The 64,485-nt window shown below is 40.7% G+C and overlaps 6 protein-coding genes across 9 annotated transcripts in view; 3 read left to right on the top strand and 3 right to left on the bottom strand.

The window, feature by feature from the left end:
* Positions 1–17,111: 17,111 nt before the first annotated feature.
* efemp2a (EGF containing fibulin extracellular matrix protein 2a) lies at positions 17,112–30,786 on the bottom strand. The gene is made up of 11 exons (XM_075481616.1): positions 30,598–30,786; positions 26,393–26,659; positions 24,605–24,653; positions 24,305–24,493; positions 23,689–23,811; positions 23,452–23,568; positions 21,170–21,289; positions 20,935–21,054; positions 20,642–20,768; positions 19,986–20,181; positions 17,112–17,990 (listed from the first exon to the last, which is right to left on the bottom strand). The coding sequence occupies exons 2-11, from the start codon at positions 26,492–26,494 to the stop codon at positions 17,817–17,819; spliced, it is 1,317 nt and encodes a 438-aa protein (XP_075337731.1). The 5' UTR covers positions 26,495–26,659; positions 30,598–30,786; the 3' UTR covers positions 17,112–17,816.
* A 1,423-nt stretch (positions 30,787–32,209) lies between these two features.
* On the bottom strand, positions 32,210–37,544 carry fibpa (fibroblast growth factor (acidic) intracellular binding protein a). 3 transcript variants are annotated; one of them, XM_075481612.1, is made up of 11 exons: positions 37,174–37,544; positions 36,990–37,074; positions 35,184–35,382; positions 34,934–35,060; positions 34,594–34,694; positions 34,155–34,288; positions 33,535–33,664; positions 33,344–33,407; positions 33,165–33,251; positions 32,949–33,046; positions 32,210–32,438 (listed from the first exon to the last, which is right to left on the bottom strand). In XM_075481612.1, exons 2-11 carry the CDS (start codon positions 37,072–37,074, stop codon positions 32,369–32,371), a joined length of 1,095 nt encoding a protein of 364 aa, XP_075337727.1. In that variant the 5' UTR covers positions 37,174–37,544; the 3' UTR covers positions 32,210–32,368. The 3 variants fall into 3 exon arrangements, with proteins under 3 accessions (XP_075337727.1, XP_075337729.1, XP_075337730.1); XM_075481614.1 differs by having other exon boundaries at positions 33,535–33,661; XM_075481615.1 differs by having other exon boundaries at positions 33,535–33,643.
* Positions 37,545–40,896: 3,352 nt separating this feature from the next.
* On the top strand, positions 40,897–43,437 carry ccdc85b (coiled-coil domain containing 85B). The gene has a single exon (XM_075481611.1). The coding sequence runs from the start codon at positions 41,680–41,682 to the stop codon at positions 42,280–42,282; it is 603 nt and encodes a 200-aa protein (XP_075337726.1). The 5' UTR covers positions 40,897–41,679; the 3' UTR covers positions 42,283–43,437.
* A 1,368-nt stretch (positions 43,438–44,805) lies between these two features.
* fosl1a (FOS like 1, AP-1 transcription factor subunit a) lies at positions 44,806–47,889 on the bottom strand. The gene is made up of 4 exons (XM_075481610.1): positions 47,515–47,889; positions 46,848–47,105; positions 45,772–45,879; positions 44,806–45,674 (listed from the first exon to the last, which is right to left on the bottom strand). Exons 1-4 carry the CDS (start codon positions 47,629–47,631, stop codon positions 45,129–45,131), a joined length of 1,029 nt encoding a protein of 342 aa, XP_075337725.1. The 5' UTR covers positions 47,632–47,889; the 3' UTR covers positions 44,806–45,128.
* Positions 47,890–51,043: 3,154 nt separating this feature from the next.
* Positions 51,044–57,869, top strand: yif1a (Yip1 interacting factor homolog A (S. cerevisiae)). The gene is made up of 9 exons (XM_075481609.1): positions 51,044–51,144; positions 51,525–51,576; positions 52,842–53,089; positions 53,562–53,666; positions 54,945–55,023; positions 55,109–55,166; positions 55,266–55,421; positions 55,529–55,622; positions 57,189–57,869. The coding sequence occupies exons 2-9, from the start codon at positions 51,546–51,548 to the stop codon at positions 57,345–57,347; spliced, it is 930 nt and encodes a 309-aa protein (XP_075337724.1). The 5' UTR covers positions 51,044–51,144; positions 51,525–51,545; the 3' UTR covers positions 57,348–57,869.
* Positions 57,870–58,785: 916 nt separating this feature from the next.
* Positions 58,786–64,485, top strand: part of LOC142397339 (forkhead box protein N2-like) — a 5,796-nt gene continuing 96 nt past the window's right edge. The window contains exons 1-5 of one of the 2 annotated variants that reach the window (XM_075480684.1): positions 58,786–58,890; positions 60,824–61,477; positions 61,658–61,779; positions 62,867–62,922; positions 63,320–64,485. The exon at positions 63,320–64,485 is cut by the window's right edge and continues 96 nt beyond it. In XM_075480684.1, the coding sequence (XP_075336799.1) occupies positions 60,863–61,477; positions 61,658–61,779; positions 62,867–62,922; positions 63,320–63,672 (1,146 nt within the window). In that variant the 5' untranslated portion in view covers positions 58,786–58,890; positions 60,824–60,862 and the 3' untranslated portion in view covers positions 63,673–64,485. Of the gene's footprint in view, positions 58,891–60,820; positions 61,478–61,657; positions 61,780–62,866; positions 62,923–63,319 lie in introns of both variants that reach the window. The other variant, XM_075480685.1, reaches the window with a different exon arrangement.

Genomic DNA, 64,485 nt, shown 5'->3' with positions numbered 1-64,485 from the left:
GACCCATTTAACAACATTGATTACTTTGCCTTGTGTGACTTTAGCCAATATGCAGAGAATATGTAAATGATGAATCATCCTGCCTCTTGTTAGGGACCTTCAGTCTAAAATGTTTTGGTTCCTGTGTGTGTTAGATTTTTGGTCGTCTGCCTTTTGCTTTTTGTTTGGTATGACTCAGCCACCTCTGCTTCCTCTTCCTCCATCACCGGTGCCAGATTGGTAATGGCCTAAAGTCGAAAAAGTACCACCAGATAATCGGAGACAAATTACAAATGTACACCTTCAGGGAGTATTAAATGGACTGTTTTCCTCTCAAAAGGACTCTGAGTTCTATGTGCTCTCTGTCCGGTTTTAATTTTCTTTTCCCTGTATGTACCTGGAGCTGTTCAAATGAGAGATAAGAGTTTGTCATCTCGGCAGCTGAGCGGCGCCCCTAGAGCAGAGAGAAATGCATTACACACCCCTCTGCTGCTAAACTGAGGACTATAATGTGTCAGGACAATGGCATCGGTTTTCCTCTTGGCAATTCTAGATGCAGGACTACACTCATTCTTTAATGCAGTTCACTCAGAGAAGATATAATTGTCGAGGCTCACTGGTCACTTAAAACATCTTTTCTTTTTTCTAACTGAAGATAAAAGGATTACAGCTGAGTCATGCTCTTTGTTTCAGATGCATCTGATAACATTTTGTTTGGTTTGTTGCCTCAAAGATCACGTAGTTAGTGTTCATGTCTCTGGATCTGACCGAAGAACAGCGGGAGCGCATGATTAACCCAAAAACAAGCATGTCCTGAGGGAAGTGTTAAAATCTATATTGTTAATACTGATTGTGAGAAATCGTGACTTGGATTAAAGATCTGCAGAGTAGGATCATTTGATTTAAGTGTGATTATTCATAAAAGACATGAAAATATAACTTCATAAATGTTAGCTTAGATGTCCATAAGATTCAAATTTATTGATTAATCAAACAGTCAATCACCAGAAAAAGGAATGAGCAATCACACCAATCCATACATCCTAACAGGCTTTCAACGATTATTTACACTCTCCTTTGTTGAAATGTTTTGCCTTTGTTCAGTCTGAACTAAAGCACTTTGCTTTATCTTTGCTCTGAATCATACAGTGTTCAGTGTATTGTTGGTTTGCTTCTGCTTGTAAATTATGCTGTTGAATTAACTTGTGTACTTGCAACTAAACTTCTTAAGAGAGCTGCATATATTGCAGACAAAAGGTTTTCATTCTCTTCGGATTTTAAGATGTTTTTGCAGATTCAGCTTGAAATATCATAATTTATCATCAATCTACACATAATTCCTAAACAAGCAAAAAAAAGTGTTGGAGTGTTTGGCCGAAAGATAGAAAAAGTATACATTACAGACCATTACTATCACACTTGCAAGTGAGCTCCAGTGTGTCCTAATTCTGTCCTTCAAATGTTTCAAAAGCTGACATGAGTCCACTAGACACAATTGAACACGTCTTTACAAGATCTTTCCGATGATGATGTATGTCAGAGTGAAATAACAAGACCTGAAGTCAAGAGAATAATTATTTGTCAAACAAGACAGAATTTTGTCGAGGCATAGATCTGGGAAAGATGAGAGAACATTTCTGGAACATGTCCAAATGTGGGTAGCTTTCATTGTTTATCATGAATAGATTAGGAGCCACCAGCAGACTTCTCAGGTCTGACTGCCCAGCCAAGGAAGGAAGGCAACTAGCAAGCACACAGTTACGATGAATGACATCCAGAGTTTCTTTGTGTAGATGGGAGAACCTCATAGATAGACAATCTATCAGGTCTTTATGGCAGAGTGACCAGACAGATTCTTTTAGTCAAGAAAAGGCACATGACAGCCCTCTTGAAGCTTCCCAAAAAACTGATTGAACTGTTTGGCCACAATTTTCCAACCATGTGAGAAGGAAACCACACACAGAGAATCACCTCACTAATACCAACCCACAGTCAAGCACAGCGATGACAGCATCACCGATGTTTATGTGCAACAGGAAAAAACAGTCTGAATAGAGGAACAGCTGAAAGCACAAACATTTAAAGTAATCCTGAATGAAAAGCTTTTCTAGAGTGCTCAAGATGTAAAACTGGGGAGACGTTCACAATTGAACAAGACAAAAGCATTATTTGAAAGTACTGCTGCTTAAGTACCTGCAAGAATGCAATGTAATCCAAGCACTGCAGCTTCATAAAAACTCTGAAAAATTTATGAGAAATCCAGCCAGCCTTTGTCACCGTAAAACATCAATCATAAAAACTGTATTTACTTTTTGGTCCCACACTTAAGTGATGTTTCAGCTCTGAAAGTATTGTGATGGAGAAGACATATTTTCCTTATGGGCATTAAAGCTGCCAAAAACTGCAAGAAATTTCCACTCACAATTGGAAGCAGAGAAGAAACCATTTTAATTTCCATTGGTACATACTGGTGGATTTTGGTCATAAGATAATTGGGTGTATAAAAGCTGCAGGTGTCACCTAAGCCTATCTATTTTTTCTTTATTTTCATAAATTAATTGATTATATGTAATCCAATCTATAATTTTTTTTTACCATCAGGTGAGTGGTTAGCAGAATGAAGAGTTTCTCACTCCCTTTTGTTTGAACACAGCTCTGCATCTGCACATAAGCATCTGGTTTTCAGCTGATTTGTGACCAAGCATGAACCGCTTTCTCCAACATTTAATGTGCTCATAGATTTCCTGATAAAAGCAGCTCTGAGCCAAAGAGGCACTCGGCATTGTGCAGGAGCTCCCAGAACAGAAACACTCCAAGTGGTTTGTTTTTTCTCCTCCAAGCAGTCTCGCAGGTACTTAAGCTGTCCCGATGTCCCGAACACTCTGTCGTCTCAAGCCCCACCGTTGTTGTGGTTGTCATAAGGATCCAGATATTATGAGAAGCAATTGTGCTGGTATCATAGAGAGGAGTATGGCTGTGAAGAGGCAGGTGGATGAAGAGCAGGTTTGTAGGGATGAGTGCCTCGTCTCCTTGGCAGCAAATGGACTCAAATTAATCCAATTAGAAGGTCGTCTTTGTTCCACAAACTCCTGTTTGTCTCAATATTCATGTGGAGGTTAATTTGGTCTTATAAGCATCTTTAGCACAACCTTTTGTCCACTAAACTCAAGATTTCACCCATTTAGCTGACTCAGTCAAACATTCTCTCATGTTGTCACAAGATTACTTGCACTCTCAGAGATCATCCAAACTACCCAGAAAAAAAATTACCTTTACAAATCTTCTGCAGAGTTCCAATGCAACTTCTAACTGAACAACCACATTCAAGCTTCAGTGCACAGTAGATAAAACTCTCTGCATGCTAAATCAACTCAAAAGGGCAAAGTGCATGTAAAACTGACAAAGAAGTGCAAATTGAGGGACGATTAATGTGTTAATGTGTTAGAGATCACAGGAAGCCAAGTAGTTTTGGAAGAGATGAGTCTCCTTGGAGGTAAAGAGGTGCGTCCCTGCTCTGGTAGGATCTGGTAGCTGGTCTTGAAACATGGTGGGCAGGTGATATATTGGCAGAGGCAAAACCCATTAAATGTTGTTGCAGATGATGTTTACTATCCTTGGAAATGTGAGAGGCCTCCAGGTTTGACAAGGGTAAAGTGTGATGTTATATTGTAAATTGTGGCCCCATATAGTGTGAAATAGATGGTAAAGCAGGGTTTGCTTCTATCTTGTGATGTAAATGCCCACATCAGGAAGTTGGAATTGCAATTTTCTGATGTTCCTGAGTTTCCTCGAGGTTTTAAGGCACCTAGAAATTACTCTTCTCAGGTTTCATCACTATGAACCAGGGTGGTTTGAGAATGAGAAGTAGGATACCTACATCTGTTTCTCAGCAAGTATGAGTGTAAGAAATAAGGAAAACATCTGGTGACACTTCACTTACTTTAGATTTAGAATCTCTAATGGGGGCTGGATAGTTTAGTGGTAAGATTGCCACCTTTGGTGTAGGTGACCTGGGTTCAAATTCCCTGCATGAAAGGTGCTACCTCCAGTAGGGGTTCTTAGGCAAGACCCCCTTACCCTACCTGTAAGTTGCTTTAAATAAAAGCATCTGCCAAATAAACAAAATGTTCTTGATTTTGAACAGAATGGGCAGTGAAGCACCATTACAGTCCCAAATACTGTAGTTTTACCTGCAAAGAAGGAAAGTTTCTGGTCAACAAAGTAACTACAAGAATAAGTAATTGCAGCTTTGTACAGTTTCAAAAGAGCATTTTGATTAAGTTGTTTTGCTTCAACATTGAATTTGACACGTTCATCGACAAAGGAAGCATTGTGCTGCTCAGTCTAACATGATGGTGCAGTATCTTTGAATACGGCAACAAAACACGGTGATCTATTTATTCACTCATTATCACTCACATTCATTCTGTCACTCACCTTCTCATCCTTTCAAAACTTGCTTATTCAGTAACATTTCGCTCGGTCACACACTCATTCTCTGACACTTACACTCTGTCCACACACACACACAGCAGATGTAGAAAGGGCAGGAAGTATTTCGGCTCTGTCAGAGCACACACTTTTTCAGTAGCGGTCGACAACAGGTGTGACTTTCGCAGCTTCGGCCATCAGCAGCGAGTGAGACTGCGGATAAGGGATGAGCAGCATGTTCCTCTACAACCTTAGTCATCACATCACAGGGAACAGAGTGCACAAATCACCAGGCTCTGCGGCAGCTCAATCATACAGTGGTGTGAAAGTTATTCACAGATAAAAGAAATAAATAATTTGGGTGACAACGAGCTATAGATTGTGTTTATCTATGAAGCGGCTATAAATAAGTGGGTTATTTTTGGATCACTTCAGGGTGAAGATGAGGGGGGAGAGGAGGCTGAGAACGGTGGGTTATATAGAAAAGAGTGCAGCTCTCTTACCACAGGTGAATGATACTCATCCTTTTTTCTTTTAAGACTATCTTTTCTTTGTCTGTTTATTTTTACACCCAGAGAGTCAAGGTCTGCACTCTGCTTCTTGAGAGGAAAGAGCTAATCTGTCGCCTAGCAACACCTCCCACTCCTGCATCGAAACGGGAGTGGGAGAGGGTGTGTAGTAAAGAGGAGAGATGAGAAAAAAAGAATGGGAAAATTGGACATTTGGACAGCACAGATAAGTAGAGAGAGACATGGGAACACTGGGATATGACAAGCTGATGGAGGCTTAGATCATTTGTTCAAAATCTACCAAGAGGAGTTGAATTGTCATCTTTTTTAAATGTGAATTAACACACAGCTGCTTTATCTCATCTGTTAAAGTGAACGTAACAGTTTTTAGTTATGAACTGAACTTCAAAATCCAATCGGGAACATGTACAAATCCTTTCGAGTTGGAGTCCTAAATCAAGAGAATTAGCTGGAAATGACGGCTTCTGTCACTGTTGGTATAGCTGTTGAACAGGGACTCAAATACAGGTTCATCATCATTATTATTGATGATATTAGTATTGGTATTATTATCCCAAAGGTGCTGCTGACAGATTCCAGAGATCCAAATAACACTGAACAGGACAAGAGCTTTAACAGCATTTGGTATGGGAAAAGAAATAGCCTCAGTAAGTGACACTGTGATGCAGCAAAGAACAAAACAAAGCTGGTCGTATTAAACACTGAAAGAGCTGATAACAAACCCAGTGTAAGTGAGGGTCAATCAGTAAGAGAACCCAGGAGTGAAACAAGGACAGGAAACAAAAAATAAACAGATTGCACAAGGAGCAAGCTCTACAACATAAAACAGGAAGTAAGGTGCAAGAGCAAAACCAGTTTCAAGATAAGACAGAAATGTGGTCGACTAAAATGCGACAGATGGAAATCAAACGACGACACTTACAGAAATATAAGATATAAAAAATTCATGGACCACGACTACCTCAAAGTGGAAGTAATTAAACTATGATTTCATGTATACTCTAGCAAGTTGAGGATGTGGTACTGACAGTAGCACCAAAGAGCCTTCATCAGAAACACGTTTGGATGGATCATTTCCCCAAATGTTCCCCAACAGCAACAGAGCCACTATACCCCCTCTCTGATGGGGATACAGTTTTAGGTTTTACAGTCCACCAAATTACTAAAATGTTATTAGACAACATTCATTATGCTGTTGCTAAGTGTGAACATGGCACTTTACATTAAGAAAAAATACTCAGTGCTGCCTTTTGAATCACAAATTCATCCAGTTTGCATCTGGCATCATTTTCTCTCATCGCTGTGATTTATCTTAAAAAATCCCTCTCATAGCATTTCTGAACTTTCTGAATCTGACATGGGGCATAGCACGTTTTATAGCATACAAACCAAAATGTGATCCTCTGGATGCTCCTTGAACTGTATTTACTGAACATTTTTGCACCTGTGGTCAATGAAAATGAAGACACGCTGATTTGAAGCTACCCTGTCTTCCTGTTCAGCCAAACATTTTCTTCCACCGTCAGTCATCAAACCTCTCAGTTTCACAGTTTAGGCAGAGAACCACTGCTTTAGGTAAATCCTACTTGAAAGACACAAGCCATTTTTTTGGCCTTGCAGGGATACAGAAAAAGTAAGATTAATTACTTTGTTCCTCAAATTGTGCTTTATGTACATTAGCAGAAACCCAAAGATTCAGAAAATTAAATGACATTGACTGGAGATGTGAGTTCATAAAGTAGCAAAACTAATAATCATGTGTTTCTGCGGTAAGTGAGCTTGACCATTGTGCCAAATTTGAAGATCCATTGACAGGCAGACACAACCTGTGAATGTGAACAAACTCCCACTCACACTCCCGCCTTTATCCATCACTGCCTGCCTCCCTCCCTCTGCTTGGCTTTGTGAGCCAACAGCCTTGCACCTTTTCTCTTTGCGTTTCAATATCCAGTTTATTTTTAGCAGCCAGGGCATAGAACAGGGAACAGAAGTTTTTAGCCAGTTTTCTTTAGTTGTGTGAAAGTTCTGTGTCTCTCCAAGGTCTCTGGATTATTCTTAGACTCTTGGGAGAACATGGAGACTATAACTCTGTAAATAACCTGGACAGCTCTGTGGTGGATGAGGCTGAATGTATGTAGGTGCTTAAAGATAAGATCAAGAATGTTTAGATTTATTTCAGGTTTCAAAGTAAAAAGATTGTAATTGTTACAAGCCAATTTTCATTTACCTTATAATCCCACTTATTTCATACAGTTTCATGTGACAGTTTCATACTTATTTCCCAGTACTTTGTATCCTTTTTTTGATTTAGACTTTTTCTCCCTGTAACATACCAGCACAGACTCTTTCTCCACACAATCAGTTGGTGCTGATGCAGGGTTGCCACGGTGATGTGATGTAGATGTGTTACATCACGAGAGACCTCCTAGCAGCAGATCTTTCACTGAGACTCCATCTCTGCCTTTTTTCCCTCTTTTCCCCTATCTGTGTCCCGCTTCCCTAGATTAACGCTCAGCCTCCTTTTCAGCCAAAAGGTCAAGTGCAGATAAACTGAGCAAGAGCCAAAGACAGAGGACGCTTTAGATCAAGTGCTGATGTTCATGTAATGTGTACCTGGAAGTATGTTCGAAATGAGCAGAGAGGTCGAGCTGTTGCATAACTAAAGCAGTGAGTGGGCTGATGTGAAAGCGGGTGGGACAGATTTAATGGATTTTTACCTCATTCTTTTCTAAGACTCGTTCCGTTTGTCCTCTTTTTTTCTGGTTGTCCTTGTGCACTGTGGCTCAAAGTATACCTGTACTGACCCAGCGTATTGAAACCAATCACATGACTCCCCTCACATAACTCTGATTACTTCATTTTTTCCTCCCCTCTTATGTTCTCCACACTCCATCATCCATTCATTCTGGCCTGAATGATGAATGGATGGGGTCTATTACTATCAGCTTTGGCTCATTCATTTCGTCTCATCGAGGCCTGTGTTCTATCTATAGTGCTCGGGAAAAAAAATACACAAACAAGTATGGAGTCAACAAGCTGGAAAAAAGGCAACCGGTTAAAGACAAGCCTTTTCCCAAAAAAGGCCTTTCAATGGATGTTATTGCATTGTGCTGTTAACACTAACCTAGGAACACCTTTTAAAAAGCATGGTTAGCTATGAATAATTATAATAAAGTGGTGTCTTTGTTGCCTGATTGTTGTAAAGGCTTTTTGTCGGTTTATTGGCCAGAGGGAGTTTCTCTATTTTAGGAAATGTTTAGTGTTTGTGAGCAGATGTAAAGAGTGGGCAGTGGTGAAATGTTTACATTTACTGTCTAAAATTATAATAGTTCTTATTTGGTAAGAGGTGTAGATGATTTTAGGGGTGCAGAGGGAGAATCCTATTGTTAGCGAAATAACCAAAAATACATTTCCCTTATAACCCGATGAGTGAGGTAGTTGGTGGTGTCAGAGCGGGGCAGATTCCTACTATTGAAAAAGTAACAAAGCAGGTACTGTTAATACATTTGATACCACTTTTTACATCTACTCCACAATAACATGTCTATACATCCATTTTCTGAACCTGTTTCATTCTGTTCAGGGTTGCTGGGGTGTTAGAACCTATCCTAGACAGATGCAGGGTACCCCATGGACAGGTCACCAGTCCATCAGGGCCAACAGGGTGAGGAACAGGACAGACGAACTCAATATATCCACAGGAAATATTCAGATTTTTCCTACTACAAAAATATTCAAATTCAACGAGCAGCAAGACTAAAAGTCTACTGTCATGGTATAAAGTAAGAAGTTAGCATGTTAGAATCCTAACATTTAATAATAATTATTACTTAATATCAGGTGTATCTGAGGCTTGTGTGACAGTTTCTGGTATTTAGTCAAAAATCACACTGACTTGATGGTGGAAATAGATGGAAATTCTGAGAATAATTGGATTTAATACAACTCATTTTGTGGGGTTAATCAGTGTCATTCATCATTTTCCTGCTCGACCACTCAGTCATTCAGGTTTTGAATTTTGCACTGAAGTGGTGGACCTGGCAGCAGACACTGCCATCTCCCTGAGTCCTGAAGCAGTGCTCGCAGCTAGAAACAGGCCCTGAGGTTCACATTTCAAAATGTCTCAGGCTTAAAAAAGAAATTAGAGAAATAAAAATGGATCTCATCACTTGATTTGTTATTTATGCATTATTGCATTTGGGTTAACAACAGGGGCCACTTTTTGCAGTTGAAACTCATTTTTGAGTGAAAGTGCATTACTATACATGGCTTAATCTGCACTATGTCACAGTTTAGTAGCATGGAAAGATAACTCTTAACTTAAAGAACCAACATGTCAAAAACTGCACTTCTTTACTTGGGTAAATCTACTTTGTTAAATTTCATCACTGCTGAATGCACCGCTGTCCTGTTCTTTACCTGAATCCATCATAAGTGCTTCAGCAGCTAACCAAATATCTGTTTCACAATCACTTTGTGTTTCTGTGATTCACAGAATTCTTCTCCAGCCTTCTGCTCCTCGCCATTCACCTACCTTTCACTTGTTCTTCTCTGTTATTTTTCTCAGGGCTGAATGTCTTTTCAGCATCAGCCCCTTTTGGCGCTCGACACCCACACACCCATAGCAACACGTCGTCGTCTCTTGGTAACCGCATTTACGCAACGAGTGAAGAAACTGAAAGTAAAGTGGATATGGGTCTAGTTTAGAGTCTTATGTGAATCAATCTCAACAACTCTCATGTCATACAACAAATCTCAGCCTAAGTTTTATTTGTTTAAAAAGATACTGAAGGTTTTGGTGGCCTCAGTGTTTTTGCTTATACGCTTGTTTCTCTACTTAGGTTTACTCATGTAGTATGAGGAGTCATGTAAGACTGCTGCACACACTGCCAAATGTTTAATTACGCTGTTGTTAATCACTGACATGTGACTCAATATCCTGCTCAGTGTGGAAACCTGCACTAAATTCCCAGAGCGTTCATGAAAGATAAGTTTGACCCGAGGTGATGAACATACCCAGCAATTGAACCTGTAATTGTACCAGATTGATAAAGTAATTATTTGAATAGTTAGGAAGAAGTGGCTCCAGTTCTATTAAAAAAAAAAGATGCCAGTTTAGGGTGCTTTTCCTTAGAAAAGCTCCTTTGTGATATGTAGGGGCCATGTTTACTCCGCCATGTGTTCATGTTATCTTAGAAAGGAAAACGATCCAGTTAAATTTCAGTTACAAAATCCACTCAAAACTTGTTATGGAAAGCTCTTGTAGATTAAAGGCCCTGTATTATGGTCATTCTTAGGTTCATAATGATATATTCTACTGTCTACTGGAATATGTTCAGATGCTTTAAGGTGAAAAAATACATGTAATTTTTCTCATAATATTCATGACTGCAGAGCCTCTCATCACCTTTTGTCCAAATCACTACTTCACCTCCTGTTTCTTTAAAGCCTCCCACTCTAACAGCCCAGTCTGCTGTGATTGGTCAGCGGATTAGTAAAAAATGTAGGAGTCTGAGGCAGTTGCCCCATCTTTGTTTGAAGCAGCCACTAGACTCCTGTCTCCTGCGGGAGAGAAATTGACGTGGACTTTTTGTTCAGTTGCACAAAAGCCTTAAGACACTGAAGGAAAAATGAAAACCCTGCAAATAGTCCTATCTGAATTTTAATGTATTCTTCCATCCTTTGTTGAATTCTTCTCATTTCATTCATGCCAGTGATGTTAGTAAATCTGTATGCCACTTTGATACAAACTGAAAAACCTAAAAAAAAGATTAGATTAATTGTCATTAAAATGGATGTAGACACAAATGGACCCAATGGGATAAACTGTGATAATTCAATGGTGATTTAGCACCATAAATTAATCTAATAATACTTTATTATGCCCAAATACCTACAAAACTGTTTCTTCAAAAAGCGTCAACAGGTCACTGTTAGCTTTGAGTCAATAAGTTAACGTTACTTGGTTAGCTTTAGGAAAAGATCACAGTATTGGAAGAAACATTTTCTTTCACAATGTTTCCTTTGCCATTTGGTGGATTGCTTGGGTTATGAAATAATACAAGATTTCTTAGTATTTTTTTTTCGCACGGCTGCAGGAGTTTGCATATTTTTGAAAAGTTAATGTAAATATTAAGAACTGTATTAGATATCAAAATAATGAGCAACTGTAAATGCTTGTGATGTGATTGAATAGCTCATTAGTTCTGGGAGAATTTGAATAAGAAATTGGACAGTTGGAATATTATTTATTTAGTTTCATCTGGATATGTCAAACAGCAACAGTTGGTTATCTTGGCTCACCTGCTGAGAGTATATGAGTTTAAACAACATAATCACGATACAATAGGCAGCCAGGAGTTCAGCAAAAGAAAGTGTGTAGTGAGTGTTGTGCATTGTCCAAACATTATCTAAAGGGAGGCTTGCTGTGTCAGATTTTTCAAAACCTTTTATTTGGGTGGCTCTTGTATATTGTAATATCTATTTATTCAAAGCCTAATACAGTAAGTCAAACTGAAGATCAGCTACACTTAGCTGAAGCTAATGCAGTCCAAGTCCAACAGTTCTGCAATAATTCCTCCTACTTGGAGGTTTGAATGTTGAGTTTTAGATAGCTGCTGGCCTGTGCTCAGAGTAACAGGTGCTCATACTATTGCATCCACTAATTTGTACAAAAAAATATTCTTACCCATTTCCACATTATGTTATTTTTCAGCCATATCTTTAAATTGTTCAATTTCTCCTCAATGACAAATCAAAAATACTTTCAAGTGTCTCCAGACATGGCGTGCTGGATCGCCTCAAGAGTTTCCCTGTTTTTCTAGAAGCGACTGTATTCATGGTGACATGCTTCAGGTTGTTTAGATTTAAACCTTCCCCTAGTCTCTGTAACAGAAAAACATTTGTCCACAGAATGACACTGCCATCACCGTACTTCAGATATCAATGAACTGCCGTTCAGGGCCTTGTTTTCTTCACACATTGTGGTCAGATGGTTCAGTCTTTGTTTCATTAAATCAGAGGGTTTTGCTTCCTGTGGTCTGAGAATTAGCAGATTTCCAAGTGTCTGTCATGTGACTGACGAGGAGAGCCTCTGTCTGACCACTCTACCATGAAGGCCTGACTGGCTTTCTTTCTATGGGAGATTTCTGGATCTCAGTCAGTGATCACAAGCTTAGTTATCTTGTCTGATAAAGGCCCTTCATCATTTATTACTCAGTTTGGTTGAGCAGCCAAATATAGGAAGTCTGTTCCAAAAATTCCAAACTTTTTGTAAGCATTTTCAGTGTAGCATCAAATTTTATGTGTCCTCTCCCAAATATGTGCATTAATACAATTTTGGACAGTTCAGTCAGCCTCATGACAGTCCATCAGCTGTGAAACCCTGTGCACACAGGAGTGAGCTTCTTTATGTAGAATAAAATCAATCAGGCAGATAAACTCCAGACAACTTGTGGAAGCAACTGTTATCACAGGGTCTCAATATTTATGTAAATTATGGTAAATACACAAATATTCATATAAGGGTAGATATACTAAACACTGTGAAACATTTTTCTTTGTTTCTGAGGTGAAAATCAGTCAATCCATGTTAAGATAAGTGAGAAATATGATAAAAAATAATATATTTTATAGTGAAATAGTGAAGTTTGGAAGGGTCAGAAAGCTTTTTTGTTGTTGCAGTAGAGCTGAACATCACAGCAATCAGCAGCCTCCAAAATAATCAAAACCTAGAGATAAACTTTGAATATCATTAGTAATGATTGGATATGTTTTGCTTTTGATTCGAGGCACTCCATTATCTGGTTGTACGTGTACTTTTTCTACATGGCAGCTGTTTATATTTATTTCGGAACAAACACTTTTATAAAATGATTCGTAAAAACTTCCTTGTTTGTTTGTTTATTTTTCAAATCCTCTTTGTTTTTATGTTGTATTATGCAATTATCCTCCCCCGCTGCTCACCCTCTTAACATATATCTATATATACTGTATGCAAATATCCAGAGGAGAGAGCCATTTCCTGCTTCAGATCCTCACTAATTCACACTCTCTAATCACTGAGCCCTTCTTGTATTATGCATCCTGTTTTTCATGTCCCACAGATTCCACTGCCCGCTCTTTTCATTAATGAACTAATCGCTGTACCCAGGGTTGTGGGTGGAGGGAAATGACACTCCACCTCGCTCTTTCATTCACAAATATAATACCTGCATTGTAGAGTACTGGAGGGGGAGGCATGGAGAGCTTTTTGTATTGCAATAGGAGAAGATCAAAGGGGAAAAGATTGCTCCTCCATCATGGCGACATGCATCAAATGGAGGACTAGAGCATGACTCGAAAACATGGAAAGGTGTATTTTCTGTCCACCATGTTTGTTTCATTTCGTTGGTGTTGTTTGTGCCCCACATGAGAGTTTGTGTTCTGTGCTTCCAGGCCCACACAAAGCCCATCACCGGTACTCAATTTGCATCCCACAGGGCACGGCTTGTCCAGGAATTAGATCATACTCTGGACAAGGTGCCAAAAAGAGAGGCCCCAGTGCTCCAGCATACCCCTCTCTGCCATCCCAAACACTCCTCCCACTTATCTGTGTAGGCACTGCCACTCTCGAACACATGCTCTTCTATGTAAACACCCACACCCTGCACACACGCAACAAACCTACACACACACTTATACACACTAAGAATCATGCGAACTTTGGATGCAAACGCAGACCCACTAAAGTACTCTTTATACCGTAAAGCCTTTATTTGATTACCACTCTCACACTCAATCAAAGAGACACACTCTCCTGCGCTCTTTGAACTACAGATGGATTATAAGGCACCAAGCACCTGAATTTGAGCATAGAAATGTGCCTCAAATCTTCCCCACAGGTGCTTGATGCCTAGACTTCAACAGTAACTACACCATTAGTCATTCTGTGCTTCATTCTGGACTTTTTTCCTGATTTCTTTCATATCTGTTGGCATTTATTCAGCTATTCCATATCTATGTCTATCTAACTAGGTATTTTAATGTCTTTGTAGGGATTTTTTGTCTATTTTATTCAATTTTTTGCCATTATCTTTTTAATCAGACTAGGATTCTGGTTATTTTGTATCTATTTTGTGTTGTTTTTCATTCCTATCAGGTCTTCTGTATGTCTTTGGAATCTTTTTTTTTTTTTACCCTGTGTGTTTCTTTTTTGCTTATTTACAGTCCTGTTGTGTCTCTCTGTTGCAGGTTTGTGTGTCACTGATGAAGCCCAGAGGCCGTCTGAACCCTCGAACCCCACTCCTGTTGAAGAAGTCAGCCATGACAGTCTCACTCTGCTCCAGTCAGGTTTTCTCTCCGTCTAAATGTCAGCAGGAAATAAAAGAGCCACTTTCTCTTAATATGAACACACACACCTCTTACCCTACTGCACTCTTTAATACCATCACCAGGCTCTGTCATCTTTGTTTTCCATCATCACAAGATGACAAATTATGCAAGAAAAAAAATCTGCAGCAGAACATCCTGTATTGTACGTTACTTGAAAAGAAGACAAAGTTGCCATCAGTTTTTCCACCTACAGGTTTATGAGTTTGTGGAAAATGGAAGAAAATGTAGGCTCAATCGTCAATTAGGTTATAAAACCCACCACTGTCACCTCAGGCTGTTGCTATTCCTGGACTGTTGCCCCTCCGCAGAGGAGATCTGCAGGGTCTGCTGCCCCCTGGTGGCTAAAAGCTGTCTGATGCCATTACATAAAACAGGGCGGAGTGTGAGTCATCACCCCCTCAGTGAGAGCAGATGGGAGGTGTGTGTGGTGTGTTTGCATGTGGGACTGGGCAGAGAAAACAGCAGTGGACTGTGAAATAAGGGCTTCCCCCTCTTTCTGTACCGCTGTGTATTTTCTCTATTTCGTTCTGTTTTTTCCCTCTGGTTTTATTTTTGGGGGGCTCAGGAGAATCAGTCGGTGCTCTGATGAAGTGCTGTGACATCAGCACTTCATCTCAGAAACATCAACAGAATTAAAGGTTTCCTCTCCCAAAAAGACCAGGAGAAACTCATCCATGCATTCATCTCCAGTAGACTCGATTACTGTAATGCTCTTCTAACTGGACTTCCCAAAAAGAGCATTAAACATCTGCAGCTCATCCAGAACGCTGCTGCTAGAGTTTTAACCCGGACTAAGAGATCTGAACACATCACAGCAGTTTTAAAATCTTTACACTGGCTTCCAGTCAGTCACAGAATAGAGAAAAGCCTGCTGATGGTTTACAAATCCCAGAACGGTTTAGGCCCAAAATACATCTGTGATATGTTCAGAGAATATAAACCCAGCAGAGCTCTGAGATCCAAGGACTCAGGTCAGCTGGTCCAGTCCAGAGTCCAGACTAAACATGGAGAAGCAGCATTTAGCTATTATGCTGCAAATAAGTGGAACAAACTGCCAGTGGAGATTAAACTTTCACCAAATGTAGACATTTTTAAATCCAGGTTAAAAACATTTCTTTTCTCATGTGTCTATGCATGAAATATCTTTTAACTTATCTAGACTGTTGCTTGTTTTTAAATTAATTTAAATGATTTTATTTGTTTATTTGTTTTATTTGATTCTTTTATGTATTTTAATGCTTCTTACACTCCCTGCTGCAATGCTTTTATTTTATGTAAAGCACTTTGAATTGTTTGTACATGAAATGTGCTATACAAATAAATTTGATTTGATTTGATCAAAAACAGAAGAAAGAGCAGAAAAGGTTCAGTCAAGCTCAATTACAATTTAAACTATTAGCTGTATTCTCTAATTAACATAAGGTTAGTATGATTAATTCTGCCTCTTCCTAACACAATAACAAAGATGAGAAACATCTAAAGGTGTGGATATATGTTACTAATATGCTGCTTAGGCTCCATCTGATGGTGTGACAGGACAGGAATCACAGTGATGATGTTACAGACAGAAAAAGTATATGATTTTGCTCATGAGGCTCATGTTGAGTGTGTGTGTGTAGATGTAAGGATGAGGTGGTTATAAATTGCTGTCATGCTGTTGACTTATTCTCTGTCCGCCTATTGAGAGGGTGTCCCCTGATTAACACACAGACCTTCCTGCACACTTTTTCTCACCTACAAACTCAAGTAAAACTATGTTCCTTTCTTTGATTTGAAACACTAAGGGACAAAAGTCATGAAACCCATCTTCTATCAGTAACATATTATGGCTATGAAAAGCAGATGGACTGTACTTTTCCAGTCTAGCTGACCACTCAAAGTGCTTTTACACTACATGCCACATTCACCCATTCAATCACACACTCATACAAGCAGGTCTCAGTCTGTGTGTTAGGCTTCACTGTGCTTTTTTTTCTCTATCATACACATCCACACAAAGGCGAACGCATCAGGGTTCAGTGTCTTGCCCAAGGACACTTGGTCATGTGGCCTGGGGAAGACAACTGCTCTTCCTCCTGAGCTACAGCCACCCGTAAAAGTGAACCTTTATTAATATTTATGGTAGTGAGGCTACTGCTATCTGCACTGAGTGAGAATAGGTTACAACATACAAACACCTGCACCCTGCACACACACATGTAAACACAAGAAGAAGCATGAACTGGTAGTATTGGTGGTTGGTGTCCTATATGCAACAATAACACACCAGCAACACATTAATCTGATTAAATACACAGCTATAATTATAGACAGATCTACTCACGCTTTAATGATTGAACAATAATATTTATAGGCTGATCAATGTATCGCACACAGCCAGCAATTTTTCTTTTGCCAGCTGCCCTTCCAGGATTTGGCTCTCGGTCTGTATCAATATAAAAATACATTTACTACCTCATGCTTGTTTCAGATTACTGTGCAAGTGCTCTTATTGAGAAGAATAAGCAGCTCAAGATCTATGACTGTAATTTCTGTTTTAAGCGCTCCTTCTTTTACATGAACTCACACTTATCCAGCGCTGAAAACCCCCGGGTTGACTTACAGAGCAGATAATGAACATTTAACATTTGTTAGGACACACAAAAAGATACCCTCAGTATGCTGAACTTGAATTGTAGTGGAGGCCGAGATTCTTTTTCATGAAATGTAAACCAAACACTGGCTTCCAGACATGGCCTTTTCATGGCCATCATACTTGACAGGGGAGTGTGAGGCAAAGTATTTACTGTGACACGCTGATGAAAAGGTATATGGATTTATTTGGGTTTAGATCTTTGAAAAATAAAAAGTACAACACAATGTGACAACTTTAGAAATGGTAGAGACAGAGCTCAAACACTGGGGGTGAACCGTGGAAGGTGAAGGCTGAGCGCAGCTGCTGAGGTCTCATGTGAGTGGTTACTGAATCATGTGTCTCAACAGGAAACAGGGCTGACAACAATAAAGTGACAAACAGAACAGAAGTGAACTGAAAATAAGGTGTAAACTGGTGAAAACAGATCAATCTGGTGACATGGGGCATGGATCGCTCCACCTGAAGGCAGAATATGTCACAAAGATTCATTTTCACCCTGAACAGAGTAAAATCCCTTTCATACACACTGATCACAGAACGATGCTGCCAGGCAGATGTTAAACACAAAACAAAAGTAAACATGATAACATGAAAATGGCCAAAGTAAAGAAGAAAGAACAACTTGGACTGCACTAATTAAAGCTGCTATTCATCTGGGTGACACTGCTGCTACAATGTGTTTGTATACTGTACTGCGTGTATAATCTTACACATAATATAGACGGACAGAAAAGTGTCACTTTCTTTGGATGACTAAGTACAAAAAGCTAATAACATAATATCACAGTGACTGGTTGAACTGCATTGACCACTTATGTTTTACAGCTTCTTTTGCATCGATATACCTCCTCTTTTCATCTTCTTCTACTTTAAAAGGTATAAGGCCCGACGTAGATGGAGAGTCTGAGGGCGGAGCTGGTCTGGTAGTTGCCCTGGTAGGTGAGCAGAGGGTTAACAGAAACCATCTCCAGGTCCAACGTGTACTCTCTGGGCCCCGACACGGCGCGGGCCAGCACCAGCATGGCACTGATGTTATTGATTTGCTGCAGAAGACAAAACAAATGTTACTGAGCACATTGTAACAGCAGAGGAAACCGAGCTATTCAGCAGCAGATGTTACGCACATTTACAGTCACATCATTTTTGATTCAGCCATTGTTTCTTTCTTTCTTTTCCGACTGCCACATGTCTGCCACAAGAATTACGATCTCCGTTTAGGTCATGTGAGGTTTTTAAAGTTTGTACCTTTTCTCACACGTGTTTTCCCTTATTGTTGCTTATTGTAAGTCTGAACATGCTGAGAATCAGCTGAGCTGGAGGTTACATCACCAAAACCAGCAGAAATGACGAGTGAAGCAAACTGACTTTACATGAGGAGGACATAAGTAAAAAAAAAATCACGTTTTCTGTGCTTGAGCTCGATTCTGTATCTGAATGACTACCAGCTCAAAAACTGATAAAACACATTCCTATCACCTTGTTTTGGACAATCAAAGTCATTCAGTGAGCCATTCAGATTTGCAACCGGCTCAAACATCTCTGTCAAAGCAGAACCATTAAGTGAGCTCCATGCACAGACTGCTCCACGGTCAGCTGCACAGTGCAGCACCCATCATTACATTCATGAGAAGACCTACAAAAGCCTCTGCGAAAGTCTCTTTGTGTGTTTACCAATCTCGGCAAGTACGACTTGTTGCGATAATATTGTCCATGAAAGAGGGACTAGTACCAAATGTTAAATTCCTGTTCCTGTTACTAGATGACTTGATTTGTTAAATACAACAAGTATCTTACTCATTTACATGTCTGCAATTTATATTGGAGACTAGATAAAGTTGCTTTAACCATCTCTAATTAAAATCTAGCTCTTGAAGTTTCTTCTCCAAAAAGGCTCTGACTAAACCAAAAATGGCCACACAGCTGCTGTCTTTTGTTTGGAGCCTGTTAGGCAGGCAGAGTCCAAATAAGATTAGAAGTAAGATAAAAAAAATTGGACAACAAACAAGTTGTTCAGGCATTTTACCTTCTGTGGGAGAGATGACTCCCTCTGGTATGGACTGGAAATTAATGTTTTGTATTTAACTTTAAACCCCTTAGACATCACTTCATCTTCTGTGTGGACAACTTTTGACAGTAACAGAAATTGTGTCTTTCGGATTTATGTCCCGTGTGGCTCTGATGAAGCTTATATTGATGCTGTCAGGCTTATCTTGGATCGAGCTCAAGGCTCTGCATTACAGACTGGATGTGTGGGCGTCAGTGAGGCATGGAGGGCCTACTGTAGAGGTGCATCATGGGATGCAGTACTTTTGAAGCCTGATCCAGTCAGGATATCTTTGCCTGCACAGGAAGAGACTGTATGAAAGTGAACTTCTAATAAATTAAGAGCCCTTTGACTTGTAGGATAAGAAAAATAAGTAAATTAAACACACAATTCAAGTTATGCAGTCTATTTAAAAAAAATCAGTAACAATATTTATATTAGATATTTTATACAAATCTCATGTTTTCTGAAGGATTCTATAGGATTTACACAATCCCTTGTTTCTTTCTCCTAGAAAGTGTTTGACTACGTCCTGTGCAACTCTTGTTTATACCCAGAAAGAAGTTGCCACGAGCGCTGAAATTCTCAGAAATATCATTGGAGCTGAGCTGTGCAGGGTACTATATAAATAAAAACTGATCTTAATAAAACAACCAAAATCCTCTAAAACAGCACCCACACCATCATCTGACGCTAAAGCTTTTGTTTAATTGGTTTACAAGTGCCTTCAGCCACATTTGTTAAATGGTAGAAGAAATTCTACACAAAAACAAATACAAACCAGATGTCTCAAGCTGACTTGAATTTCAAATAGCTAAGTCTTACTCTGACATTTCTGTCTAGGACTAAATTAAACTGGTGCATACAGTCATTGCACCATGATCCTGAAAGACTTTGCTGTGATTACAGGTTCTGTCAGCACTCGCTGAGCTGAACCATCAATCATCAGATCACTGTTCCATCACACTCCCCTCCATCCCCTCTGATATCTCACCCTGATGTAAAAGTCTCCGTTTTCGTCGCCGGTGCGGATGCGAAAGGTGTTGTAAGCCCCCGCAGAGACACTGGTGGCCTGAATCTGGAAGATGTCGGATGGGACGGAGCGCTCTGAGGTGATGCTCATGTAGCGGTGGACCACAGAGAAAGGCAGCTCTCGACAGGCAGGTTTGTTGACAGGGCACACACAGCGGCTGGTCACACACAGAGAAGTAAACAGCCAAAGTGAGTTACTACTTGAGTAAAAAATAGGTGGGTTATTTTTCACAGTGACTGCATTTTATATATGTGCCAGCAGAGGGAGTAATATGACAGAGTGGAGAATTCTCTCCAACTGAACCAACACTGAACAGTAGCCTTTTTACCCACGTTTTTCAAATGCACTGCTCATACTACCAAATCATCTGGGACATGTTAACAATGACCCACACCTGCTACAGCTTGTTCACAGCTGTAATGGTTTTCTTATTGCACTGGAACGTGTTCAAAAGGAAAGGCTGCACAGTTGGACTCATATGCGGAAAAAGTAATTGGGGTAATTTTGAAGTCTGAGCCTTACTCAGCACAGGAACTGATTATATTCTGAGCTTAAGGCCAGCACATATCTGAGTAATAAGGACAAGGTGTGTAGAAGCGTGTGTTTGTGTCACTCACTTGTCAGACACTTGCACGTATGGGTCTTGGCAGCGGTTGTTGTCCACACACTGGTACCGTCCGTGGATATTCACACACGTCTGCGCCTCAGTGCACTGATGTTCACCTGTTTCACATTCGTTTATGTCTGCGGAGGACAAACAGCTCATCAAGTTTGATGGAGCAGGATGACACAGGGAATAGAGCCGCCGCCAGAGAATGAATGCACATTGACTCAGAACAACATCCGTGACTCTGAGAGCATGGAGGGGAGGGTGCTAGTTTCAGGAGGAAATGGAGGCAGGCATGCTTACCCTGGCACATTCTGGTGCCATGCAGCTGGTATCCTTCTGGGCACACGCAGGAGAACTTCCCAGGTTCATTGACACACTGGTACGGGCACAGGTAACTTGAGTAGCTGCACTCATCAATATCTGACAAGGAGAAGTTCAGGTTTCATTAGTACTCCATAATTCAAAGTAAAGAGGTACAGATATCAGTTAATTACACATTGATCCGTATTACTGCCTGAAACAGTGGGTGTCTTACCATTACAAGCAAAGCCATCAGACCCGAGCTCGTAGCCCTGATCACATCGACAAAGAAAAGTGCCGTATGTGTTGTAACACCTCTGAGAGCAGGGGGCACCCATGTCACATTCATTCACATCTGAAAGGAGTGAAGGTAGATTTCACAACACAGAAGTCTCTGAAACATGTTTTTCTCAGTGAGCTGGTTACTACGAGTGGAAAGGTCCACACTTTTACTGCAAAAGCTACTACTCCTGCTGACACTTTGTTTTTAAAATAAGAAAGGCTCTGTTGGAGAAAAGGTGACTTCAGAAACTGTTCTGTGCTGTAACATGTCATTATATATTTCTCTTGGGATATTTAATGTTCCACAGAAACGTTTACCATGATTTTGGATAATTCATTTTGGTTCTGTACCTTTGGGGTCTGACAGCAGTTGTGCTTCAGATTTGAGGAGCCTGTACTTATCTCGTTATATTATTGCTCTTCATTACAGTACAGTAAAATGTACTGTGCTTACTTTATTATACAAATATGTAAATTCTATTAATTACCACAGTCAGTGAAGCTAGAAATACAGGCTGTTAACAGGACCACACAAAAACTGACCGATTAATATGAAACTTGGTGAAGAGGTGGCACAGGGGCAAAGGAAGAACCCATTGGATTTTGGTGTCTGCATCTCTGCCACCGCAGCAGCATCAGTGGGTGTATTTGTTAATGTTCATAAACATTTACATATAGATTTTCATTAAAGAAATACTGCTGGATTCTTTGGTTCGAGCCATGTTCAAAGGATCCTAAGACTTCAATTTCCAGCATTTTGGATTTCATATGAAAAGATATTTTGAGAAGATCTTCAGGCCAAACCATAATAAAGATATCAGATAGAGTTGTGCTTTTCAGAAGTGTTCATCCATCACAGCCAATTAAAACTAAATCCGCCAAACAGGGAATTAAGCTATATCTCTAACTTTCCTCTATCAAAACCAAAACGCCTCTCATTTCCTTATTTTCTGCCTCTTATATCCTCTCGCTTCTGTCTTCCAAAGCTCTCGAGGTGTGTCTCAGTTCCTATAATGTATCTGGAGGAGTCATGGAGGACGACCTATGAGCAAGCATGCAGAGGTGTGCCCTTCGCAAAACACTTTTCATCTCCGATTATGGAAAAATGACGACTGTGATATGTTATGCCCTATTTGCGTTTTAATAAAAGTAGAAACCGAAGTTATCAGAGACAAATGTAATGCTTTTCTGATAGATATGATATACAGCTGCATGCTGCAGTACAGCGATGGACAGACGATGCAGCTGTGCCTCACACTTCAGGTGGGAGGCGGACATGAGGAGATGAAATGAGGACGTACAAACTGAGAAAATAAGAGGTCCCAGTTTGAAGACACACATTCATATGTGCTGCATTTTGCACAACAGGAGCGCTATATTAAGCAAAACTGCATTCTTGCCAAGAAACTTTTGTGCCTGGAAATACCACGGGAGGTCCAGAGGCCAAAACGTAACATCTCGTTACATCATGAGTGAACGCCCGGCCTCGGTGGAGGTCTGCGCTCTCTGAGTGCCCCTCTGGTTTCATGTCTGCAGTCGATAACAATATTTGACGTGACTGTTATATATTTGAGCTTTTAGTATTTTTCGGGTGCTTCAACAAGAGAAATGATTATTTGAAGAAAATAACCCGCTTAATCCAATCCCAGCTGTCATTGGGCGAGAAGCGGGGTACGTTCTGGACAGGTCCATCATAGGGCCACACAGAGACAAACGAGACACACAACCATGCACACTCACACTCGCTCCTAGGGACAATTTTGAGATACCAATTAACCTGAACTACCCACAGAGAACCCACACATACACGGGGAGAACATGCAAACTCCACACAGAAAGGCCCCAGGTGGGATTCGAACCTGGAACCCTCTTCCTGTGAGGGGACGGTGCTAACCACCACACCAACATGCAGTCCTATTTTAAGAAATAAACCCACAAATAAAATAAATTGTTGGTTATAGCCCTAATTACTTTATATAAACACATATCAGTGCAAATAAAGTTTACCAATGTGACATAAACAGGTTGACATTAGCTACATTATCAAATTGCTGCACACAGACCATGAGGAGGGACAAAAATGAAAAGATGGAAAAGATTTGAATGAAAAATATATAGAAATTGTTTATTATCTTTTATGTGGGAAAAATGCATAAAATGCAGGATGTTACTTGCTGCGGAGTTGCACCTTGTTTTGCCGTTACATTACTTTAAGTAAATGATCGTTAATCTCACCAATGCAAGATCGGTTGTTTCCTGCCAGCTGGAAACCGGGTTCACACTGACAAGAGAAGGAACCGGGAACATTGACACAGCGATGCTGGCAGTACCTGTACCTGCACTCATCAATGTCTGACAAAGAGAGACAGAGACAGAAGGTTTTATGGCACGCACAGAAAGAAACTTCACTCCACATGCAGCAGCAAATAATGCCCGAGTCCCCGAACAGTCAAAGAATTCAGATCATCTCACCGATGCACTCTGTGCCAACCTTGCGGTATCCATCGGGGCACTGACAGGTGAAGGCACCCAGTGCGTTGATGCACTGCTGGCTCGGCTGGCAGTCATGTTCGTCTCGCTCGCACTCATCGACATCTGTGTGTGTGGGTGAAGAGAAACAAAGATGGGTGTAAAATGTGGTTATTGTGAGCAAACACAGCATCATTCAGCATGGCTGACAGATACAGTATGACTGTTTGAGGTGATGGCCACAATGTTCTCCTCACTTGCACCCAACAGCTGAGAATATCATGTTGAGTCACGCTTGCTGTCTCATGCAAGCCAGATGAACACCTCATCAGCCTCCAGCACCAGTAGGTTTCTAAAAAACCATAGCAGCTGTCTTCGTGTGAAATCGTCGACATTCCTGCACTGCCTGTCTGCCTCCCATGGTCTCGAACTCACTCACACCCACACAGATTGCACCAACACGCTGCCTCCAGTCCCAACGCCTTCTACGGCCACCTGTCCCTCACAGTCAGTGGCCACCAACAATAAAGTTACACAGTCACTCACACACAAACATGCTTAATGTTCCTGTGGCCACCTGTCCACCTTCAACATCCAGACAAAAACAAATTAGACCCACCCACACAGCTGTCTCCAAGTGGCTCGTAGCCTGGAGGGCAGGGGTTAAAGGCCTCTGTTGGCGAGATGGGGGGCTCTGGAGCAGGGATGACTGACGCAGAGCGAGGAAGGCACAGGTAGCCCCCATAGTGGTTGAAGCACTTCATGTCCCCTTTGCAGGCATCTGGAATGGTCTCACACTCATTTATGTCTGTTGGGAGAGGCACACACGGATGTTAAATAAATGAAGCAAATCAAAAAAGGGCTTAGAGAGCTTGGAGAGGTGCTGAGGGGGATAACAGTGAGTAAAAGAGAGCTTTACCTTTGCAGTGCTCAGTATGAGGGTCCCAATGATACCCATCTGTGCATTCCTACAAAAAAGCGAGAGAGGGAACGAACGTGTGAGGAAATGATGGAAAAAAGAGATGTGAACAGTCCCTCTGAGCCAAAGCGTTTCATAATATATTCATAATACATAATAAATCTTCAGCACTGGAACATGGAAAAAGAAGCAGTCAATGGATAAACTTGTTTCCTCTGTATTCATATCAGTGGGCTCGGCCAACGAGATGAAAAGCCTGCTTCTGTTAAAAAGTTTGTGATATAACTTCAGGCCCGAAGCCAAATGTTCCTTCAAACGTAAAGTTTGGAAAAAGGGTCATTATCATTCGTGGGGGGGCGGGCATAATGCTGTGACCTGCATGGAAAGAAAAAACTGAGGCCTGAGGAAACGTGGTATTAAAACCAAATTTATCCCCTGCCAGGAGAGGAAAACATTCATATGGAACATTGGACAAGAGAGAGGCGGGTGATTCGAGGATAACGACTAAACCTAAGACCTAAAAAACACATGACTATCTGTTGACGGGGTGATATAGTAGCAAGCAAATGTTTGGGCACCTCTGGTCAAAATATCTTAGACAGTGATCTTCCAGATCAAAGAAAAAGGGGCAAAGGGGAAAAGTTTGGGTACCCTCTTTGGCAAAAATGAGAGTTTGGCAATGTTTTGTTTTGTTTTGGATCATTTTGGTCATTCTTACTGCAACAGGCTACGAGGGCCCTTCTTGAGGTAGTCTCTGTAGGATTTTTGGGTGTGTTTTGGACCTTACAGGAGCCATTCTCTCTTCATCTTCAGAGGTATTTAAACACAGTGGGATGTTGAATTTGTTAGTTGATTTAATCCATTCTTCTAACAGTAAAACATTCTCGGGTTACTGGTTACAACACAACCACGAATCGTGATCATTGTGGCTCAGAGCTTAAAAACTGAGCTGTTTCCCTCTTTAAGTTCTGTAGATCTCTTTTGGCCTAAAAGTTCCGTTTTTTTAGCTTCATTTCCAAAGCTTCATTTCCAGAAAACGATGAGTGTCCTGATAATGATTCTTCCATGAAGGTTGTAAATGGTGTGTAGGTGTGACTGCACGCTACAACAATGTTCCAACGTCTTCACCAAGGTTTTCTGCAATCGTACTGTGGTTTTGATTCGTCTTTCTAACAACCCTGTAGGATTCTCTGACAGTTTACTGGGCTTTCCAGACCTCAACTTGATCTCCACCATTCCTGCTAACTGCCACTTCTAAATTATACTACAAACAGAGGACAAAATATATGGCTATCTTCTTATATTCCTTTCTTGCTTTATGGGCATTAATTATCTTAATTTTCAGGGTGCTTGGCAGCTAATTGGAGGAGCCCATAGCTGCTGACTTGTGGGCGAGGTCTGAGGAGTCAGAATATTCATAAAGATTTCAAATGTGTTGCCCTAACAAGCTACCTGTAAGATCAGACACTCTGGTAAAAGTTATCTGAGAGCTGAAATCTCCCTCTTGAATTGTGATCCTTTCTTGTTGTCTCCCTAAAATTGTATAAAACTTAAAAATAATTCACTAACCTTGCTTGAAGTGTTGAAAAGAATATTCTCTCTTTAACTTAGAAACTTTTGGGAATCAGCTCATTTTGAATTCACATAACTATTCTCAGTAAAAGAGATTTCGACTGGGGTCGACAAACTTTTGCGGGCTATTGACGGTAGAATGGAAGATGGAGAGAAGATGCAAATTAAAAGAAAGATAGGAGAGGAGAAAGAGGGAGAAGATTCATCCATCCTTACCGTGTAGGTGTCAGTTTCTCTATGTGACTGTGAAATCGCACTGCGGAGGAGCACAGACACACATATGCACACACACAAGATTGACACACAAACACCCTGCATACTAATGCACTAACTGATGGGTGATCAAGCAGAAAGAGACAACAAAAACATGCACACAAACACACACACACACACACACGCACACACACACACAGAACTATTCGACAGGTAGCAGTGCCGTGAAGTTGAGACTCTGTGATGTACAGAGCAGTCAGGAAGCGGTGTCTGTATTTCAGAAAGAGACAGCGGGAGGGGGGAACATACACAGACAACATTAAAACTGGTTTTGATTCAGTGTCAAAACTCTCTTATGCTGTAATCTGAAAAGGATAAATCACCTCTAAGTATAAAGTGCTGGGGCCAGTTTTTAAGAAGCCAGTCAGAACACAAATAGCTTTTTGGGCAGTTTCCTCTTAATCCCAGCAAAAATAAATGGAATGAATCTCTTTGCCAGGTCAAAACACAAACATTGTGACATACTCCAACCTTCGGCTGAAAATAACCAAGTCAACATCACATAAATACTGCGTACAGAAAGCCCTCTATGTCTGCATATTGGCAGTGGAAGGAATGACAGTCTGCTGTGTATCAGAGCTAAGACTGCGCTGCCACATAAATCCTGAACGTGTGTCATGTGTTTTACAGCAGCATCTCAGGCTCACCTGCTTCAGTTTCAAAGCTTAAAGGTAATTTCTCACTGTGACGAGCAAGCTCCCTCTGTGTTGATTCTGACTACCTCTCAGAGCTAGATAAATCTTCCAGGCAACATAAGTCAGTGGCTATTCAAATTTATCAAACACAGCCAAATCTGAAATCTAAGTGAGGTGAAACATCTTAAAACAAGGCAACATATGTGTGTTTCTTTTTTTTTGTCTGGCAAAATATTTCTTCTTCCCAAAACATTTTTTTTTTAAATGTCACAGTTATAATGCTTTTATGGAACACTAGCAAGTGCAAGAATGAAAATACAAAAATTCCTACAAACAGTTTGAAAAACTTACATGTTTAAAAAAAAAAATTGACCAGGCCTATTTTCTTGTCCTGTTGGCAGATCATTGCACTTATTTTAAGTAACATATACCTAATTTTATTACTTTTTTCTTGTTTTTGAAAGCTGAGTAGCTGAAGTGAAAACATGCTGTGATACCAGATTGTTAGGGTCCTTCATATTTACCTTGAGAACTTTAAACACATTAATTCTGCTTATACTCAGGTACTTGAATGTAAGACTTTTCCCTCGAACAGATTATTCTGACACTGTGGTTTTCCTACTTCTACTTCAGTAATGGTTCTGTGTATTTCTTCCACCACTGGTCTTTTCAGTTCTCTGTCCGGTGTCTTGTATTTTTCAGGTGGTTTAAATTGTATTGTGATTGTATAGTATTCTCTTTAACTGGGATTCTCAAACACAACCATCCCTTAGTTAATGTTCCTGAACAGAGGCTTTGGATTTTTAAACTCCTTTTAAAAATAAATAAATCATTCAAACATTCAAACCCTGGCAGGCCAAAGATGTATAAAAAAAAAACCAGGCCAATTCAAGTCACAGAAAAAGAATTCTAAGGAAGTGCTGTTTACAAAGTCAGTGAGTTCCAGCTAAAATGCACGACAGGAAAGTTATAATCATTGCCTGTCTACATGCACAGACTCACGTTCTCTCTCATAAGAATTCCAGCGGCCACGTTTGCAGGCACTGCTTATTGATGTATTTCAGGTTCAGACAAGTAGAAGGCCGCAGGGTGACTCGGACACCCTCAAATACTCGCTGGATGACATCAGGCAATTTGTGACCTTTGCATTGTGAAACAAACATGCTTACACACAGAAAGCACAGATGGCAAAACATACCATCATGCGACCGCAGTACGTGACCTCTTTCAGTTGGCCGACCAGCCACTGACAACCAGCGAGAATGCGATCCAAAACCACCCAAAACAAACTGACCGTTAGTCCAGGGTCCACTCACTCACTGGCTATTGAGTGTGGGCAGCAGGGATGCATGGGTGTTGCCCTGCTGCTGCTGGAGATCAAGTGGTGGTGGACTTCTGGAATGCCCGCGGCGAGGATGTGGGCGCCAATTCTCAGCTGGGATGCCCTGCCACTGCAGTGGTTCCCAGAGTATCAGGTTCTGGGAAACCCCCCATGGTTTAAATAAGAGGACAGCTGGTGCCAAACCTCCAGCCACTGCTCCCCTAAACTCATCGCTCCACAGGGTGCGTAGGAGGACGTCAGAGGATGTGGCTCTGACCCCAGAGTTCACTGTCTGGATGCGACAACCACTCACACAGAGAAACGCAGTCACTCTGTAGACAATATATCGACCATCATTTTGATTAATTTTTTTTTATTAGATTTTTCAAGCATCCAAGGACTCAGGTCAGCTGGTCCAGTCCAGAGTCCAGACTAAACCTGGAGAAGCAGCATTTAGCTGTTATGCCGCAAACAAGTGGAACAAACTGCCAGTGGAGATTAAACTTTCACCAAATGGAGACATTTTTAAATCCAGGTTAAAAACATTTCTTTTCTCATGTGTCTATGCATGAAATCTGCACGATATCTTTTAACTTATCTAGACTGTTGCTTGTTATTTCATTTGTTTCTCTTTATGTTCTTTTATGTATTTTTAATGCTTCTTCCACTCCCTGCTGCAATGCTTTTATTTTATGTAAAGCACTTTGAATTGTTTGTACATGAAATGTGCTATACAAATAAATTTGATTTGATTTGATTTGATTTGATTTAAGCAAAAGCTAGTTTGTTCCAGCTTAAATGAATTTTCCAATCTCTCTTAATATGACAGTGAATAAACATTTTGGGGTTCTCGACTGTTGGCCTGACAAAAAGTGGACATCTGAAGTTATGTAGACATGTGCTGAATAAATTCAAATACAAAAGTAGGTTAACTGATGGCTAAATAATAGATAAGTTGCAAACTGTGCTTAAATGTGTATATATTACTTAATTTGTCCATTACCTATACCCACCTGACCCTTTAGTGGTCTCAGGGGATGGACAGGTGGACAAGTTTTCATCACAGGCTAAACATTTATTTTCTATCAAATAAAAAAGATTAAAACAATCACAACCAAATACTTTTAGGAGTTGGAGCTTTGTTCAGCCTCGGGACAGTACACTGACCCATTTTGAGAGTCACACAGACAGCCCAACTTAACAAGCAAAATGTCAGATGGCTTATAAAAATGACCACATGGACAACCAGAGAAAACAAGCAGCTAGACCACACACATACACACACAGGGGGAGTGTAAACTGTAGGATGGTCATTTGTTATTAGAGCATACACGGCTAGCTTTGTGTGGCTGCGCTCCGCTGTGCGTGGAGAAGTCGGAGAACATGGTGGCCCGGCGTGCTCCAGCTGAGCCCAGTTACAACAGCTACTGTGGGGCTGCACTGCACTGCACTGCCAGGGTCCGCTCCCGGTGGTGATGCTGCTCTGTAAAGACTGGATGTGATGTATGAGTGTTTGCTTACAGTGTGGCATGAGAAGATGGGCTGCGCTCATGGGAACAGCACTCCTTCCTGTTGCCTTATAATCCCACCTGATTCATGGCATACGTGTGGAGCGGTCTCTTGTCAGCGTGTGTTGCATAAACAGTTATATAAATCTAGTGTCAAACAGCAGTAAGGCCCTGTGAGGTCATCATAGTTAAGAAACATGTTGTCACTGTTTATCTTGGGAATTCAACTTCACCCAAACCGTTTTGCTGTAGATTCAACCGTCTAGTGCCTAAACTGAGATTGTGACACTAACTTTTAATGATGTTCAACATGGACGAGATGGAATCATTTTGTAATATAAGGCACCATAATACGTTCCTTGAGACTCGCCGCCTCTCTTCCTGTCTGACCTCCTTACAGTTGGAGCCAAGAAGCAAACTACACAGCCACGTTATCTTGGCTCTTGAAAGAAGCCAAGTGCAGCTGGGAGAGTGGAGCAGACAGCAGGGCAGCGGTGCAACTGTGACGTGTACAGCCTGTACCAGAAAACTGGCCAAGAGGAACATCTCACCTCCCTTATTTCTCTTTAAAAGCTTGCAGACTTTCCAAGTCATCCACCAGCTCCCTGTTTGACATGACCCTCTTCTTATGTATGTATATATACATATATATAAAAGACATGAATGAAAAGCAAGAAAACTCACAGATGAATCTTTTCCGTTTGTCCTCGGCCTCTAAGCCTCCCTCTGACCGGTGTGTCCGTCTGCAGGCTGTGGTCGTCCCGGATGAGTTGGCGTTCAAAAGTGGTCCCTTAAACTGCTGCCTGTATGACCCTGAGAGAGTGAGTGGGGAGACCGACAGCTGGAGCAGATGAACACATGGAAAGGGAGGGCGAGAGGAGACGAGGAAGGGAGGGAGGAGAGAGGGACAGCCCATTCTTACCCCCCCTCTGGCCCCCTGCACTGCCATCCTCCCCACTCCAAACCCCCTCTCCCTAACCCCCCTGGATGCAAATTCCTGGTCTGCGGCCCAAATACCGAATTCCAAATCCGTCCAAGTCACAGGCACAGCAGCTAACAGATTCACACACACATGCCCCCCCATCTTCTTCCCCAGTACCCCCCTCCTACTGGTCCCACAACACACCTGGTTCCATTTAAACTAAACCCCCACAAAAGCCCCAAGCTCTCCCTCCCTTTCCTCCCTGTCTTTTCCAACTTACCCCCCATGTATCTATACTTACCTCCCCCATCTTTTCCTTTTTTTCCCCCATAAAGCGACTTTAAGCCCTTGCTCTCGTCCAATCTGACATGCAGGATATTTATAGTCCTGGAGAAAGAAGTTAATGGAATGTGGACAAAAATTAGAGAGTGGAAGAGAGTGACTGTGTGGAAACCTACTCAGAAAATTTCTCAGCTCATTTTGCAGAGTGAACTAGTGGTATTTTTCTGGGATGAAATACAGAAAATAAATGACTGGCAGCTTAGCTCTGCGCTGTTTGTACATGACTAATGCATTTCTGGGCTTGGAATCATTTCCGGCTGTATGTTTACTTGCAAAATTTTGCGTACGTTATGTTGCAAACGAGTCAGGATGTTGCTTAACCTAAGGTTGTCCTTACCAGTATGAGAGTAAGTCAACTCAAACTGTGAGGTCATACTTTTTTTCGGGCAGCCACAACAGTATAATTGCAGGTTTCCTCCCAAAAACGGTTACAAAATGATTATCTGAATTGAAGTTTAAAACCGAATATTAAACATTTAGGGAGGAATAGCTATATTTTCCTCCTTTTCTTTTCCCTCTTTTTAAGTAAAGCTCAGATGTGTTGCTTTGAAACCCCTTTCTTAGCCTCAGCTTGTTTATGTGCCCTGTGTTTCTGTGTGGTGGCAGAGATGGCAGCTGTCATTACAGGGGATGTTGTTAAAAATCACACTGAGACCCCCTGGCTTGACCAACTGTGCCCCTCCTGGTTGGTCCCCTATGGCCACACACAGACATCCCACACACTGGTTGGAGTTTGAGTTCATCACACATGTGATGTGCTGATCCTATTTAAAATCTCAAACATTTTATAGTCTCGTGTTGGTCACACACTCTTGAACTATGGCTTTGAAAGTCTGGCAATATCGCTCTCGCGTGATTCTGATCTCCTTTTTCTTTTGGTCCCTTATCTCCACCCAACACCCACAAGATCATAAATCCTGTTTCTGGGATGGGTGAATGAGAACATCTCTTCCATATAACACTGCGAATAAAACACTGACGTAAAGCACGAAGACAAGTTAAATGTTAACATAAAACAAAATGACATTCTGATAATTACACATGAACTTTATTTATGAACCAAATTTCCAGATGCTGCAGGGGCACTCGAGGTGCGAACCAGTGACAATAAGACTTAAAAATGATCATTGTTAACGAAACAGAGAAAGCACAAGTGAAGGAAGCGAGGGGGCGGCCCAGCTGAGATCCACCTCAGTCGTGATACATTTTGAAGATACAGCTTTTGATGACGCCCATGTATCTGTCCCACACAACCTGATGCCTGAGGGGCAGAAAAGAGAGACGGAAAGAAAGTAAACAGCGAGCAAATGACGCATGAAAAACTGTAATTGTGAAATCCGGGTGAAGTGAGTAAATGAGGCAATCGTGGTCCCCTCTGTATATTCGGGGGGGGGGGGGGTCTTTGCTTCTTTTTATGAATATCTCTTTGTAAAGCTGTAGTGGTGCAGGGCTGTGTAAACCCTTAACAACATTCCTCAGAGTTTGCACGAGAAACAAGGTAACTACAGTTTAAGAAATCATGGGCGAGATAGGGAGACACCCACCGGCAGAACAGATATGTTAATTTTAGAAAGAATTTCAACATACAACTTGCATACCACTTTACAACTAACATACCCATATTGGGTTATTCTTTAGTTTTCCCAAAGCCCTCGACATTAGCCTGAATGTATTTTTAGAAAGGCTCAATCCAAGGGAGCAGATAACCCTGGCAGAGCTGGTGCCGTGTTCTACCTGATTAACTCTGCAGAATAAAAGCACATTAACTCACTTGAATGTGTCAAGAATGTGTACAGAGTTGGTGTAATGAGTGAGGTAGAGTTTCATGTCCGCAGCTGTCCATCGGTCTGAGCGGCACGGCTCAATAAACTGGAGGAGAAAAGAAGGGAAGGTGGTCACATCACACAGGCAGACAGAATCTGACACAGATCTCAAAAAATCTGGAGTGGATGAACAGCCTGGATTAGACACTTAAAAGAAGCCTCACCTTCTCAACGAGGTCAATGAAGAAATCTCTGACATCTTTGGTGTTGGTTAACTTTGCAGCGATGTTGACGAGGCCTCTGGAAAGATTCTACAACAACAGGAGAGTTAAGAGAAAACAGACATTCTTTTCAGTGTAAGCATTACTGGCAGGTTGTACCAGGGGGGTGGAAGATTTCTCACCTTGAAATTAGCCTCCATCTCATTAAAAGCTTTGGTCTTTCCTCTGAGAGCCGTGCAAACCAAACTGAGCAGAGAGGAGAGACAAACAACAGAAAACTGGTTATGAGAGCGTGTGGTTAAAACTCGTTAGAAATCCAGCATGTTCTTCGGTCATCAGCAAAAAAAAATGGTTTTGAGTGGGTTTTTGTTACCTTTTGTGTTGATCCAGCAGATCTTTGTCAGTGATTAAAATCTTTAGTTCTTTCAGCTCTTGTAAGAACTCTTTATCAAGATCGACATCCATGTCTTCCACCATGTTATCTACAAAGGAGTCAGGCCCTGCTGAATCAGTTTAAAGAATATTTCTTCCATTTAAGCACTTTTCTTACAATTACAGTTCTTTCATTATGACATTATGGGGAAACTGTCTGACTGTATCAACATTTTACACTTTAGTAATTTAAATTCAAATTTCATTCTAATGAAGACCTGCAAAACCCGAAGGACCTCTGGTGGTCAGTCAGCCTCACTGACTAAACACAGCTTTAAGTGCTATTCAGTATAAACAACTAACATAGAGTATATACAATTTGTTCTCAAGTGAAACATTAATTTCAAGCCCTATTAAAATCCTGCAGCAGTTTCAAATGTTGATTCTACATTTTTTGTTTTTCATGGATACACCACTGATGTTTTAGTGCTGTGTAAACCTTAAACCAAAGCCAATTAAGACGTGACATTTGATTAATGTGCTACACAGCTGTAATAAATAGTTAATGTGCCCCTCATATCTTATTTCAGCAATATGGCCAAAGGAAACAGAATTCCTCACCGACGGCGCCAACAGTCCAGTTGTTGATAAGTTGCCCAGCACAGATTGCAAAGTCCTGGAAAGTGAGATACTGCAGTTTTCTTTTCCCCGTCTCAAAGCGGTTGTTGGCAAAGAAAACAATTGCAGCGTAATCCCTGAAAAAAGTACATTACAAAATAGGACAAGATAATAAGATGAGTGTTTTCATTGGTTTAGATAACCTCAATACTGGCCTCTTAATGAGATTTTTTGTTAGACTTTATTTTTAAAAAAAGAAAGAAAGAAAGAAAGAAAGAAAGAAAGAAAGAAAGAAAGAAAGAAAGAAAGAAAGAAAGAAAGAAAGAAAGAAAGAAAGAAAGAAAGAAAGAAAGAAAGAAAGAAAGAAAGAAAGAAAGAAAGAAAAAACTGATTTCAGGTAATGAAAATAACTTTTTTATGCTTTCAAAAATTAATTGTATACTTTGCAAGCTTGTCAGAGAGAAGAAAATGATGACGGATGTTCTCCACCAGGGGTCCCTTCAGCTCCTCCACGACTTTGAAAACACGTTTGAAGTTGTCAAACTGAAATATGGACACATGATGCCGGAGATTTATTTCACTACAATAACTGTACCTGGGCAAATGAATCAGTTTGGCGAGTTAGTTTGTTAAACTGTTGAAGCCTTCACAGAAAACAAGAAAACAACTGCTGACCAGTGTTTTTAATCGAGGTAAGGAGCACTCTATTTCCCAAATAAAACTGAGAGGAAGACCTGCTCCACAGTGAAGGACACTCTATCACTGGGAAGATTTGTCCTTACCTGTCGTCTGCAGCTTTTCAGCGTCACGGTGGTTTTGGCACTGATATCGTCCAAGTCTTTCTTTGTCCCTTTGGAGAGCTTCTTTCCCAAAACCTCGCGCACAAACGCATCATCAAAGGCATAATATCTAAACCAAGAGACTCAGACTTCTCAGCATATCATCTCTTTTATATCATTGAAAAGTAGAGGGATTGAATAATGAAATACAGCAACATAAACAGAGCCTGGAAAACAAAGATGAAAGTATCACCTCTCTATGAGAATGGTTTGTCGATGAGGTGTGATCTGGAAGAGTAGCTGGTTGGCTAGTTTGGGCGGACTGTGCAGCAGACGCTCACACATCTGGAAGGTCCTATACTGGTCCATGGTGTCACTCAGAACAACATCTGCATTTGCTTCACACTCATCAAGCACTCCTCCTTCCCTACGTACCTTCACGGCATCAATCACTGTTGGATGAATCACACAAGCGCAGTTCACGAGGTCAGGGACCTACTTACAGCTCTAATTATAACATTATCCGCTAACAAAATTACTCCTGTGGTGTTAATACTCAATAGCGCCCAACAGCGATTGCATCTTTAAGATTTGCACTGCCTGTTACTAGTCTGCAGTATTTGGAAGTAGATGCTGTATTATCTGTGCTGATAATCACAGGTGTCTTTCCATTTGTTTCACATCTTTGATGCGTTAGATGGCTGGTTCCTGACATTCGACTCATGCTACTGAAAAGCAGTTTGTTTATCTAAAAAAAATCTTATTCAGCTAACATTTCAAACCAAGTGGTGGGTTGACTTCTCAGATTATTTCACAAAATAAATAATGGAATGAATAAGGTATAAAATCAATCAACCAGTGTGGAAGCTCCAGTACCAGTATAATTGTTCGCTGTTGAATACCACTGAAACTGATCTCATCTCTTGCAGAATGTCTTCATTTGAAAGATGCATCTGTGGGAGGGAGGGCGCTTGTCGGTGAAGCTATAAGTGAGGATGCACAGGTGCTGCCTTTGTGGGAGTCTTTTAAGCACCAGTGGCAAATGAAAGGCGTGAAATGTTGTGCAAATAAAAGTAATGCTCATCTCATCATTAGGCTGTAACAAAGGTATAAACAGGTGATTCTCTGGCCCAAAACATCTGACCATGTTTTTCTTATCTTCCTTTACTTTGTCTGATCTTTTTTTTTCTTTTTTTTATTAAAGACCGATCCAGGCACATGCATAGTTAGGGAAGCAGTCCGTGCTGTCAGAAGATTTTGGGCTGCTCACATTTGTCTGCAGAAGGACCCAGTGGACCCTTCTGACTGGCATAGATTCCAAATTTATATCACACATTCCATGCACGGACTCAAGAAGTAATCATAGGTTCAGCTTGAGTCACGTGGAGATGAGGCAAGGAGACAAACTAAGGATGTTCAAATAGGGAGTACGACTGTGTTCTTACCTCTGAAGTTATTTTTTTCATATTTTATTGTTTTATGTGTCTTGTTTGCAGGATTACTCAAATGTTTCTGTACACATTTGCATTCAGATTTAACCAGTCATGCATCGTGGTCCAACTTATGACCAATGCTAACTTAACTATTTAACTTTTGACATGTCAAGATCACAGATACAGGATTTTTTTTTTTTTTTTTTTTAATTCAGCTTTTGGAGAAAGTTTTATCATCTCTGACTTCTCATTTTGTGATCTTTTAAACCACTTTAAGCTTAATACTTAGCACTTTTAAGTGCATTACTTGTTTAACATGTTTTCTATCTCGTGTTTTTAATTTCTGCATTTGTATTTTAACTTTGGCTTTTATTAATATCAACATCAATATTTGACTACTATTTGTGAATTGTTACTATGAGAGCTGTTAATCTTTTGTTTGTTTGTTTTTCTTTATAAGTTTGTTTTTAGTTCTATAAAATACTTTAGGTTGCATTTCAAATGCTTGAAACATTAAATATAAATTTAGCTGAGCTGAGCCCTCACATTTCACAAACGATTATCTGGAGGTGATGACCTCTGAAATTACTTCTAGAAAAACTATGATCAACATGTTCAGGTCCTACCTGTGTATCCATCCAACCAGAGCTGGTAAACCTCCTCATCCATGATAGTGGTATTACCTACGAACACATCTAGCTCTACAGACATCTGCGTGGAACAAACAAGCAGAAGGAAGAGCCACTTATCGTTTGATCAGGTAACCATCAACAATAAACCAAAATGTCAAGTGTCTAAGGGATTTTATACCTTGTTTGTTGGTCAATGTTGTCCAAAATCCAGTTTTAGGTATTCAACTTTAATATATACGTGCCTTCAAGGTTTGATTCTATTAGCTGGGATTAAATACACTCTCCATGGCTGGCTCATTAGCTAACTAACTTCAGTTCCAGATTAGCCTCTTTAGCGAAATACGTCTAAAAATTTAAAACCGCCAGTGGGCGGCACACTGGTCCACAGTCAACAAAAACGTCAATTAGGTCTAAAATAACCCGACGATACAAACAACTAATCAGCGTAAACTCAAACTTTTTAGTGCCTAGCAGGAGCATCCGTCAATTGCGTCCCTGCATTGATATTAGAGCGCAATGTCAACAACCGCTGTCACGCAGCACGGACTTCCTGGTACGTGACGTCACATAGAAGATCTCGTTTACGTTTGAAAATATCTCGAGATCACAAAACAAAAAGCCGTGAGGACGAACGATTTATACATGGGTTGTGTGCATTATGGAAGAAATAGAATTATAAAATTACTTGTATACATATATATATTTACATATTAATATAAATATCATAAATATATATATAGTTGCACTGTTACATAGAAAAATTGTCTAATTATTTTTCAAAAGTAAGTAATGTTTCTAAGGTCTTACCAATAAACAACATTATCATTGTTGTAGAACCTGATATACACTGGGCATCCTAGTTTTATTTTTATGTGTTTTTTGTGAAGAACTCTCCGGTTGTCATTCTATTATTCTAAAACAGTTTCTGTGCAAGACTAATCATTTCCCCCCAGAATCCGAGTCCTTGTCAGAGCTTTTCAATGATCTTTTATTGGCTTAAGCTTTAATTATCTGCATTTTATAAAGAAGATATTAAAGCCTAATTTTGCAAGAGCTGACATCTCATCATTCATTTGAGTTGGATATGGCACAATTCCAAGTCTTAAGTGCTCCCATTTTAGTTGCGGTAATAACAATAGGCCATTTATTAGAGTTATCATCACTTGCTACAGAGTATATAATGGTCATGTGTGCATACAAATCAGTGTTTAATACTGGCTCACATAAAATTGAAATGCTGTGATAATCAGTTCTATGTTAGTTACTTTAGATTTGTACAACCATTTATAAGAATACCATCAATGTGGAGAACTTGTCTAATCACATATTCTGAGCTCATATATAATCCCTGATTCATCTCAGTCTATTTTCTTTTATTATTTGTGATTTCAAAGTGTTACACTGACGCAAATATCTATACCTGAGTGACAGTCAGTGACGTACTAACCCATGGTTGTATAATAAACCCATCAAACTTCACAAATCTCATCACTTCACAGTATAAACCCACGTCACTGAACTCAACACAAACCATTCATTTTCAGCAAGAAAGCCGCACGTGCTCAGAGTATGACCATCTGACAATGGAAGATTATGTGAAGACTCAAATTATAACAGTGCATTTGGAAGCTAAACAGTAACTTCTTTTTGACTTTTGTCCTTTCATTTGTGCTCTTAGTTATTATGAAATGCATCAGATCAAATATAGGCTTCTGTGGTCTCAGGGACCCTGCAGTCAGAGCTTTGCTTGCTGTCCTGCATGTACACAATCTGCTCTCTTTTCCTCTGGCGATTAATCCAAATAAATCCCTGTAAATCCCTCTCCTCACCCTCCCTTTCAGTGTTTCTGCATGTGTCCTTCAAAATCACAACATGAGGGGAAAACGACCTGTCTTTTTGTTGGGTCTCTTGCTGCGCATCAACACTATCATTTCTAACCTCACATGACACCCTGATTCCATCCCCAGATCCCCCCCTTACACGGTTAACACCCTACATTGTTATGGCCTCAGTGAAACAATGGAGGTGGGACAGAGGGCGGAAGGATGTGGCTGAATGCCTCAGCATAAACGAATGGAAAAAAAAAAGGCTATAGTCACACTTTCCAGCAGTGTTCTTTGAAAAGAAACAAGTTGTCCCTTAACTGATACGACTACACCGTGCTGTACACATGTAGAGAGCTCAAAAAGCCTGAAGGAAATATTAAGAGTTCAGCTGAATTTTTGAGGATGAGCAAAAAAGCCAGCACGAAGTAACTTCACACAGGACTTTCCTTTTCATTTCCTTTTTAAATTGAACTTATCTATGTTGTTTTGGTTTCATAGCATGAAATAAGTAAAAATATGAATCCAAATGGTAGCACAGAAGTTCCTTACTGACAGGGAACATGGGGCAAATCTCCATTAGAAATCTTGATACTCTTTTATTGTTGCTCTGAGACTGAATCAAATAATTTTCACCACTAAGGTAGCTTATTCAATATTGTATTTTACAGTCATGCTACAGGGCCTTCTTATGGTTTGTCAAAGAGCCACTCCACATTTCTGAGGAAACCACAAACATTTCAAATCACTTTTATCTGCCATAAGTCAAGTTAGCAGTTAGCACAACTTCCTGCAAAAAGTCATTCAAAATAAAAACCAATTCAGGTCGCCACTTGAACCAGGCAGATTAAAACTACACATAAGGACCCATTTACACAAAGGGTAGTCTAGGATGCATTTGGACACATTTCCCCAACAGTGTAAGCTCAAATATGTCTCACACCACACTGAAGGACCACCTTTTAACCCCACAAGCTTCCAGACAAGCTACAAGCGTTGCTGATCAAGTACCTATCTGTTTAATTGAGTTTCTCTTGGGGCTTCAAATAATGTTTGATGAAAAGAAAAATTTGATTTTGTGAGTGCATGGAGAGTGAATAAACAACTGTCACTTTTATTGATAGCAAAAAGGCTGGCGTGACTATGAACCGGTAAAGCTTATACGCGGATTGGGAGAGTTTTGAAAAGAGAAAAACAGAACATAGATTATCTGTTTTCTTCCTTAAAAACTTTACACAGTCACTGTGTTAGCACTGTGAGTAAGCTTGCTAAAAAGCACATGTTTTTACATTTTCTATTCTCAGGAGCATCATATTTCAGACCAGCCACAGTTGTTGCAATCTGAATACTGCAATGTTCAGTCTCCATCAATTCCAATACAGATCAGCAGTCCATTACTGGGCCACGCAGAGATGAACGAAACAAACAACCATGCACTCTCACACTCACTCCCAGGGTCGATTTAGATTCACCAATTACCATGCATGCTTTGGGACTGTTCGAGGAAGCCCCCAGAGAACACACTCATGCACAGGGAGAACATACAAACTCCACAGAGAAGGTCCCAAGCCAAGATTCAAACCAAGAAAGGAACAGTGCTAACCACCATACCGCCGTGCAGCCCGACATGTTATGTATCACTTGTGGGAAGGCACACATCATGCAAGAGAAACCAATGATGTGGGTCTGATGTTTACATGTAGGTTGAGTTTAACCGTGAATCATTTGTGGCACAACTTTAGTGCAAGACAAAAACATTTTCAGTCTTAGCATCCAGATTTAGACCAGTGCACTTGCGTTGACTGCAGTCTACATTTTCATACTGTACCTTGGCTGAGGTTCCTCTGGTCTGCTGGACTGCGATTGAACCACTTTGGCTGAATGCTGATGTTATTGAATATCGTGGCTGTATTGGAACACAAGTTAAATAAATAATCATAATAAGCTTTACATTTATGTTTTAATTCAGCACTTCACTCAACGCGTATTGTTGATCACTTAATTGATCACAACACAAGTAACAAATAGCTGCTTTTATCTTGAAGGTCACAGAGAAAGACTTCCGGTGGAGCGCCAGCTTCACGCGCAGCTCGCCACTCAGCAGAGTGGTGGAAGTGGTGGAGGCGGACATTGTTGTGGTAACAGTTCAGCCCGGGAGGATGAGCAGAGATGATGCACTGATTATGATCGGATAACGGGTGAGCTTGGGTTGCGTTTAATTTCGTTTTCGATCCAAAGAATGAATCGGACCTGAAAGCAGCTGCACCGCCCGGACTCCTCCAGCCACCGCAGATCTGAGTTCATTCAGCCGAGGCGACCGGAGCACAGCCTGATGAGACGATGCCAGCGACGTGAAAAGCCCAACATCTGCAGGGTGTGCGTCCGTGGCTGCTGGAATAACTCTCCGTGGATCGACGGGGCCTTTGTGTACACACAGCGCAGAAAAGCCGACGGGGCGGCTGTTTTTTTTTAAAAAGAAGCCGCTGGGAGCAGAGGGGAAATACGGACTGCTGTGCTCCCGGAGGCCTTTGGAGAACACAGCCTGCTGTTGATAAGATGACAGGCTGACATTAATGGGAGCTTGCGGTGCATCTTCATACACGACCTCATTAAGGTTTTGTACACGGAGGGCAGATTTAAAATAGGACTGAGGTCAGGGGGCCTTGAAGAAAACAGTCTAAATAAAGACATCACATGTTTCTGCCTTTATATTACCTCCGGTGCTCAGTGCTTGCATGACATCTGGATCATAGTAGCTGCAGATGAGGATGTAAAAGCTCTGTTGAGCATTACATGCAGCTGTAATCTCAGTGTTTTTAAAAGATTCTCAGGTACCCATAAGCTAGTTTCTCTTCTATAAAATGGGTAGCGACGGTGAGATAATAAATAGAGAACTGTCAAAGATGTCTGACGAGGATTTGCTGGCGTGCTCCAAAGAGGAGCTGGTGAGCCGGTTGCGTAAAGAGGAGTCAGAGAAAATATCAGCCCTGATCCAGCGGGGCCGGCTCATCAAAGAGGTCAATAAACAGCTGCAGGGACACCTCCTCGAAATCAGGGAACTGAAAGTCATCAATCAGCGCCTGCAGGAGGAAAATGTGGAGCTGCGGGACCTGTGCTGCTTCCTGGACGACGACCGGCTCAAAGTGAAAAAGCTGGCCCGGGAATGGCAGCTGTTCGGGCATCACGCGGCCAAAGTGATGCGGGAAGACCTGGGCGGGTACTTGAAAAAGCTCGCCGACCTGGAGCGCATGCAGGACGGGCTGGTGAAGGAGAACCTGGACCTGAAGGAGCTGTGCCTGGTCCTGGAGGAGGAGTGCGTCAGCAGGAGTGACTCCAGCCCCGGAGGGTCAACCGAGCTCAATCTGCCCTGCATGGTGGCCCGGGACCTGGGAGACGGGAGCTCGAGCACAGGCAGCGTGGGGAGTCCAGACCAGCTTCACCTGGTGTGCTCACCTGACGACTGATGGCGGGTTTATGTGGCTTCTCCACTTCAAAGAGGAGGCAGTGGACTTGTTGGACAGACTGAAGACACAAACAAAATAGGAGAAAAATACATTAGGGCTTTCTGAATGCTGCAAAGTGTGTGTGCCACTATAGGTTGTGAGTTGACAAAGATTCTACCACACTACACATTTCAGGACTTTAATAGATGTTTGCCAGAAGATAATTTATCAAAATTTTACAGCGTTTTTCTAATTGCTCTTTCTCCCTTTCCAGTGTTCTGTTGTTGGAGAAAAAGAAAAAAAAAACTGGGACCAAAAAGTGGGTCACATATATAAATTTAACTCATGCACTGGACTAGCCTACACTGGTAGAAGCCTTTTTTCTATTGCACTGGACAGCATTATCTTGGATCTTTAAATCACAGATCTAAAGATTCGTTTAAATCCACTTTTGAGCCATATTTAGTCTATCAAATTCACTGAAATAGATGTCTTGTGATAAAAAAAAAAAACTATTTGATATTAGCTTTTGCTATATATGGCCAATTGTGTAATATTTTATGCACTCTCCTCCTCAGGACAGGATCGGAGTGCCATATGTGCATGATGATTGTCACAGTTTGTACAGGCTGTTGTAAGGACCCATTAGTTCTGGGTGGGGCTGCTGTGCATGGCAGTATAACATGAGATGGAGCCTGTGCAGAGCTGGCACACTTGTCAAGGTTTCAGATCACGATAGATGTCGTTGGACCTCACTAAAGTTCTGTCACTTTTTTAAACTGGAAACTCTTTGTATCAAACTGGAAGGTCTACGAGTTAAATGTTTTTTTTCTCTATTCTGTTCAAGCCGATTACGCTCACCTGTTTGACATTCTTTCTGATGTTGTAATTGATGTTCAATTAGCATATCACAGAATTTGTTTGGGCTGGCGATGATCGGCTTTTTCTTCTGTAAGTCATGCTTTGTATTTAATCTGTAACATTATGGATAATCTTAACTTTGACCCTCATTTATCTTGAGTTATCTGTATGAAATTTAGTGTTACTAACCATTTTCAGTTTAAATCATAGATAATACACATGGATTAGAGAAGATTTATTTTGTTGTCAGCTGTTTATTGGTGGGCTCTGCTCGTAGTGCACTGAAGAGCTTTAAATACAGTGGGTCTGACACCGTGTGCTGTCCTGGCCTTTCTTTGTGTGTTTGACTTTGCAGAAACAAACATTTACATCTACATGACACCCAATGATGGACTGACTTCTGCCATTGCTGTTTTGACCTTCATGTCGGAACCAGCGTTTCTTGACTGATGCTCAGACAAACTAGACGGATGTTCATCAGTTGTATTTTTGGATCCCTCTTTGGAGAGTCTGGAGAGCTCATGAGGGCAGTGATGCTTTTGCCCACTCGCTGATGCACAAACGTCATGTGACAGCAGCATACACTGATTTTTTTTTTCTCCCCTAAACCCTGTAGCACTCAGTCTGACTCTGATTCTCTCCATAACCCCATTTTAGCAATCCACTGCTTTCTGAGCCCTGACTAAATTAACTAGAGATTGTATTATTTGGTAATGTAACACAGCTCAGGGTCAGGGAGCGGTCAGTAGTTTGTCACTATATACCGCTGTCATCAAACACTTTGACTGGCTGCCACAAGAGATTACTGTCATTATTGATTATTCTGATGGCTATTATTTCAATTAACTGATTCTCTGTCAAGAAATGGTGAAGTATGTCCATCATAATTTCCCACACTTGATTGTTATATCTTGTCAGGGCATGTTTTTTTCTGTCCAACATCAATCGAAAGACTTTTAAAGATGAGACAAAACACAATAAAGCAGCAAATCTTTGCATCACTTCATCCAGAGAATACCACACTTCTAATCTCTGCTTGAATAAACTCAAAGCAATTGCAGATTTATCAATTTACTGATAAGTAAATTGCTATGTCTTTCAGTCCTGTGTGTCCATTCATGTTTGGTTTATTCTGACGCCTCAGTGTTCACCTTAAAACATTTTTAAAATCCTTTATGCCCACTTCAAATTAGTTGTGCAATCTAATGGATTTCTTTATTATGATTTATTTTTCCCATGCTGTTTATTCGACATAAAAAACTTTACACCATCGCAGTTTCCACGCAGACATTTGTTCTTTATTGTCTGTGAAGTCGTACAGTTTAGACAAAAATAGAAGTAAGGCACTGCCCACCAAAACAGAAAATCCAAACATTATCAAAAATATATTACACTCTCAAATAAATATGTGATTATATAATCTGTATCAACTCCTACGGCCCAGCCTTAGTGGTCAATAATGTTTAGTCTACATATCTGGAGTCTTACAGGTTTCATACAAACAATAAGCGCCATTATTTGTAAGTGCTCCATCTGTTGTTGAGGACTCATATAAAGTGTTTTATAACATCACATAATTTAACAAGTTGTTACAAAAAGTATCACTATTAATATGTCGTTAGAAGGAGTTATCACAGTCTTTTTCTAAAAAACTTGAATATTTCTTTAGAGTATATATATATATATATATATATATATGCTGCATGCACTGTTTTCACAATAAAAATCTAAAATTCATTCCATCTTATAGCTTTTAAAATAGGAACTATAAAGACTTTATATAAAATCTAAAGAGTGTAACATTCGTATCCTGATAATGCCACAAATTTTCATATAAACAAAGAAAAGACACAGCTGCCTCCAGAGATAAAGTGAAGCAGCTGATCATCTTGAAATGCTCATTACAATCATCATTTTCATCTCCTTAATGTTTGCCGGAACTCCTTTTTGTCATACGCGTCATGACTGCGCTGAAATGGACTTTAGTGTTTTGCCAGGTGAGTCGATCACAGTGTGAGGATGGTTGGCGAGTGCAGGGAGTGATCTGATTGGTCGCCACTGCTGCTACTGCGGCGGTGAGCGATAGCACAGGGCCCAGACTGCTGGACCAGATGTGATGTACCGTGGGACGTGGTGGAGGCACTGGTGTCTGAAGAGGCTGATGGATAAGTGAAAACCATGCCAGCTGTGAAGGACATGAAGGAGGGAGTAGATGCCAGAACCGGCGTGTGGAGCGCCTCGGATTCAGAGGCAACGGTCGAGGCGGTCGATGTAACAAGCTTTGTGGGGATCATTATCTTCGGTTTGGGCTTCTCCATCTTTACAGGCAGTTTGGATGAGGGTCCAGGTCTGCTGGATTCCTTTGGCTCCAATTTGATGGCTCCCAAAGAGGACATTGGTGGATTTGGGTCAGAATCTGAATCAGATTCTGACTCTATTTTACAAATTGGACGGTGAGCTTCCAGGACCAGCTCAAGCTTATCTTTCTCCTTTTGTAATTCAGCTATTTCCTTCTGTAAACATGACTTTTCATCCTCCAGCTGGTCTGTCTCCTATGCCAAGTGAAGAACAAATTTAAGTTAATTCATGCATGACTACGACTTTTCATTTAAGAAATAAAGTCATGCCATTTGCACTATGTTCACTCACAGTTTGCAATGAGTCTGTCAGCTCCCGACGACGATTGCGACATTTTGCTGCTGCCACTTTATTCCGCTCCCTTCTTATTCGCCGTCTTGCCATCTCTTCCTGTGATAACTTTGATGAGAAAGAGGAATCAAATTTATTAACATCCATAAAATGATGAAAGATGAACCTTTCAGTGTGAAATAACTGAGTCATACTAGATTTGACTTTCCTGCTCTGGGCAAAAAAAGTTATTTCATAACATCAGACGCACAGAGAAACTTGCTGAGATTCCAGCACAGGCAACATATCACAGGAGCAATGCTACCACCGTGTGTGTGCACTGAGTCACGGCAGCTGAATTATTTTGTAATGTCTGAGCTTTTGTGTATTGTTACACCTCGACTCTGACTCCATCCAACACCCTACTAAATAATGAATATTCCCCGCCCTTTTGGGGTGATGACTCATGCTCAGACCCCAGCTGTGACTCAGGTGTGAGTCAGAGAACATGACTTGCCCCTGTGAGTCACATGACAGTGTACTTCCTGTACCATGAAATTACGGCTTTGTGACGAGGATGTGTGCCAATGTGTGCCCGGCAAAAAACAAAAAAAATGGCTCTCCAGTGATACTGAGAATGATGGTGTAAAAAAATAGTCTTGACACAAACAGATTTTTGCGTCACATGTGATCATTGTACCGTCAACAGTACCTCAAAGTGTAAAGTGTCAAAGAATATAGAGGTGAGCACAATGTGCTTTTTATCAAACTATCTGAGAAATTAAAACTTATTTAAATAATGCACTGGGTATGATTTATAAACAAGCTTTCTTTTTCTAAACAGATGTTCTTTGCATGTCAGAGGGAAATGACACACTTGTGTCACAAAGAATTACAGGATATTACACAAGAATGATTAAGCTACTGTTCACACTTCTGAGTCTCCACTCCCTAAAGGGGATAATATGGATCCTAAGAATATTCAATCACTTATACCTTAGCTTGACAGCTCTTACTTTTTAAAACAGCAGAGACACACCCAGTATACTTTCATCTTTCCCTTTTCAAAAGACTTTTGTTCACCATCACTTCCTTACTTGTTCATCGTGCCTGCGCCTTGTTGAAGATGTAGTATTTGCAGCTGCTCTTATGACCCCTGGTCTGAGGAAATGAGACTGGGAAGGTTGTGGACCCAGTGGGCGTGACGTCAGGAGGCTTGGGTAAGGAGGTACTGGTGATCGTGAAGGGCCTGGAGGATGCATGAGGGACGGCTGGACCAACCACTGGAGGTCCTGGTTGGTTGTGATGGCATTGAGGCTAGGAACAAACTGACTGCTGCCTGCCATTGTAAATTTCTTAAAAAGAAGCAGAACCAAAAAAGAGAGAACATTTGAATAAAGTTGACACATTAAAAGCAGTAAAAGAGTAAATAAAAGAATCCAACATCAGTCATGATTATTTATAATAAAGACTTTGAAGTCCTCTGAGGCGCTATGTGTGATTCATAACTATATGTAAGGGGTAAATGTAGGCTAACTAAAGCACAACGTGAATATGGCTAAAAATCATCATAATGTTGTTATAATAAGTTAAGTAACGTAGTTTGAAACAACTGACGAATTTTTATAATAACACAAAAATACACACGTAGTGTGACATTAACAAAGCTGGCTTTCTTTTAACTTTTCTTTACTGGCTATTTACTCTGTGTTATACTAATTTAAATGCTAATGTGTAGCCTAGTTAAATGAAAAGCACACCTACCTGTTCCTGCTGTGTGGTTGAAGTGCTGGTGCTTCCCAGGGAAGTAGAGTTTGACCCAGAGAGGCTGCCTGTGTACGGTGGGTTGCCTCTTCCCTGACCCCCAAAGCCTCGATACATCGTTTCAGCTTTAGTGAAACCTAGAATCCAGCTGCGGCTAGATGAGCTACAGGACTCACGAAATAACTTTCGGGTTGAGTCTTGAGAGTTAATTCAAACTCTGGGTAAGCCCACCGTATTGCCGTAACTCGGTAGAGTCCAAACAGGTATGAGATGAAGGGGGAGTAAGGAAGGAAAAAAGTCGCTTCTTTTTTTCCAAATCGACCTAAACCATCACACAATTATCTTAACAGCACATCGTTCTCCTTACTCATACTCGTAGAATCGGAAGTCTGGAAATAATTGAGAGGTTGTAAACTCTTAAAGCAACACTATAAGTTCACCACGCCCCTCCGCGATTACGGGAAATAGTGTTGTCTGGAATCTCTCACGAACTTTACCACGTGTCATGTCGTCATTGCCCATATATGGTGAGAGTTTCCTCCTGAGACTTTCACCCGGGATTCCTCAGACAGCTCTGCCTCACTTCGTGAAACCAGACGTTTTTTCTGCCATTATCTAATGTTGTGGTGGAAATACTATCAGCCTTCATTTTCCTGCTCCCAGTAAGAGTACTGCCAGTTATAACAAGCTAAGATAGGAATAAAACTATAGATTTAAAAGGCTGAGTGAAGCGTTGTGGAAACTAAAAAATAGTTTAAAAAAAAAAACACAAAACAAAAACTGTTCTTATCGTTTTCACTGTAAACTGCAATTCTAAATGCTCTTGAAGAGTTTACAATATATCAAAACTTTATAAACAATTAGATATAATTGCTACGCACAAAAAAATAATTTGTCAAAGTGAGTTTAATTTCACACTGTTACACATCATCCAACTAAATTTACTGTAGATTAATGACCTTTTTTAAAGACACCTTGAATTCAATATTTTCCATGTCCATATAAATTAAAGAAAAATAACTGAAGCATTCCTTTTTAATAATGGATGTTAATCAACTGGAACCAAAATATCTTAAGTTTACTGTATGAACAATAGTTTTTACAAAAGTATCGATTCCTACATTCACATCTGTCATCAATACAGCTGTGCACTGCAAATAGTTAATTCCCTTATAATGACAAAAACACATTTGCGGTGAGCTGACTATACAATATGACCAAGTTACCTAATTCAAGATGAGCAAGAATATAGATTTTAACGTCTGGCGACAATGGGAGCACGTGCTTATAAGCCTTGAGGTTTTTTGGCAGCCACTCTCACTTCACTAACCACATCAATGAGCACACATGCTTGTGGAAATGAGTCAAATGGCAAAAAGCTGCTCAGTTATTCTACTACCCATTTGAATGCCTGTTTTTCTTCTTCTTCTTCTTCTTTTTTACTTGCATGCACATTAAGGTGCCAAGTAAAGATTTAAAAATTGCATGCAGTCGATTGGGTGAGCTTAGTCTGTCCCAACAGCTGCTGACCTTGCAGCCCCACAAGAACAGAGTTCCCGGCATTGGCTGATTTCTCCTGCTGCTGACTGTTGCCCCAAGGTCTCACATTACAGCAAATTCAACTCACAGGACTTATAGTAGTCAATATTTTTTAATAAGCTAAGCTAAATGTGTCCATACTAAAGCATTTAACCGCAGACTTGGGTTTCTTCATCTTACAATAGAGACCATAAACAAAAACTGAAACCACTTGTGAGAAGTAGAACATTTTACAAGGTCTATATACCTGCTGCTTACTGACCAATTTGCCTGATTCTCATATATCAGATTACAACATTACTACACAGAGTCATAACTGGGATACATACAGTATGCTAGGTGTTATGTTTTCTCTGTGAATGATATTATCATTTCAAGGGAACGTCGGGTGAAGGTGAGCGTCAGGTGACAAAGGCTTCAGGAATTCAATGATGACACATTCATGTCTCAAATGGCGACACGTCACGACATGTTAGGCACCATTTTTTTCTCTGATTACACCCTCTTTCATCCTCTGGCTGTCGTTTTATCCCCTCTTGACCAGTAAAAGACTCTTTAACATCCATGCCTGCTTTGATAACATAATTTACAGAAGTGTTTTTATATTTTCTTGTTTTTATCTGTATGTTTTTATAAGAAATATAGAGATACAGAGAGTGTGTGTAAGTCGTTTTCTGTTTTAGTGCACATTTTCCCTCCAAAAGTCAACATTTTCTGGGGTGGTTGGGAATGAAGGAAGTTTAGATTCCAGTACAATTACTCATCCCAAAATCTTCCACATGCATTCAGATAACTCACTCACTCACTCACTCACCCACCCACCCACACACACACACACACACACACACCCATGCACCCACCCACCCACCCACACACACACACACACACACACACACACACACCCATGCACCCACCCCCACACACACACACACACACACACACACACACACACCCATGCACCCACCCACACACACACACACACATGCCTCAAAGAGCTATTGTGATGCCACACATGTACGCACACTATAACTTATTTGGTTTGATAGGTGTTGCAACTCACGCCTTGTTGGTTTATGCTTATGCACAATAGGCAAATATTGTCTAACTGTGATTGCACTGTGCAGGTCTGAACATGAGGGAACTAATTATCCAAACCATGAACGTACTGAACGTGCCTTATCTCTTCCGTGCTCATAATATCAATTAATGATGTCAAGAGTAACATAAAGTTTGTATAATTAGAAAAAAATGCTATTAAAAATGCTATTAAATACATAAAGAATATGTCTCCTAGTGCTGGCATTTTGTACTTTAAAATAGAAAAAAAGTAGTCCTGAATTCAAATTTCTACTTGAAACTGTATCAACAGCTATTTAAAACCAGATGCTGTGGCAACAAAAGTGAAAGCATTTACTCTGGGTGAGCACACAAGGCTACTGGCCAGCAGTTTTGTGAATTTATGATAAACCATTTATATGCATGAAGCCCTAATCTGCTGAATTTCAACCACATGGAAATATTTAGAAATCTAACGTTGCACAATGAATCGAACTGGAATATCTATTACTTAACATGTCAACTATTACATGTTCTTGATAGATTAAAAATGTTGATTGATTATAACACTCTGAACTATATTTGTGATTTGTGACCATACAAGTTAGATAAAAATGGGCTCGACCTGAAGCCGTGACTATAACGTTGCTGTGTGTGGTCTGGCGATTTAATAAGTTGCTATTCTATCACAGGTTTCAACGGACAACCCGTTTTCTACCAAGGGTAGAATATTCTGATGGCATGGAAATGTACACTTAACCTGTACATTTGTTTCAGTATTTCTCATGATCTGAGGGTAGTTTCACAATGTGTAGCCTGATGTTGAAGGTATTTATTTCTACCTGTATCAGTGCAATCCCCAATGCATGAATAAGTAGTCAGAAAGCGCACTTATCCAAGTAAGTGTGTGTTTTATGGAACTACAGCGCTTTCTGCCACGCAGGCATAGAGAAGTCGACCAACCGCAGTAAATGGGTGGGATCAGTCCAAACAGTGTGATAGCCACGTAGCTAGCCTCCAACGTTAGCTGTATAGGTAAGTACCCATACCGCATGTATTTCCACCGTTCATGTTCATGTATTTCCTCAGACAAGTAGTGTGGGCATATCTTACGTTTTTGATCAGGGTTTTTGTATCGGCTGCCCTGTTGGGCTGAAAAGCAGCTGTTAACGTAGCACATCTGGCTAGCTAGCTAGCTAGCTTTGACTGGTAGAAACAACGGTTACCGTTGTACAAATTGGCAGCTAGGAATGCATGCGAGCTAGCATCTTACTCATATACAGGAATGTTGTGCCATTCATGTAAAATGTGACACACATCCTCCTGTTATGTAGATTGGTGACAAAACAAATTCACAAACCGTTCAGGCCATGTAAGCGGAAATTTGGCTAACATGTCATTGTTTTTATTTCAAGCTAACGTCAGCAAGCGTTACAATGGACCTGCCACCTCACGGGTACAGACCAAGTAAGTGGAAACCTGAATCACGAGGAGATAACCTGCTCTGTAAAATTCGGCAAAATATCCTCAAACAGAATCTGCTTCCTCTTTACAAAATATGCCGGGTTCATTGTCCACTTCACTGAAACTGAAGCAGCGTAATATTCCTGTACATAATTCATATTAGTCACTATTTGCGCTTCCTATGTTCATGGCAATAGACAGGATGAAAAATATGTTATTATAATCTTAAGCAAAAGGGGAGGTTATAAATTGATTGACTAAAAGCCCCCATTAGAGACTGTCCATGGACTCCATGTTGGCCCTAAAAATTGAAATGCACAAATAGATTATGGGTACTACATGTCTACAGAATAGGTTAGGGCTCAAAATGAGGCTGGGGCCCACTTTGCCAACCACACAAGCATCCCCAGTGTGCAGTTCATGTGGGGCAAATATGGAGACCATGGTCAGCCCTTTATCAGAATCAGAATTACTTTATTAATCCCTTGCGGGAAATTCCTTTGTTGCAGTGCTCTCATTACAGGAAAACGAAAAGATTAATAAGAATAAGATAGTGGAAAAAAATATATATCAATATGTACAAAAATACAATAAACAGTATTTACAATGCTACTCAGTAGCTAATTTACCGATTATGATATTTACATGAGTTTCATATAGGTTATCCCATCAATATTCTTGTTTACATGTTACAGAGAATAATCTAATTACATTCTCACACCTACATTACATTCCTAGATGCTACTGGGATGTTTGGGGTTTTCTTGTTTTTCCACATTCATCCTGTTCTGAACCCACTTTTCCGGAGCTTGAGGCATGCGTTATCAAGTAGCTGTTTGTGTCCCAAAGCTCATGTTGGATGCAGTGGTGCATTTAAGATGAATACATGCATAATACAACAAAGAACAGAATACTGCACACAACATTATGTGAATATTGTTCATTGTAAATATGACCTTATTCACATTAAGGTCATTAGAAATGGCTGTTTACGTAGCAGTGTTCTGTTCAGACTAAGCTCCAAATTGGGTTTATGTCAGATAATTGCATGTGCATGTAAAGATACCCAATCATGTCGTCTCCACTTCTGAGTAACTAGTGAAATTGAATAAATTTCCTCTCATGTTTCATCCAAATTTAATAAAATATCTCCATTATCTAGCTGTGTTTATACTTTGGACAATTAACGAATAAGCATGACATCATAAAAGTCCTTTCTATATAGGATTACAAATGCCATTCATGTTCTCTGTTGTTCCCTCTATCAGCCGCTAAGCCAAGAGCTCGTGGAGCTCCAGCTACAGGAGACTCCGTTTTGTTTGAAGACACCAGCTCAACAGCACCTGGGTTGAACACACAGGGCTATTACACTCCTGGGTACAACATGGGAGCGGCCTCAAATGACATGCACGGAGGTGCAGGAGTGAACAACCTGTTCACCGACCCAATGGCCAGCGCTGCAGTGATGTATGGTTCCTCTTTAGCCAACCAAGGAAAAGATATGGTAAACAAAGAGGTGAGGAAAACCAGGCTGATCATGTGGCTCCTTCCTTTTTGTGAAAAGATACCAGGTCTAAGCAGCTGTATAAAATAAGTTTAAGTAGTCTTTTTTCATGGACAGACGGGCAATCATTTGTTTCATTCCAAAGACACAACTCCTTTTCAGAAGCAGTGTAATACTTCCTGCTTTCAAACTCTCCAATGCTGCCGAAGATTTCAATGTGTGGGGGTTGTCAATTTCAACAGGAAGGTATTCAATGGAGCTGGTTACTTTCTCGCTCCACGTTATAATATGAATTGAGTGGAACAGTCACCCGGAGAGGAAAAGGGAACAGTTTAAATAAATATATCACCTCAACTTCATGCCAAAGTGATGCATTATCTCAAGAACAGACACGTTGAAATGATTATGAGTCAGCTGCATTTGTTGACTTTGGCAGACTGTCAGTTCTCATCTGTTAAGTAAATGTTTTTGCTTTGCCTTTCAGATCAGCAGATACGTGTCTGTGAACAAGCTGAAATACTTCTTCGCAGTCGACACCAGATATGTACTGAAGAAGCTAATGATCCTCATGTTCCCTTATACACATCAGGTAATCTGGGCCAATCAGTTTTAGTTGAACTTGAGTTTATCGGACGACACAAAACATTTTGTACCCAGCGACTGTGTGCCTTTTCTCTGGCATCGTATTTTCACGCACATATCAGATTGATGGGGTTCACACGAAATAATTAGCCTCTTAATCGGTCCTCCAGGTTTGTTTATGAACATTTTGACGCTGCAATCGCCAGTGCGGATATGAAAGCATTGCGAGTAATTATCTTTTTTAATTATATCAGATTGTAAAGTAAGGCAGTATTACTGTCTGTGCCCTGATAATGTGTAATCTACACTGTGTGAAAACTCTTCTTACCAGACCATGGTCAATCAGTATTTACTGTTTCTAGTACATAGTAATTACAACTATTACATTATAAACACTATGGTTGTTTATAGTAAGTCTGGATAAGATTCTAAGTATCGTGAGTACAAGTATTTTCATTTTTTCTATCCCGTGTCCCACAGAGCAGCTCTGTTTTTATTAACTATTTATAACATCTTCATAAAAGGATAACAATGTTCCTCCATTATCATGAATATGATCCCACACGCAGCGCCCCTAGAACAGATATTATGAGGTTGTATATACTGAAAATACCAAACAGAATTAGACAGAAGTTGACAATTACTTAGTGAGCAGTTTGTTGTTCTTTTTAACAGTCTTTTGTCTGCACTGCATCTTTCTAGCTTCAGTTTCCTCCGCATGTATAAACTATATAAACGTCCAAAGGTAATATAAAAACAATGATTGGCTGACGCACATTCTCTCAAAATGGTAAATAATCTGCCAGAATAAGAAGCATGTTAACAGGGGATTGAAGTTCTGCTGCTAAGATACTTGCGGAGGATACCGTTCACCATCTTGCTGCTGAATTTAGTCATTAACTAAACTTTGGTTAAAAACTACAAGTCTGTGGCTTCTTTGGGAAGGAAGATGTAATATATTAATGATAATAATAATAAGAATTCTAATAATTCCCACAGGCAACTTCAAGCTAGTTTCCATTGAAATTTTAATTTGATTATATGTTTTTTTAAAATCAACAGAAAGAGGGATACACATGTTTGTGTCCCCATAAATGTGTAAGTGGTCCTCTTACCAAGTTAAAACTACCTTTCATTAAGATATTGCCTTCATCATTTTATCGTTGAGCGTAAGCTTAACTTGTTTCCTCTTTGAGCCCACAGGTAAAAACAGCGCTGAGCGCCATCTGAGTGTCGCACTCTTGCACTCTGCTGGGTGATTCATGTTGTATCTGTGTGTTCTCAGGATTGGGAGGTCCGTTACCACCGGGACACTCCACTGACTCCAAGACAGGATGTGAATGCGCCTGATCTTTACATACCAAGCAAGTTTTCTGTAAACACAAATGAATTGTCACTCAAACCTTTTGAGGATGTTTGTTTAATGTATGTTTTACTTTAATCTTTCAGCGATGGCTTTCATTACCTACATTTTGCTCGCTGGAATGGCCCTTGGTATTCAAAAAAGGTGGTTTATTATTCCTCATCTTATTTATTCTGTAACACGGTTGTTATTTTTTGTGTTGGATGAGCTAAATACGGAGTCATGTGTTGGCTTTGTGTGAAGGTTCAGTCCAGAGGTTCTTGGTCTGTGTGCCAGCACCGCCCTTGTGTGGATCATCATCGAGGTCTTGGTCATGTTGTTGAGTTTGTATCTGCTGACGGTTCACAGTGACCTCTCAACCTTTGATCTCATCGCCTACAGTGGATACAAATACGTTGGGTAAGATGTTCAGTAGACTGTGTTGTTGTCTTTTCAGCTCAGCTCATGAGAATGAAGTTTTGTCCATGTTCACTTGAGTGATCACGAGTGCTTGTGTGTTCCTCTAGGATGATCTTCACAGTGTTGTGTGGCTTACTGTTTGGCAGTGATGGTTATTTTGTGGCCCTTGCCTGGTCCTCTTGTGCTGTTATGTTCTTCATTGTAAGTATTTTCAGTCTGTTGACATAATTCACGATGTTTACTAATCAGAAGTAAAGTTCATACATTTAAAGGAAATGGAAATATGTACAAATATGTTGTTTATTTTAGTATAAGGACATATTTCCATCCTCTGAACTTCATCTTCATTTATATTTTCCTCTCCTTTTACAAGGGTGCATTCACACTAGGATAGTCCGGGGAATGCCGAAAAAAAGTTCACACCTTCATTTGGTTTGGTTCACTTTCACACTTTATAAAAGCAGACCAAAGCACCTGGACAGCATCACACATCTGCAACAGCTGCTTGTTTTTTGGGCGCTATTGCTCAAAACAAGCACTGATCAGGGAGGTAAAAAAGTACGAGGAAGACGAACAATGGAGCAACACCAAATTCATGCAGTCTTGGGGTTTCTATCTTTACTTTGCTGTTCAAACCTAAATTGCTTTTTCACAAGAAGCGTCCCAGTATGAGCAGCAGGCGAGGCAGCGAGCTATCCAGCATGTTGAATGAATCTTTGGTACGCTGGATAGTCTGTTTGTGTTCGCACTGTAAGCGAAACAAGACCCACGTTTTCAAGCGGACTGGAGTTCGCTTGTTTGGTCGCACCAGAGTTCAGTTCAGCTTTCACAGCTAACCAAACGAAGCGGACTGTCGGCGGAAAAGGAGAAAAAAAGCAGAGCAAACTGCTCAGGTGTGAAAGCACCCTAAGAGCAGACAGTTTGCGTCATTTATCATCAAGTGTTCTTATATGAACGGGATAAAAAAAACATAAACACGACAGTCGTGGTATGCACTTATATTGCAGCGTCATTAAACATATTCCTGAAAGGCTGAATTATGACAAATTATCTTTTATTTTTAAATGGTAAATTAAACACTAATCAAACCTTGCTTTGAAGGGTTCAAGCCCTCATATGGTTGCTGATTTAAAAGTGTGGCTTGGCAACCAGGCTAACCTTAAGATAAATCTAGCACACTCCTGGGAGGTTTAAAGGCTTTTAATGTCTTTTCACATCTTGTGGTTACAATAGTATCAAACATGGTTGATATTAGGGGAGGTTGTGGCCGAGAGAGACCATGGCTAAAAAAAAAACAACCGAGAGGTTCCACATTCTGTGCTGTGGTTTCTTTCTTTATTGCTGTTTTTCAGCACACAACACTGCACTTAAAAATGCAGGTGAGCCCAAAAGCTGCTCATCGGTCAACATCATTGTTGTTAAGAAGTTCCACCAGGTGCATGATGGGAAATGATCAAATAGTGACCCTGCAATAACTCCAGTATTTACAAAATCTTTCACCTGTGACTAAAAACTCAGTGACACTGTGTTTGGAGGCATTTGGCTGGTTAGCTTAGCATTAGTATGGTGGCAGGAAAAGGGGATACGGCTAGCATGAACTCTCGTTGTCAAGGTGACAATGCCAGGCACCCATCGCTGACTCGAGAAGTTATAGGTCCTGACTAAGAAATAGTTTGGCATGTAACCGCCCTGTAGAGACACAGTGTGTTGCTTTTGTGCTGATTACAGCTAATATCGTACATAACTAAATATCTGCTTCCTCCACAGGTTCGATCTCTAAAAATGAAGATCCTGCCTTCCATCTCCTCGGACTCAATGGGAATGGGATCAAGTGCCAAACCTCAACTCCGCCTTTATATCACCGTGGCAACTGCAGTGTTTCAGCCAATCATTATTTACTGGTTAACCTCTCACTTGGTCAGGTGACTGTGAAGCGTTTAAAAACCTCACATCCAGGGGAACTGGACCCAGAGGTTTTTGGTTGATGGTTGATACACTTGCCCTGATACTCTTTTGTCATTAAAGTCAAAGCGTATGTAGACGGTGTTGAGCTTTTCTGTTTAAACGGTTTAGTTAATGTGACCAGAAAGTGTTTCTGCTCGCCATGATTGTACAGTAATGCTAAAAAAAATGCTTATTTTTGTCAACCTAACTTTGAACACAAGGGCTTACAGTGACAGATCTGTTTAATCAGAACTGATTTTGTGTGGGTGTCCTTATATGTAACGTCTCTGGACATGCTTTCCAGTACTTACAACACACCGTAGACCATAAATGGACAGAAATTCACATGATACTCTGAGATTCAAGTAATATTTCTCTGGTATTACCCCATTATCCCCATTTCTATTTTCAGTCCTTCATTTTATTCATCTACATATGACAAAGCATGACAATGTTTGGGTTTTTGTAGAAAATAAATAAATATATTTAGCTTTGTGTATTCAATTTTTACTGTTTTGGTTTGTTTTTCCTTTGTGCAAAATTATTCCCTGCATGTGTTGTAGCTGATGCAAATGGCTTTCACTTCTAAATATTTAAAGAATTTTCATTTCTAATCAGAAGCAGGTAGAGCAAGAGTCTTAAATTCTAGTGGTATGTAACATCCATCCATTTTCCATACTGCCATCATGCAATTTGTGCTGTGAGGGGCTGGAAACCTATCCCAGCTCACATTGGGAAAGAGGCAGGGTACACTCTGAATAGGTCGCCAGTCCATCACAGAGATAAGTGAGACAAACAAACCACATACGCCCACACTCACTCAATTTAAAATCACCTATCAAACTAATATGCGTGTTTTCTGAATGATGGAGGAACCCACACATCTTGCTGTGAGGCTACAGTATTAACCAACACACCATCGTGCAGCCCTGTAACATGCCAGACTCAAAGTAGATTAAAAATATAAATGCTTTGTTAGAGATACAATTATTTCTCATGAACTCTGGCACTATAATATGATAATACATTTTTAACAGAATGTTTTCCATTCCACTTTATACTCGTACTACATTTCAGAGATTTAAAGCACCAGTCATGTAATGAAATGGTGGTCTAACAGTGACTCTACTTACAAATGACACTTCTAACAAACATTTAGTGAAGTGCCATGCCAAATGCCGCAACTTTACATGTGGAGGATACTCACTTGCTCCTCTTGGTAGTACCCGCCATTTGCTACCGATCGTTTCCTGTGGTGTTTGATCCTTTCAACGTGTTTTTACTGCACTGTCCTGCACCATCGGTAACTGCTGACTGGTGCGGGAGTGCGCCCTGGTGCGCGCTCCCTGCAGAGCGTCCTTTTGGTTTCCAAGGAAACCGCGGACAGCAACAGAGCACGGAGGCAGAGGTGTCCGGCCGCGACTCCGCTTTTAAACATCAGGATTTCTCCTTCAACTTCACCGCGGCGCGTCACGGTCATTTTAAGAGGGCTGGTCTCTGTCTGGGTCGCCGTTTTGAAAATCTGGTGAGTAACTTGTTTAAACTGAGCTTTTTTCGAGGCTGTTGGCGCCGAGAGGGGTTACCTGTGAGGGGGGAAAAGGCGGCTTTCCTGAATAGCTAAATGAAACTTTATATTGTTCCGCCATTTCCCCGCTGAACTGCTTTGTAAAGCCATGTGGCATCATAAACTTAAAGAGAGCTATAGATGTGACCTTACATACGATAAGTCGACGGCCGGCCCAGTTTGCTAAAAGCATGAAATGTGTGTGAGTGCACCTTTGATCGACTCAAACCTGCACCTGTTCACTGACCAGGTTTGTCTTTAGTAAAGCTGGAGATGGAAATGAGAGAGCGGACTTTGGACAGAGTGGATGCTCATCAGAGGGGAACGACTTGCAAACATATAACTAAATGGGGCTGTTGTGTATTTTTATTCATTCATCTTTTTTTTTTTTAGCTTTTTCCATCAGCCCCTTTGAATTGTTACCTCGCATGTCAGAGTTGTTGTTTTTGTTGTAAAATGTAGTTTCACAAGCCTGTTGTAGAGTTCAATTATCTTTAAAAAAAACTTGTTTAAAGTAATAACTTGTTTAAAGTACAATACAGTGAAATAAAAAGTAAACCCTCTTTCAAATCCAAGGATTTACACATCAGGCCTTGACATAAAGGTGAATACAACCTCAGATGAACAGACATATAACACTCAGACATTATTTATTGATCAAAAACTGAGCCAAAGTGCAGAAGCAGTGTGTAAAAAAATAAGAAAGCCCTTACTGTTTTCATGGGAATTAAGAGAGTAAGTAGCAGCCAGGTGCTGCTAATTGAATGCGCCTTATTAATTGATCATCTTCAAGTGTGAGCAGGTCTATAAAAGCAGAAGTGTGTTGGTCTGAAGCTTTTAGGTGTGTGTTACACAATGCAGAGGAGGAGAAAGCAATTGTTGCTGCCTGTCGATCTGGGAAGGGGTATATAAGGTCATTTCTAATCTATGTGTAGTCCATCATGCTACAGAGAGAAAGATAATTCACAAGTCGAAAATATTCAAGACAGCTGTCAATCTTCCTAGAGGTGGACGTTCCAGCAAGGTCCCCACAAGAAATGCTCAGAGAAACTAACAATTAAAAAAAGACTAAACTATGGCTTTGTAAACAAAGCTTACCAGCCTAAACACCTCAAACTGACTGTGAAGCACGGAGGTGGTGGGCTGATGATTTGGGCTTGTTCTGCAGCCACAGGACCTGGACACCTTGTTGTCACCATGAACTCCTCTGTACACCAAAGTATTCTAGAGTCAAACGTGAGGCCATCTGTCTGACAGCTAAAGCTTGGCTAAAACTGGGTCATCAACAGGACAAAGATCCCAAACACAGCAGCAAACCTACAACAGAATGACTGAAAAAGTAAAGAATCAGGGTGTTCAGATCAAGTCCAGACCTCAGCCTGATTGAAATACTGTGGTGGGACGTTAAGAGAGCTGTGCATAAACCAATGTCTGCACACATCAATGAACTGAAGCAACGCTGTAAAGAGCAGTCGGCCAAAATTCCCCCACAGCAATGAGAGGCTGATAACGTCAAACAAAACGATTGCTTCTATTATTACTGCTGAGGGTGGTTGAACAAGCGGTTGAGTCATGGGGTGCACTTAGTTTTTCACACAATGCTTCAGCATTTCGTCTTAGTTTCTGTTAAATGAACAACAACATGGTGGTCTTATGTGTTGTGGTTCATCTGAGGTTGTATTCTTCTCATTTTAAGATGTTGTAAAGACCAAATCATTTTTGTTTTCATTCCGATACAAAAAAGCTTAAAATAAAAAGAGGCTTTACTTTCTTATTTCTTTTCATTTGGACACACGTTGGACGTCTGTCTGACTTTGAGGGAATTTGTAAATGTTTGGCTGAGCGTCCTTCCTTACAGCTGTAATCCTGATTTATTTCTTACATCTCTCAGCAGCCATCCAGCTGAATGACCCTGGAGATTTCCTCTTGAGTGATGGAGAACATCTCTCACGCACTGCCAGTCTCCTCCTTGTGCCCCTCTACTCTTGGAGAGCCTCTACCTTTCTCCTCCTCACCTCAGCAGATCTCCTTAAATGGCTGCATCTCGCTTCCACTTTCACCCATCTCCTTCCCACCGTCCCCAACTTCACTTTCTCCAGCAACAGCCGACTATGCTCACACGTCCTCCCCTCTGTCCCACTGCGCTGCTTCTCACTGCCTCGAAGGACAAAACGCACAATACCTCAAGCAGGACAGTATATCTGACCAGGATGACCTGACCTGTCTGAGCTGGCTGCATCAGAGAGGAAACCTGCTCCCGCTGCAGCCTCTTGCCAAAATGACTCCGCTCCCTCAGCAAGAGTCCTGCACACCTGACGAGCCTCTTCCTCCTCCTGCCTCATCCAAACCGCCGTACTCCTTCAGCAGTCTGATTTTCATGGCAATAGAGGACTCTCCACACAAGAGGCTTCCGGTGAAGGATATTTATGAATGGATTGTGAACAATTTCCCCTACTACAGGACGGCCACTGGAGGCTGGAGGAACTCGGTGAGACACAACCTGTCCCTGAGCAAGAGCTTCCGTCGCATTCAGCGGGACAAGAGCCAGGTGGGACTCTGACACACTGAACTATTTATTTAAATAAAGCATTGAATCCAGATGTTCTGGATTCAAAAACAACACTTACACCTCGCTGAAGGGAAGCTGTTGCGTTGTACTTTGTGTTGTTGCCAGCTGATGTGTCAGCGTTGTTTGATAGTAACGAGACGATTTGTGCGTTCGTTGCAGTCGGTGGGGAAGGGATCACTGTGGTGTGTGTGTCCCGAGTATCGTCCGGCGCTCCTGGAGGTGCTGAAGAAGACCCACAGTTATCACAGCACAAACAGCAATCTGATAAACAAGCCTGCTCTGTGAGTAACATCTGATGCACTGTGTCCAGTAAGGCAGCTTCACACAACTCCATCAATTCAGTCAAGACTCATTTATTACTTCATTCAACCTTTCTTCGAACCCAGAACGCAGTAAGGAATACAGGCCTCATTTATTATGTAGCCATGCAGGAGAATAACAGTTGTAGGAACACAAATAAAAGGCTTTGATAGAAAATATTAAAAAGCCAAAATCAGTAAAGGAAATCTTACTAAAGATAATTAAGTAAAGCAAAAGCAGTTAGAGGTGAAACAAAAGGAACTAAAGAAACTTAAGCTACCTTTAGATTTGAAATTAATCAAGCTTTTACTCACAGAAGATTCAAAGCTGCAGATGTGCTGTGAATAAAGAATAAACTGATACAAAAGCCAGTTATGGAAACGAGGTCAATGAAGGTCAACATTAGCTGTGACAAAGTGATTTAAAGGGATTAAAATAAAGAAACACAAAGAGACAAATGACATCCAAAGGTTTGCGGCTTGCAGCTAAGCCATGAATGTAGAAAATCAGTATAATCTGAGGGAAAAGCTGCCTCGTTGTGTTTCCAAAATGCAAAGGACGACTAGATTTATTTACATTATTTTCTCTAAAACACAAGAAAATTAATTAAATGTAAGCATCTCCTTAAATGGGTGAAGCTTCTAGTTTGAACAAACAGTTATTGCATTTCATATATCTTTTAAATCAATTGATTATGAGAATTGAAGATGATTTAGTTTCTGGTGACTGTTTAGCCAAACCAGACAAATAAAACAATACTCTCATAGTATTGGTGGTCGTGCAGTGAGTGGATTGAAAAATACATCAATAAAGGACAGAAATGTGTTCAATAATAACATTTGTTATTATTTACAGGCACTTGATTCTCAAATATAATTTGTTGCATTACCTTGCAGTCTGGCACTATATTGCAATACATTTGTCTAGATTAATTTATTATCATGTTTTTTAAATTCTATTCACTTCTAATGGTTGATAAATCTTTACAAATACACCGACTGAAACAAAATTAATTAGATAAGATACAGTACGTTTAAGTAGCCGTCTAACTTGTCACGTTGTCTGCAGCTTGCAAGGAGCTGACTACGAGGTGCCTGCAGTGTGTGATACAATGGAAATCTCAGGTTGGTACACCGGGCTCATGTCGTCTCATTTGGACGGAATCTGCATATTTGACCCTGTGTGAATATGTTTTAGTCTGCAGTTCTTCATCAGTGGAGTAGCAGCTCTCTGTGACAGTTTTATCACCTGCAGCCTTTCTCCCACTCTGTAGCTTTCTCAGCGTGTCACATTGTTCCTGTGTTTGTGTTCTGTTGGCATGGGAACTGCCCTCTGTTACCTTGGCAACCAAGGCATAGCCCAGCGTAGTCTCCGTCATAAGTCCCCCTCGATCTGCGTGCTTGATGAAGAATCGGACCAGTGCTTGTTCAATCAGCCTGTCTGAAAACGGTTCATTAATATTAATGATGGTCGTTCATTTATTCATTTCTGTTTTCATGCCCCCCCCCCCCCCCCATGCAGAACCTCTTTCTAATACCCTGCTCCTCTCCATGTCCTCATCCCAAATACTTGCCGCTGATAACCCACCTTTCACCGAGAACCCACCGTGCCCTTTGACCCCGGATCACGAGGAACTAGTCACCATGGAGTCAGTTGAATACCAGCAAGAGGAGGTCAGCGAAGACATGGAGAAGGACCCCCTGTCGGACAGCGGCTACATTGAGTTACATTACTACCAGTCCAACCAGTTCCAGTACCTGGTGCTGCCGGGAGACACTGAGCTGGACCTGGAGACTGTGGAGATCCTTCAGCTCGATGCAGAGGCCCAGGAGGCTGCCGGGTCCCTGCTGGACCTGGCAGGTGGTGGATATTAGTTAATATCCAACTGTAAGAAAATGTTCCAACAAATAATCCAACAAATCTCCCTGAGATGTTCACACTGCCTTATGAACTGTGTGTCGTTGTGTAATTAGATAGCAATATAGGTCTGTAGATGACTAACTGAACACTCCACATGTATTCAGGCACTTCCAATGCACAAGCTGAACTTACCACAGAACAACATCAGCCAGATGTGGTTGATATAATGTTTAAAACTGACGTTAAAGTATTAATACATCTTGTTTTCATGCTGTCCATTGTGATTCCCTCGCATATTAAGTTCATTCTCAGGGGTGGGGAGCAGTGTTTTTCGATTATGTTTCCCAAGCTGAGGTATGATTTTTATGTACCACTGAAACCTGCACAAATTGACCAACACAGTGATTCACATCCAAACTGTTACCATTTTTATTTAAACATGTTACTAACCTTTCCCTGTTTGTCACAGTGGTGACCGCCCCCCTCCCCCTTTGTTATATAAATCTTTTCCTGTAGCCTTTTCTGAAAAGCTGCCTTTCTTAATTATTGTGAGGTAATTAATAGATATTTAATTTATTATGAAATTACAGTTGTAGTTTGTTCTCCAAACGTATGTGGAAGCACTGCTCAATAACAGTAACATATCATTTCCAGTTGTATTTCCTTTTTTCTCTTTAAGATCATTCTTAATCATTTCAACTGTGTTATCTTTCTCAGTCTTCAGATTATGTTTTCCAGAACAGATTTTTTTTAATGTACATGATGTTAGTGTTTGTTCCTGAATCCCTAACCTGACTGTCTTGGGTCTCTATAAAGTTAAAACTCTA

The sequence above is a fragment of the Odontesthes bonariensis genome, chromosome 13 (assembly GCF_027942865.1).
Source record: "Odontesthes bonariensis isolate fOdoBon6 chromosome 13, fOdoBon6.hap1, whole genome shotgun sequence".
Taxonomy (NCBI): domain Eukaryota; kingdom Metazoa; phylum Chordata; class Actinopteri; order Atheriniformes; family Atherinopsidae; genus Odontesthes; species Odontesthes bonariensis.
Note: the sequence above shows the minus strand (reverse complement) of the source record. Positions and strands in the feature narration are given on the sequence as shown.

Coding starts and splice junctions, on each gene's coding strand:
- efemp2a (XM_075481616.1), bottom strand. CDS start 26,494: ATGCAGGGTGTTTGTGTGTCAATCTTGTGTGTGTGCATATGTGTGTCT. Junction 24,494..24,604: donor TCATACTGAGCACTGCAAAG/GTAAAGCTCTCT, acceptor CTCTCCCAACAG/ACATAAATGAGTGTGAGACC. Junction 21,055..21,169: donor TGATGGCTTTGCTTGTAATG/GTAAGACACCCA, acceptor TCTCCTTGTCAG/ATATTGATGAGTGCAGCTAC.
- fibpa (XM_075481612.1), bottom strand. CDS start 37,074: ATGTCTGTAGAGCTAGATGTGTTCGTAGGTAATACCACTATCATGGAT. Junction 34,289..34,593: donor CTCTCTGACAAGCTTGCAAA/GTATACAATTAA, acceptor TACTTTTTTCAG/GGATTACGCTGCAATTGTTT. Junction 33,665..34,154: donor CTGGACTGTTGGCGCCGTCG/GTGAGGAATTCT, acceptor AAACTGATTCAG/CAGGGCCTGACTCCTTTGTA.
- ccdc85b (XM_075481611.1), top strand. CDS start 41,680: ATGGGTAGCGACGGTGAGATAATAAATAGAGAACTGTCAAAGATGTCT.
- fosl1a (XM_075481610.1), bottom strand. CDS start 47,631: ATGTATCGAGGCTTTGGGGGTCAGGGAAGAGGCAACCCACCGTACACA. Junction 47,106..47,514: donor CAACCACACAGCAGGAACAG/GTAGGTGTGCTT, acceptor CTTCTTTTTAAG/AAATTTACAATGGCAGGCAG. Junction 45,675..45,771: donor TGACAGACTCATTGCAAACT/GTGAGTGAACAT, acceptor CACTTGGCATAG/GAGACAGACCAGCTGGAGGA.
- yif1a (XM_075481609.1), top strand. CDS start 51,546: ATGGACCTGCCACCTCACGGGTACAGACCAA. Junction 53,667..54,944: donor TGTTCCCTTATACACATCAG/GTAATCTGGGCC, acceptor GTGTGTTCTCAG/GATTGGGAGGTCCGTTACCA. Junction 55,024..55,108: donor GCCTGATCTTTACATACCAA/GCAAGTTTTCTG, acceptor TTAATCTTTCAG/CGATGGCTTTCATTACCTAC.